At 45.3% G+C, this 70,000-nt stretch overlaps 4 protein-coding genes across 7 annotated transcripts; 2 read left to right on the top strand and 2 right to left on the bottom strand.

The window, feature by feature from the left end:
* Positions 1 to 6,535: 6,535 nt before the first annotated feature.
* LOC116365183 (dynein light chain 4, axonemal) lies at positions 6,536 to 9,804 on the bottom strand. Of its 2 annotated transcripts, none has more exons than XM_031817892.1 (4): positions 9,658 to 9,804; positions 7,954 to 8,037; positions 7,746 to 7,829; positions 6,536 to 7,587 (listed from the first exon to the last, which is right to left on the bottom strand). In XM_031817892.1, the coding sequence occupies exons 2-4, from the start codon at positions 8,023 to 8,025 to the stop codon at positions 7,423 to 7,425; spliced, it is 321 nt and encodes a 106-aa protein (XP_031673752.1). In that variant the 5' UTR covers positions 8,026 to 8,037; positions 9,658 to 9,804; the 3' UTR covers positions 6,536 to 7,422. The 2 variants fall into 2 exon arrangements, with proteins under 2 accessions (XP_031673752.1, XP_031673751.1); XM_031817891.1 differs by having other exon boundaries at positions 9,662 to 9,800.
* A 4,420-nt stretch (positions 9,805 to 14,224) lies between these two features.
* Positions 14,225 to 31,758, bottom strand: LOC109884203 (uncharacterized). The gene is made up of 11 exons (XM_031817896.1): positions 31,223 to 31,758; positions 30,339 to 30,382; positions 29,959 to 30,024; positions 28,827 to 28,893; positions 28,000 to 28,627; positions 27,460 to 27,838; positions 21,131 to 21,887; positions 18,158 to 18,497; positions 17,375 to 17,616; positions 17,025 to 17,204; positions 14,225 to 16,217 (listed from the first exon to the last, which is right to left on the bottom strand). The coding sequence occupies exons 1-11, from the start codon at positions 31,289 to 31,291 to the stop codon at positions 15,969 to 15,971; spliced, it is 3,021 nt and encodes a 1,006-aa protein (XP_031673756.1). The 5' UTR covers positions 31,292 to 31,758; the 3' UTR covers positions 14,225 to 15,968.
* A 3,931-nt stretch (positions 31,759 to 35,689) lies between these two features.
* On the top strand, positions 35,690 to 57,188 carry LOC116352991 (85/88 kDa calcium-independent phospholipase A2-like). 3 transcript variants are annotated; one of them, XM_031817893.1, is made up of 19 exons: positions 35,690 to 35,817; positions 37,052 to 37,275; positions 37,746 to 37,958; positions 39,584 to 39,764; positions 41,587 to 41,774; positions 42,214 to 42,310; positions 43,518 to 43,700; positions 45,104 to 45,212; positions 47,149 to 47,271; positions 49,775 to 49,865; positions 50,453 to 50,616; positions 50,883 to 51,033; positions 51,343 to 51,479; positions 51,884 to 51,955; positions 52,144 to 52,298; positions 52,397 to 52,448; positions 53,150 to 53,265; positions 53,527 to 53,600; positions 55,599 to 57,188. In XM_031817893.1, the coding sequence occupies exons 2-19, from the start codon at positions 37,061 to 37,063 to the stop codon at positions 55,744 to 55,746; spliced, it is 2,469 nt and encodes an 822-aa protein (XP_031673753.1). In that variant the 5' UTR covers positions 35,690 to 35,817; positions 37,052 to 37,060; the 3' UTR covers positions 55,747 to 57,188. The 3 variants fall into 3 exon arrangements, with proteins under 3 accessions (XP_031673753.1, XP_031673755.1, XP_031673754.1); XM_031817895.1 differs by lacking the exon at positions 47,149 to 47,271; XM_031817894.1 differs by lacking the exon at positions 51,884 to 51,955.
* Positions 57,189 to 57,417: 229 nt separating this feature from the next.
* On the top strand, positions 57,418 to 69,463 carry LOC116365181 (brain-specific angiogenesis inhibitor 1-associated protein 2-like protein 2). The gene is made up of 15 exons (XM_031817889.1): positions 57,418 to 57,741; positions 57,928 to 57,989; positions 59,600 to 59,675; positions 61,791 to 61,877; positions 62,970 to 63,031; positions 63,228 to 63,299; positions 63,390 to 63,479; positions 63,763 to 63,830; positions 65,177 to 65,240; positions 65,358 to 65,462; positions 65,698 to 65,800; positions 65,998 to 66,205; positions 68,417 to 68,482; positions 68,562 to 68,937; positions 69,044 to 69,463. Exons 2-14 carry the CDS (start codon positions 57,936 to 57,938, stop codon positions 68,845 to 68,847), a joined length of 1,341 nt encoding a protein of 446 aa, XP_031673749.1. The 5' UTR covers positions 57,418 to 57,741; positions 57,928 to 57,935; the 3' UTR covers positions 68,848 to 68,937; positions 69,044 to 69,463.
* The last annotated feature ends 537 nt before the right edge of the window (positions 69,464 to 70,000 follow it).

Below are 70,000 nucleotides of genomic sequence, written 5' to 3'. Positions count from 1 at the left end.
AGTTATTGAATTCTGTGAGTTTTCTCTAACAAGACACACACACACACACAGCCGGTCAGGGCCAGTCCAGCATCTACCGCTCTGTCCAGTGGAGAGGTTGCTAAGATACAGCAGCAAGGGTTTCTAACATGGCAGTATGAAGTAAAAATGAACCTCTTGTCACAGACAGTAGAAGCCTTCAACCAAACAGAGATATAGCAGTATATACTTTTCTAGTATACACTATTTAGTTGTATCAACCATCGATTATATAGAGATCCTGGGATAGATAGAGTATATCATTTTCTAGTATAGACTATTTAGCTGTATCAACCATCGATTATATAGAGATCCTGGGATAGATAGAGTATATCATTTTCTAGTATAGACTATTTAGCTGTATCAACCATAGATTATATAGAGATCCTGGGATAGATAGAGTATATCATTTTCTAGTATAGACTATTTAGCTGTATCAACCAAAGATTATATAGAGATCCTGGGATAGATAGAGTATATCATTTTCTAGTATAGACTATTTAGCTGTATCAACCATAGATTATATTGTGATCCTGGTAATAACATTTTTTTCCACCTTTATTTTACTAGGCAAGTAAGTTAAGAACAAATTCTTATTTACAATGACGGCCTAGGAACAGTGAGTTAACTGCCTTGTTCAGGGGCAGAACGACAGATTTGTACCTTGTCAACTCAGGGATTTGATCTTGCAACCTTTCGGTTAACTAGTCCAACGCTCTAACCACTAGGCTACGCTGTCTCAGTCTGACTCTTTGGTTCTTTATTAATATCTCAGCAGAGCAGAGAGACACAGGGGATGAGATATATAAAGACACACACACGCACGCACACACACACACGCACACGCGCACACACACACACACACACACACACACACACACACACACACACACACACACACACACACACACACACACACACACACACACACACACACACACACACACACACACACACACACACACACACACACACACACACACGGGAGGAGATAAAGGGCATCTGACCTGAATAATACATGAGGATCAAACAGGGTACCTGAGGGTGGCTAAATGTTTACTGGGAAGTCTCAAAACATGTTGGTTATTACAGCTATTGTTACATCAGTAGGTTCCTGTGTGTGGGAAAGAGAGACGGAGAGAGACGACACAGAGTCTAACGTGAGACATTGTGTGTGTTGTCAGAGGACAAGGTGACCTGATCAGAGGTCAGTCTTTGAGTAAGCAGCTGCTTCTGTCCAGATTGCAACACACACTACCCGTGTAAAAATCTGTCAACAATAAAATCGCTCTCTCGCTTTCACCTCCTCTGCCAAAATCTCCCTCGTTCTTTTCCCTCCTTTCACTAAATCCTGCTTTCTTTCTCTGTCAAAATCCTTGTATTTTCCCTCGTCAAAACTGTGTTACTTTCCCCTCCTGTCAAAATCTTGCATTCTCACCTCCCCTATAGTTTCTTTTCAGATAAATGATTTAGTCAAATATGTCTCCCTGATATCCAACCATAAAGAAAATGACTTCTATCCCCTATATACACTGAGTGGACAAAACATTATGAACACCTGCTCTTTCCATGACAGACTGACCAGATGAATCCAGGTTAAAGCTATAATCCCTTATTGATGTCACTTGTTAAATCCACTTCAATCAGTGTTTAAGAAGGATTTTTAAACATTGAGACATGGATTGTGTATGTATGCCTTTCAGAGGGTGAATGGACAAGGCATGTAAGTGCCTTTGAACTGGGTATGGTAGTAAGTGCCAGGTGCACTGGTTTGTGTCAAGAACCGCAACACTGCTGGGTTTTTCACACTCAACAGTTTCTTGTGTGTATCAAGAATGGTCCACCACCCAAAGGACATCCAGCCAACTTGACACAACTGTGAAAAGTATTGGAGTCAACATGGGCCAGAATCCCTGTGGAATGCTGTCAACACCTTGTAGAGTCCATGTCCTGACGAACTGAGTCTGTTCTGAGGGCAAAAAAAGTCAAAGTCCTTTCTCAAGCTGCTGCCAATAGCAACCATATTCTATCCCCATATAACCATGTCCCTATAGCAACCATAATCTATCCCCATGTAACCATGTCCCTATAGCAACCATATTCTATCCCCATGTAACCATGTCCCTATAGCAACCATATTCTATCCCCATGTAATCATGTCCCTATAACAACCATATTCTATCCCCATGTAACCATGTCCCAAAATAAACCATGTTCTATCCCCATGTAACCATGTCCCTATAGCAACCATATTCTATCCCCATGTAACCATGTCCCAAAATAAACCATATTCTATCCCCATGTAACCATGTCCCTATAGCAACCATATTCTATCCCCATGTAACCATGTCCCTATAGCAACCATATTCTATCCCCATGTAACCATGTCCCTATAGCAACCATATTCTATCCCCATGTAACCATGTCCCTATAGCAACCATATTCTATCCCCATGTAACCATGTCCCTATAGCAACCATATTCTATCCCCATGTAACCATGTCCCTATAGCAACCATATTCTATCCCCATGTAACCATGTCCCTATAGCAACCATATTCTATCCCCATGTAACCATGTCCCTATAGCAACCATATTCTATCCCCATGTAACCATGTCCCAAAATAAACCATATTCTATCCCCATGTAACCATGTCCCTATAGCAACCATATTCTATCCCCATGTAACCATGTCCCAAAATAAACCATATTCTATCCCCATGTAACCATGTCCCAAAATAAACCATATTCTATCCCCATGTAACCATGTCCCTATAGCAACCATATTCTATCCCCATGTAACCATGTCCCTATAGCAACCATATTCTATCCCCATGTAACCATGTCCCTATAGCAACCATATTCTATCCCCATGTAACCATGTCCCTATAACAACCATATTCTATCCCCATGTAACCATGTCCCTATAGCAACCATATTCTATCCCCATGTAACCATGTCCCTATAGCAACCATATTCTATCCCCATGTAACCATGTCCCTATAGCAACCATATTCTATCCCCATGTAACCATGTCCCTATAGCAACCATATTCTATCCCCATGTAACCATGTCCCTATAGAAACCATATTCTATCCCCATGTAACCATGTCCCTATAGCAACCATATTCTATCCCCATGTAACCATGTCCCTATAGCAACCATATTCTATCCCCATGTAACCATGTCCCTATAGCAACCATATTCTATCCCCATGTAACCATGTCCCCATAGCAACCATATTCTATCCCCATGTAACCATGTCCCTATAGCAACCATATTCTATCCCCATGTAACCATGTCCCTATAGCAACCATATTCTATCCCCATGTAACCATGTCCCAAAATAAACCATATTCTATCCCCATGTAACCATGTCCCTATAGCAACCATATTCTATCCCCATGTAACCATGTCCCTATAGCAACCATATTCTATCCCCATGTAACCATGTCCCAAAAGAAACCATATTCTTTCCCCATGTAACCATGTCCCTATAGAAACCATATTCTATCCCCATGTAACCATGTCCCTATAGCAACCATATTCTATCCCCATGTAACCATGTCCCAAAATAAACCATATTCTATCCCCATGTAACCATGTCCCTATAGCAACCATATTCTATCCCCATGTAACCATGTCCCTATAACAACCATATTCTATCCCCATGTAACCATGTCCCAAAATAAACCATGTTCTATCCCCATGTAACCATGTCCATATAGCAACCATATTCTATCCCCATGTAACCATGTCCCTATAGCAACCATATTCTATCCCCATGTAACCATGTCCCTATAGCAACCATATTCTATCCCCATGTAACCATGTCCCTATAGCAACCATATTCTATCCCCATGTAACCATGTCCCTATAGCAACCATATTCTATCCCCATGTAACCATGTCCCTATAGAAACCATATTCTATCCCCATGTAACCATGTCCCTATAGCAACCATATTCTATCCCCATGTAACCATGTCCCTATAGCAACCATATTCTATCCCCATGTAACCATGTCCCTATAGCAACCATATTCTATCCCCATGTAACCATGTCCCCATAGCAACCATATTCTATCCCCATGTAACCATGTCCCTATAGCAACCATATTCTATCCCCATGTAACCATGTCCCTATAGCAACCATATTCTATCCCCATGTAACCATGTCCCTATAGAAACCATATTCTATCCCCATGTAACCATGTCCCTATAGCAACCATATTCTATCCCGATGTAACCATGTCCCTATAACAACCATATTCTATCCCCATGTAACCATGTCCCAAAATAAACCATGTTCTATCCCCATGTAACCATGTCCCTATAGCAACCATATTCTATCCCCATGTAACCATGTCCCTATAGCAACCATATTCTATCCCCATGTAACCATGTCCCTATAGCAACCATATTCTATCCCCATGTAACCATGTCCCAAAATAAACCATATTCTATCCCCATGTAACCATGTCCCTATAGCAACCATATTCTATCCCCATGTAACCATGTCCCTATAGCAACCATATTCTATCCCCATGTAACCATGTCCCTATAGCAACCATATTCTATCCCCATGTAACCATGTCCCTATAGCAACCATATTCTATCCCCATGTAACCATGTCCCTATAGCAACCATAATCTATCCACATGTAACCATGTCCCTATAGCAACCATATTCTATCCCCATGTAACCATGTCCCTATAGCAACCATATTCTATCCCCATGTAACCATGTCCCTATAGCAACCATATTCTATCCCCATGTAACCATGTCCCAAAATAAACCATATTCTATCCCCATGTAACCATGTCCCAAAATAAACCATATTCTATCCCCATGTAACCATGTCCCTATAGCAACCATATTCTATCCCCATGTAACCATGTCCCTATAGCAACCATATTCTATCCCCATGTAACCATGTCCCTATAGCAACCATATTCTATCCCCATGTAACCATGTCCCTATAACAACCATATTCTATTCCCATGTAACCATGTCCCTATAGCAACCATATTCTATCCCCATGTAACCATGTCCCTATAACAACCATATTCTATCCCCATGTAACCATGTCCCAAAATAAACCATGTTCTATCCCCATGTAACCATGTCCCTATAGCAACAATATTCTATCCCCATGTAACCATGTCCCAAAATAAACCATATTCTATCCCCATGTAACCATGTCCCTATAGCAACCATATTCTATCCCCATGTAACCATGTCCCTATAGCAACCATATTCTATCCCCATGTAACCATGTCCCTATAGCAACCATATTCTATCCCCATGTAACCATGTCCCTATAGCAACCATATTCTATCCCCATGTAACCATGTCCCTATAGCAACCATATTCTATCCCCACGTAACCATGTCCCAAAATAAACCATATTCTATCCCCATGTAACCATGTCCCTATAGCAACCATATTCTATCCCCATGTAACCATGTCCCTATAGCAACCATATTCTATCCCCATGTAACCATGTCCCAAAAGAAACCATATTCTTTCCCCATATAACCATGTCCCTATAGAAACCATATTCTATCCCCATGTAACCATGTCCCTATAGCAACCATATTCTATCCCCATGTAACCATGTCCCTATAGCAACCATATTCTATCCCCATGTAACCATGTCCCTATAGCAACCATATTCTATCCCCATGTAACCATGTCCCTATAGCAACCATATTCTATCCCCATGTAACCATGTCCCTATAGCAACCATATTCTATCCCCATGTAACCATGTCCCTATAGCAACCATAATCTATCCACATGTAACCATGTCCCTATAGCAACCATATTCTATCCCCATGTAACCATGTCCCTATAGAAACCAACCAGGTCTCTAGTAACCAATGAGTGTTAGGACATTCTGTAATGGCAAGAACATGTCTTCCACAAAACAAATCATCAAGTCTCTGTCTCCCCTTCCCAAAATTGGTTACCCCCCCCCCTCTCTATGTACCATTTAAAGAAGATAGAAAGAAGATAGTTATCAGATAGAGAAAGATGACCATTTTAGAGAGACATATTTCCCTCAGATTACACAGATCCACAAAGAAAACAAATCCAATTTTGATAAACTCCCATATCTACTGGGTGAAATTCCACAGTGTGCCATCACAGCAGCAAGATTTGTGACCTGTTGCCACGAGAAAAGGGCAGCCAGTGAAGAACAAACACCATTGTAAATACAACCCATATTTATGCTTATTTATTTTATCTTGTCTCCTTTAACCATTTGTACATTGTTAAAACACTGTATATATATATAATTTATATATATAATTTATACTTTATTGTTTTGAAACTTCTGTATGTGTAATGTTTACTGTTATTTTTTTATTGTTAATTTCACTTTATATATTATCTACCTCACTTGCTTTGGCAATGTTAACACATGTTTCCCATGCCAATAAAGCCCTTGAATTGAAATTGAATTGAAAGATGTGAAAGCGAGGCTCTACGACAGACAACTCGACAGTAACACTCATAGTGAGTACATTTCTCAGTACAATTCAGGTTTTATTTCACAATCAGTTCATTTCAAACAGAAAATTGCCAGTATCAACCTGTCAGCTACAAATACTAACAAATTGTTTGTCAATAACAATTGTATGTACTGTATCTGTAAAAAACAGAAAAATATTTTTAAAATCGAATCGGCATCAAAGTATTTACACATACTTACAATTATAAAATACTAAAACATATTGAATGGAATGAATGAGAAGTGTCACACACACACACACACACACACACACACACACACACACACACACACACACACAGGTATTGGAGACCTGGCTGCATTTCATTTGTGTCGAAGTGAATTCACACACAGCATTTTAAGAACAAGTCCAATTGGACAGGATACTTCAAATCAATTCAGACGGGAGAGAATAAGAAAGAGAAAGCTAACCGACAGAGAGAGAGAGATGATCCATGGACAGATAGATAGTAGTGAGTGTTGCAACTGAGGACAGACCATTTGTACATGCTAAGCGCATCAGCGGTCCTGTTCTGTGAGCTTGTGTGGCCTACCACTTCACGGCTGAGCCATTGTTGCTCCTAGACGTTTCCACTTCACAATAACAGCACTTACAGTTGACCGGGCCAGCTCTAGCAGGTCAGAAATTTGACGAACTGACTTGTTGGAAAGGTGGCATCCTATGACGGTGCCACGTTGAAAGTCACTGAGCTCTTCAGTAAGGCCATTCTACTGCCAATGCTTGTCTATAGAGATTGCATGGCTGTGTGCTCGAGTTTATACACCTGTCAGCGGGTGTGGCTGAAATAGCCAAATCCACTATACCATTATGTGTGTATATATAGTGTAGATGGACAGACAGATCTATAGATCTTATTTGGTTGTTGATGCTAGGAGCACTTCCAGACACACACGGCCAGGCTTCCTCCAAAGAACATGTAGAGCAGGTTCTTGACCTCGTGTGTCACCTCGAAGCCAAAGCCCTCGCCGATTACCACGTGCCACGAGCTGCCAAACTTCTTATCCATTGACTCCTTGATCATCTTCGCTGCACTCTGAGAGAGGGAGGTGGAGTGGGAGGTGGGGGGAGTGAAAAGGGGGAGAGAGAGAGATTTGTCAAGTACAGTAACTCACCATAGGTATTGATGTCATGTTGCTAGTCATATCCAAACAAACTTTCCAGGTGTCATAGCTCTGCATTTTACACACACACCTCATTGTTGGTGGCGAACTTCTCGCAGGCTGTGACACAGAGCTCCATGGTCTCCACTCTCATCTCCTCTGGCATGTCTGTGTGCTGCGGAGGGAAACAACATGTCATCACACACACCTTACCCTGATCTCTCTCTTTCTCACTCACACACACACACACACACACACACACACACACACACACACACACACACACACACACACCTCACCCTGATAAGAGGAAAGCTGTGCAGCCTTTTGTAGTCTGCCTCTTCTTTCTTACTCTCTGCTGTCTCTGCCATTCCACCCCACCGCTACAAACACAGAGACACTGGTTAAGGCTTAACTAGTTTCTTCATAGCTAGCTAAACGAATCAGTAACTTTGTAGCAAGCTAACTTAGCTAGCTACCTATATTTATTTTATTTCACCTTTATTCAACCAGGTAGGCTAGTTGAGAACAAGTTCTCATTTGCAACTGCGACCTGGCCAAGATAAAGCATAGCAATTTGACACATACAACAACACATGGAATAAACAAAACATAGTCAATAATACAGTAGAACAAAAGAAAACAAAAAGTCTATATACAGTGAGTGCAAATGAGGTAAGATAACGGAGTTAAGGCAATAAATAGGCCATCGTGGCGAAGTAATTACAATATAGCAATTAAAACACTGGAATGGTAGATGTGCAGAAGATGAATGTGCAAGTAGAGATACTGGGGTGCAAAGGAGCAAGATAAATAAATAAATAAATACAGTATGGGGATGAGGTAGGTAGATAGATGGGCTGTTTACAGATGGGCTATGTACAGGTGCAGTGATCTGTGAGCTGCTCTGACAGACGGTGCTTATTAAAAGCTAGTGAGGGAGATATGAGTCTCCAGCTTCAGAGATTTTTGCAGTTCGTTCCAGTCATTGGCAGCAGAGAATTGGAAGGAAAGACGACCAAAGGAAGAATTGGCTTTGGGGGTGACAGGTGAGATATACCTGCTGGAGCGCGTGCTGCTATAGTGACCAGTGAGCTGAGATAAGGTGGGCCTTTACCTAGCAAAGACTTGTAGATGACCTGGAGCCAGTGGGTTTGGCGATGAGTATGAAGCGAGGGCCAGCCAACGAGGGCGTACAGGTCACAATGGTGGGTAGTGTATGGGGCTTTGGTGACTAAACGGATGGCACTGTGATAGACTGCATCCAGTTTGTTGAGTAGAGTGTTGGAGGCAATTTTATAGATGACATCACCGAAGTCGAGGATCGGTAGGATGGTCAGTTTTAAGAGGGTATGTTTGGCAGCATGAGTGAAGGATGCTTTGTTGCGATATAGGAAGCCAATTCTAGATTTAATTTTGGATTGGAGATGCTTAATGTGAGTCTGGAAGGAGAGTTTACAGTCTAACCAGACACCTAGGGATTTGTAGTTCGTCCACATATTCTAGGTTAGAACCGTCCAGAGTAGTGATGCTAGTCAGGCGGACAGCGATCGGTTGAAGAGCATGCATTTAGTTTTACTTGCGTTTAAAAGCAGTTGGAGGCCACGGAAGGAGAGTTGTATGGCATTGAAGCTCGTCTGGAGGTTAGTTAACAGTGTCCAAAGAGATATAGTAAAGCTAACGTTACTGATTAACTAGTGGTACGTTACGTCAACCTACCCGGTGCATGGATGAGAACGTGTGCTAAAGTTAAATGCGTAGCTATGTTGCTTGCCAAAGTTTGCTTAACATGTTTTTTTTGTTTTCTTTATGTAACGTTACTGGTAGCTTTGTTTTTGATGGGTAGCTAGCAGGCTAACGTTAGCAATTTGGCTAGCTAGCAATAGCCGACTACATGCTGTTGTTTCACTTCCAAAATAACTTGAATTCTTACTTGCCCGTTGTAATTTATGTGATTTTATTGTAGAGATACGTTTTAGGAAGGTACTGCATGTTGTACTTACGTACCGTTTGGTAATACAACCGAAGTTTACTCCACTTTTAGTCCGGTTGTTAAGGAGACATTTTCAACCATAGCAACAAACAGATCCCTTCAACAGGAACATTAAAAACACGCCTACTTAGCCGAGCGTCTTCTTCAGTGGTTTAGAAGCCTGTCAATCAATCGCTCCTAACCCCTGGCAAGACAGTGATAAGTTTGTCAATGCTCTGCTCAACACAAATAGATTGATAGAAATCATGTGGCTTTGTTTTTATAAGGATGTGTCATTTGGAAGCAATACATTTTCTAAGCTAGCTACATTGACAATTTAATTTCAGTGTCCTTATGCCAACTTAATATGTCTTGTTTCTCTCTCCTCCCTATGTTATCCTGTCTAGTCTGTCTAAGTTGTGATTGCAGCCACATCTGTTTGTGTGAAGGTTTTAACCCAAATATCCTGCATGAAAAAAAGAGAAATAAACCTCAGATGTGGATTTATGCACAGTTGCAAACAAGAATCAAATAGACTAGATGGACTTGGTCTATTGTAGACCCTAGCCTTCAATTTATTTAACTAGGCAAGTCAGTTAAAAACAAATTCTTATTTACATTGAGGGGGAGAACAACCAATTTTTACCTTGTCAGCTCAGGAATTTGATCCACCAACCTTTTGGTTACTGGCCCAACACTCTAACCACTAGGTCACCTGCTAACTTTAAGTATACAATGGGCCCTGGTCAAAAGTAGTGCAATATATAGGGAATAGAGTGCTGTTTGTGACGTAACAATTATGTCTCTAGACCAATTTTATTTATTTTCTCATTACAATGTTTTTTCAAAAGGTGTATGAGTTCAGTTTCTTGGGAATATACTGAGTACATGTTGTCCAGGAGATAATAATGATTCCAGTTGTGGATTATTGCAGATTATCAATTCCTGGAGAGATGGACAAAAACAACAGATCACATTGAGCTGATGACAAAAGGGAGGAGTAATCTCCTTCTCTCTATCTGTCTCTGTCTCTCTCTGTCTCTCTCTCTCTCTCACACTCTCTCTCTCTTTCTCTTTCTCTATCTCTCTCACTCTGTCTGTCTGTCTGTCTGTCTGTCTGTCTGTCTGTCTGTCTGTCTGTCTGTCTGTCTGTCTGTCTGTCTGTCTGTCTCTCTCTCTCACTCTCCCTCTGTCTCTCTCTCTCTCTCTTTCTCTTTTGCTCTCTCTCTCTGTGTTTGTGTGGGTGGGTGTGTGTGCTTGCGTGTTTGTATGAGTATGTATGCTGTGAGAGACAATGAATCATTAATTAAATTAATGGTTTTTTTTTAGATTAGGGTCACATTAGATAATAGATTTACCATAGAAATATAATTACTAGAGCAGGTATTAGTTATATTTCTATGGGGGTTGGCATCATGACATCATGGGTTCACTGGGCTTTGATCAGCCTGAGTGAACCACCTGAGGTTATGACTTTAGTTGGAGTTGGAGTCCCACTTCAGAAGTCAAGGAATTATACTGAAGTGTGTGTGTGTGTGTGTGTGTGTGTGTGTGTGTGTGTGTGTGTGTGTGTGTGTGTGTGTGTGTGTGTGTGTGTGTGTGTGTGTGTGTGCAAAAACTCAGAGTGTAGGGAGGTGAGTCATGTCGTAATCCCCAACTAAACTCATTAATGAGAGAAGATTAGATGGACTAGCCTTATCCTCATCCACGAGAGGGAGAGGGATATGAGAAGGAGAGGGGGGGGGGGCTATCAGCTTTGTCAATCATCTGTATCCGTGTGATGTTTCCATGTTGCTGTATATACTGTATACTGTTGTACATGTACTGTCATGTATTTATTGAGTTTTTACCACATGCTGCTAAATGAACTGGGGATCATAAATACTCTACTAGAAAGAGAGAGGAAACAACATATAGAAATGAACAAATAAGGAGGGAGAAGAATGATAGAGGGAGAGATAAAACAAGGGAGAGCAGGAGAAGTGTCTGACAGATGGGAAAGTGTAAATAGTGACAGCAGATCCACCAGCTGGACCAACAGGGAAGAGGAGAAGAGATGGAGATCAGAGGAGAAAAAGAGAGGTGGGTAAGGACATCACAGTGGAGAACCTAACACAGTCCCAAATGGCACCCTATTCCCTATCTAGTGCACTATGGGCCCTGGTCAAAAGCCCTATGAGCCACTGATCAAATGTATTACACTATGCAGTGAATAGGGTGCCATTTGGCACTTAGCCACAGACATTCATCATCTCTGGCAAAGAGAGAGAAGAGCTGACTCACATAACAACGTATGCTTCCCAAATAGCATCCTATTCTCTTGATGGTGCACCACTTTTGACCCGGGCCAATAGGACTCTGGTCAAAAGTAGGACATAGGATGTAATTTGGGATGCAGACAACCATAGAGGAAGTGTTGTTTGTTTTACCCTGAAAAACCAACAGTCGTGACTAACTGACTGACTGGTGGAGAGAGAGCGTGATAAAGAAAGATGGGGGTGTGGGGGTGACGCAACAAGAGAAATAATGGGCCATGTCCAGGATGGGGTGTGGGGGTGATGCAACAAGAGAAATAATGGGCCATGTCCAGGATGGGGTGTGGGGGTGACGCAACAAGAGAAATAATGGGTCATGTCCAGGATGGGGTGTGGGGGTGACGCAACAAGAGAAATAATGGGTCATGTCCAGGATGGGGTGTGGGGGTGACGCAACAAGAGAAATAATGGGCCATGTCCAGGATGGGGTGTGGGGGTGACGCAACAAGAGAAATAATGGGCCATGTCCAGGATGGGGTGTGGGGGGTGACGCAACATGAGAAATAATGGGTCATGTCCAGGATGGGGTGTGGGGGTGACGCAACAAGAGAAATAATGGGCCATGTCCAGGATGGGGGGTGGGGGTCATGTCCAGGATGGGGTGTGGGGGTGACGCAACAAGAGAAATAATGGGTCATGTCCAGGATGGGGTGTGGGGGTGACGCAACAAGAGAAATAATGGGCCATGTCCAGGATGGGGGGGTGGGGGTGACGCAACAAGAGAAATAATGGGTCATGTCCAGGATGGGGTGTGGGGGTGACGCAACAAGAGAAATAATGGGCCATGTCCAGGATGGGGTGTGGGGGTGACGCAACAAGAGAAATAATGGGTCATGTCCAGGATGGGTTGTGGGGGTGACGCAACAAGAGAAATAATGGGCCATGTCCAGGATGGGGGGGTGGGGGTGACGCAACAAGAGAAATAATGGGTCATGTCCAGGATGTCAGAATAGATGAATAGTGACTAAAAGATCAAAAATGGATGGGAAACTGAAAAGAGAAGTAGATTAGAATCTAATGAGAAAGAAGGGAAGGAAAAGGGCAGAGGGGAAGACGTAAATATCAGAGAGCAGGAGAGGATGCAGGGAGAGAAATATGGAGGGATAGTGAAAGATAGAGGTGGGAGGAAAGAGAGAGAGGGACGGAGGGCTAGAGAAGTTTCCACAAAGAGGGGGGTGCAGAGGAAGAGAGAGACAGTAGGGACCAGAGCTGAGTGACAGAGATAATTAAAGCTCATGTATTATTCAGCAGGAGAGGAGAGGGAGTGGGGCTATGACTGCATGTGATGCTAATATCACAAGCTGACGTGTGTGTGCGCGTGACTCCGTGAGTATGTGTGTGTGCGTGCCTGCGTACGCACGTACATGCATATGTGTGTGTGTGTGTGTGTGTGTGTGTGCTTGCCTGGGAAATAGATAGAGACAGAGAGAGGGGGACCTAACAAAGATTATAAAGTAGAGGCAAAAATATAGTGTTGAAGTGGGTAGACAGAATAACAAAGATGTTCAACAAACAAACAGTTTGAAGGATGATGCTAACTAGGGCTCGCGCAATTGCTAACTGGCGTCAGCGCAATGACTGGAAGTCTATGGGTATCTGCTAGCATGCTATTCATTGTAGCATGCTAGCATGCTATTCCATTCATTGTGCTAATGCTAGTTAGCATTGGAATATGAAACCACCTCTAACTTGCTTCATACTGGACACAGAGACATTAAAATGGCATCCACAAGTTCATCTGACTCTGGGGAAGTATCCCTGAAATTATCCCTTTAAGTGAAAGAGACAGATACATAAAGTATCCCTTTAAGTGAAAGAGAGACAGATACATAAAGTCTCTCTTTAAGAGAGAGAGACAGATACCGTACATAGAGTATCCCTTTAAGAAAGAGAGACCTATACATAAAGTATCCCTTTAAGACAGAGAGAGACAGATACATAGAGTATCCCTTTAAGAGAGAGAGACCGATACATAAAGTATCCCTTTAAGAGAAAGAGAGAGATACATAACAGTATCACATTAAGAGAGAGAGACAGATACATAAAGTATCCCTTTTAGAGAGAGAGACAGATACATAAAGAATCCCTTTAAGAGAACGAGACAGATACATAACAGTATCCCTTTAAGGGAGAGAGACAGATACATAACAGTTAGTGTGGGAGAGATGATACTAGATCAGAGAGCAGCACAGTTCAACTCCACAGTTCCTTCTGTGTGGGTGGAGGACCAGTCACGACACACACACACAGGATTTGACCATACACACACAGCGAGCCAAAACGTACCTCCTTACGACATCATAACCATTTTATTTTATTCATCCACATATTGTCACAATATCATAGAAGATCCATGGAGGTGCACAAGATGAACAAGCACAACACTTACTGACATCACAGCTGGTTACAATAACATCATAACCAATAGCAGGAGAGAGAGAGAGAATGAGAGAGAGAGAGAGAGAGAGAGAGAGAGAGAGAGAGAGAGAGAGAGAGAGAGAATAAAATACATTTGACATTTGCATTGGGCGTGTAACACCCAGACAGGCACTTTACAACCATATGTCGATGGTGAAGTGGGGGGAAGGACACCCAATAATCCGGGTACACTTTTCTTCACTACACCCCCCAACTCAACATCAGTGTCCCAATGTCCCTTCTGTACCCACTTATTAAGCAATTCTGTGAAGGTAAGATCAAGCTAAATACACATTCTTTGAGGTGCGTATTCATTTAGGCCTTTGTGGGGTGAAGCGCACCATTCAATAGTTAATATTGTTGTACGGTTTTGTGTTGTTGCTGGACTATTTAGAAATCTGACCTCTGACCTCTAATTTTGAAAAAGCTTTTCTCATGCATACAGATATACATTCCATTCCATCAGCTTTACATTTAAAAACCATTGAGACAGGTCACAAATCACTGTAAAGGGCCAATCTGCAGTTCAAACAACAACAAAGCGATCCTGCCACAATGGATGTTATGAATCACTCAACAGACTGCCTCTTTAAGTCAACCAGATGGATGTTATGAATCACTCAACAGACTGCCTCTTTAAGTCAACCAGATGGATGATATGAATCACTCAACAGACTGCCTCTTTAAGTCAACCAGATGGATGATATGAATCACTCAACAGACTGCCTCTTTAAGTCAACCAGATGGATGTTATGAATCTAAGAAATCAATTGACGTCTTAATTTACATGATCCATGTGACTCGCAACAGCTATCTCTCTGGCAATACGTTGTGCTGGGCCGTTACAATTGCATCTTTGTGAGCGGTTTTGTGAGTCGCAACAGGTTGATCTGAAAGCACATAACAGACATACATAGAAAGAAGACCGAAAAAAAACATTGCTGCAAAGAAAATCAACAAAATGCGCAGTAGAAAAAGCAGTCCAGACGCTGACTTTTACCGAGCCGTTGTTGATCACAAACACAGTTGAGGAGCAACATCTCCAAAAGCAGAAGAAAATCCCTATTCCAAAGTTAGAAGCACAAGCTTCAGAACACGTGATGAGATGAGATGAGGCGTGGTGTATGTAGCTCTTCCCTGGGGGGCTGAGAACCCCCTCCCCTCAACTCTCTAAAACACAAATCAGAGGGGTGAAAAAAAAGCAGCACCTTTCCCTTAACATCTTCCCACATGGCCGCGGAGCTAAAGCTAGTCTGGGTGTTGTTCTCAACAGCTGTAGCGCTGTTGACGTTAACACCTTCAGTGGGTGAACAACACCCAGATAACAACACTCCTACTCAACTAATCTCTACGCCCCCTGATCCCAGACCCTCCGAAAGGCTTCCTCAAGCACACCCACCCTCTCTTGGAAATAGCAATGCCTCTTTAAAACAACTCAACTGACTCTCCATCTCTACCCCAGTTTCCCATCACACAACCCCTGCCCCAGGAAAACACCTTAAACCCCCCTCTTATGAGGAGCATCAACAAACCAACTACCCCTCTGGCCTCACTGAGCGGCTACCCTTTATAACAACCAAGAGACCCCTCTACCAACCCATCTAACCCCTCACTGTTTAGGGCTAGAGCTGGGGCTGGCCCGGGGTGGCTGGTTGCAGGGGTCCACAGCCTCCTTGGTGGCCCCTCCGTAGACCTCCACGTCCTGGTCTGTCCAGGGGGCCACATTGCCCAGTGTGCCCAAGGAACAGGCAGCCAGAGCGGATACCTCAGCAGGCTTCAGGACCCTGTCCCACAGGTTGAACTGGGAGAGCTCCCCAACCAGGGCCTGGGAGGCGTCGAAACGACCGCCCAGCGTGTCCTAGAAAGGAAATATAATATGATAGAGATGATAGAGAGTGAAAGAGAAAGAGAGCGATCAGGGATTACAATACAACTCATCCACCCACCCACCCAGCCAGCCAGCCACCCAGCCAGCCAGCCAGCCAGCCAGCCAGTCACCCACCCAGCCAGTCACCCAGCCAGCCAGCCACCCACCCAGCCAGCCAGCCAGCCAGCCAGCCAGCCTGACAGAAAAGTCTGGTTCCTCTCAAGGTTTCTTATTACCCTTCTATCCCTCTATCCCTACACCCCATCTATCTCTCCATTCCTCCACCCTCCACCTCTACCCCACCCTTCTCACTTCCTCTTGCCACAGGATAAGCCACCCCCCTCAATCTCTCATCCCTCCACCCCTCCATCCTTCCACCACCCATCACTCCATCCCACTAACTCTCCACCCCTCCATCACACCCTCCCTCTAACACTCCACCAACCATCACTCCAACTCTCCAACTCTCCACCAGACCTCCATCCCTCTAACTCTCCACCCCTCCATCACTCCATCCCTCTAACTCTCCAACTCTCCACCAGACCTCCATCCCTCTAACTCTCCACCCCTCCATCACTCCATCCCTCTAACTCTCCACCAGACCTCCATCCCTCTAACACTCCACCAACCATCACTCCATCCCTCTAACTCTCCAACTCTCCACCAGACCTCCATCCCTCTAACTCTCCACCAGACCTCCATCCCTCTAACTCTCCACCCCTCCAGACCTCAAACTCTCCACCAGACCTCCATCCCTCTAACTCTTCACCCCTCAAGACCTCCATCCCTCTCACCCACCTGCTCCTGCCCCAGAATGAGCACTCCTCCTGGCTTGATGGGGTGCCATGCGGCCAGCCCCTCTCCGCGCCCCTTCAGCTTCCCCCCCTGGTAGGCCTTCCATACCCCGTCTCTGAGGGTCCAGCTCAAACATATGTGCTCCCACACACCCTGGGCAAGGGACAGGGGCAGCTGAGCTACCTAGAAGTGAGGGGAGGGACATTTAGCTCAATCACCAATCAGTCGATCAATCAAGCAATCATTCGACCAATCAATGTTATTCATAAAACTATACAAGTATGAACAATAGGAGGAGATAACTGATATGTTTCAGTAATGAATATGATAATGACACACACACACACTCCTACCTTGTCGTTGATAAGAAGCTCTACAGGGTTGTGTATCCCCTGCAGCAGCACCAGCTCGTTGGGTTGTCCCGGGACGGAGTAGGAGAAGGGGGTGCCGATACCCCCCTCTTTCACCTTGAGCCAGACGCAGGCGGTGAAGGCATACATCTCAGGCATTTCTCTCCGCACCAGGCCGTACATGTATCTGGTCCTCACGGGGAAGGAGAGGACATAGCCGTCTGGATAGTTGTACTCTGTCAGACCTGAAGGAGAGAGGGAGGGAGAGATGGAGAAGGAGGAGAGAGAGATGGAGAATCAGGGGAGAGAGATGGAGAAGGAGGGGAGAGAGATGAGAAGGAGGGGAGAGAGATGGAGGAGGGGAGAGAGATGGAGAAGGAGGGGAGAGAGATGGAGAAGGAGGGGAGAGAGATGGAGAATGAGGGGAGAGAGATGGAGAAGGAGGGGAGAGAGATGGAGAAGGAGGGGAGAGAGATGGAGAAGGAGGGGAGAGAGATGGAGAAGGAAGGGGGAGAGATGGTTGTTACATGTACTTGGTCCTCATGGGGAAGGAGAGGACATCAGGGTAGTTGTCCTCTGTCAGACTGAAGGAGAGAGGGAGGGAGAGATGGTTTACATTTGGCCCTGGGAAACAGATAGTAGTAGTAGTTGTAGTAAAATAAGAAGTTACCGTTTTGTCCTTCTTATCTACTTTGCTTTCCAGCAAATCTGGGCTCAACATATTTGACCTTCTTTTAGTTCCCTATAGTACCCCTCCTCCCTCCTCCCCCTTTCTGTTCCACTCACTCTGTTCCAGCTCTGCAATGCGGTGGTGTAGAGTATCAATCCCTTGGTCTATCTGTTTGTGATGTGTCTGTGTCTCCTTCCTCAGCGCCTTCCGCTCTTTCTCCAGCATTTCAATCTTCCTCTCCAGCTCTCCTTCCAGGTCCTTCCAGGGGCCTCCGCCTCCTCTGCCAGGGCCCCCAGGGGCCTTTCGCCCCCCCGAGGAGACACTACCGCCTCCTGTCGTTGATGCTGATGATGGTGACCCTTGAACTTTAGTAGCGATGCCACTGCTGACGCCCACACCGGCGCTGGGGGATGGAGTCTCAACGGAGAGGTTCAGGGCAGCAGGGCCGATCTCCAACTGTGAGAGGAGAGAGAAAGAGAAGAGGAAGGGGTTAGTATGGAGGGAGAGAAAGAAAAGAGGAGGTTGTGGAGGAGTGAGTGATAGTGCAAGGAGGGAGAGACAGAGAGAGAGACAGAGAGACAGAGAGAGAGATACAGAGATAGAGAGGGAGAGACAGAGAGAGACAGACAGACAGAGAGAAAGAGAGAGAGAACGAGAGAGAGAAAGACAGAGAGAAAGACAAAGAGAGAGAGACACAGAGAGTGAGATAGAGCGAGCGAGAGGTGCATCAACAAAGTACTGAGTAAATATTCTGAATTCTTAATGTATGTAAATGTAATATTTCAGTTTTTGTATTGTGTTTAGATTGATGAAGGGAAAAAACTATTTCATCCATTTAGAATAAGGCTGTAACATAACAAAATGTGGAAAAAGTGAAGGGGTCTGCATATTTCCCGAATGCTCTGTATCTAGTTATTTAGTGAGGTACAGATTTACAAATCATGGGAATGTGTCATATGCAATGCAGACTTTGACTCTCTCAGAGGTTTGTGTTGCTAGGCAACCCCCTTGCAATTAGCGGGGCAGGATGGCTCCCTCCATAGTTAAAGCCAGATTGAGAAATGTGCTAACAAATGTTTGTGCTTTGAAACTAAATAAATATTGCACTCTGACCCACTAAACTTACTTGCTAGAGTCTAGATATTGTTGTTAGACCACTATGTGGTGTAGTTTTATTGGACTGTTCAGTTGTTGTTGGTAAATAATTAATATGCTAGCTTCTGACATGACTTACTGCATCTTTAAGAAAACAACGAAGACAGGCAGGCAGATAGAGAGGGTTAAAGTGGAGAGAGAGAGAGGAGGTGAATAGAGAGGAAGGGAGAGAGAAAGAGAGAGAGAGAGTGGAGGTGAGTAGAGAGGAAGGAAGAGAGAAATGAGTAGGTGTATGTGAAAGAGGAAGGATGGAGAAAGAGAGACAGAGTATGAGAGAAAGTGAGAGAGAAAGAGTATGAGAGAGAGAGAGAGCAACTAAGTACGAGTAAAGTGAGAGGGTTGCGACAAGAGAGAGCAACAAGAGACAGACATGCACACAGACATACACGCAGACAGACAGACTGAAAGAGAAGATGGGAGGCAGAGAGAGCAAGAGAGGGAGAGAGAGAGAGAGAGAGAGAGAGAGAGAGAGAGAGAGAGAATTGTCATGAGGAGAGATTGAATGCCTGGACAGCTATAGACTACATTCACACTCACTGTTCCTGGACTGTGCAGTATGTTAGAATGAACTGGGAAATGTTAAGTGTCTCAAGCAATAAAATAGCCTTTCTTACATCAGACTGACTCTCCCTCTTTCCATCTCTCTCTCTCATTTCTCTTCCCCTCTCTCTCTCTCTCTCATCTCTCTCTCTCTCTCTCTCCCTCGCTATCTTCCTCACCCTCCCTAGCTCTCTCTCTCTCTCTCTCATCCTCTCTCATTTACTCTGTCCTTTCTCTCTCTCTCACTTTCTCCCTCTCTATCTTCCTCTCTCTCTCTCTCTCTCTCTCCGACACGCACACACTCAATACCGTTAAGACAGCAAGCTACAGCAAAAACACAGGTGTATACACACATACACACACGCACACACACACACACACACACACACACACACACACACACACACGCACAGTATGGCTTAAGTCTCAAGGACTCTCCTCTCTTCATCCAGCATCCCTTCATATTTTATTGATGTGGACGGATGTGGATGTAAGAGCTGCGTGGTGAGGGGGGAGAGACAGCAAGAAACTATATCCCCTTGCACTGAGGGAGCGGGTGCATGTAATGATGCTGATGAGAGAGACTGTGAGTTGGATGGATGGATGGATGGATGAATGGATGGATGTGGAGGAGAAGTGGAGGAGGGAGGGAGTCAGGGATCCTGATGTCTATCAAGTCAGGAGGGAGGGAGGAGGGAGGGTCGGGGTGAGTTAGAGGTCCTGAAGTCAATCAAATAATTGATGTCATTAGGATATTCTAACCGTTAGGAATACTGGACCCATGGTCATTTACCTCGTTATCACGTGATATAGCCGATGCCTCGCCCCCATGCATCACGGGCGCGCCATGTGGGGGTTCTAGAATTGGGACGCCTCTGTTTCCGCGCTGATATTGTAGCCTATTTGTTGCATAAGGTTGAGACGTTGGGTTGTGCAACATGTCTGTCTGTCTTTCTGTCGGTGTTGGATATTGCTAACAATTGGTGGCGACATGCTTTTCATTATTTTGGATTATCTACTGAAAGATTCACTCTGTTTGGGGGCAAGCAATCAGTAACCATATAGTCATATTGCATAAATCTCCCATGATCATATAGATAATACATATGCTAACCGTAGTAGCCTATAGGCCTCGCTCAGTGACTGACTGGAGATGATCAACACATTATAAAACACACTGGGACATATAGGTTAAACCTATCAAAAGCGCCCCTCGAGGCGCTAACGTGTGTTATACGCTCTCCCGAGGCGCATTATCTCTACTGTTTAAACTTTTTACAAAAGTAGCTTATTCATATGTTTGCTCATAGCTAGTTTATATCGAGACTGTATATGACTACAGTCTGTGGCTTTGGGCTATAGGGTAAGCTATACTCAATATTCACCCAACCCACCTCCAGTTTTTCGATGCGGTCTTTCAGGTTGAGAATGGCCCTCTCTAGCTCCTCCACGGCTCTAGCGGTCTGCAGCTGCACAGCGGCCGATGAGCTCACATCATCCCCGGCCATGAGTCGGCGGTTGCCCGCCCAGGCCCCCAGGCTCCTCTCGGAGTGCCCGGGACTCCCGTCCTCCAGGCCGGTCTCGCACTCCGATAGTTTCCCCGTCAGCTCACGGATGGTCCGCTGATCTATGAGTATCTGGCCGTTCTGCTGCACCACCGTCTGCCGGAGGTCGTCCGCGGTGGTCCGGAGGTAGCTCCAGTCTTCACCCACATAGAGTGAAGGGTCGTCCGCCTGCTGCTTCATGCTCTTGGCATTGCATTCTCCGACGGGAATCGGAGTGCAGATGAGCCGGCTGAAACTGAACTGTTTCGGCGCCCCTCCACCACCACCGGTCACCTCCCCGGGGCTGAGCTCGTTGAGAGTGGAGGGACCCCCCAGCCCCAAGCCGCCTCCTCCGCCGCCCTCGTAGGATTCAGAACCATGGAGAGCGCCCAATGGACCGGCGTGAGCCACCGAGCCCAGGGAAAACAAGGGCTCAGCAGACAGAGTCGCGTTGTCGGACAGGTCCTGGGGCGCGGCAGCTTTCCGCGGGTAAACACTGGCGATGATGCAGATGACCGCGCCGAGGAAGACCACGGAACCAGCACCGACCAAGACTACAACGAACTTCATAGCGGCAGCGCGGCGAGATGGGCTAAAGCGATCGATAGATTAGCCTACAAATCAGAGATCAAATTCAGTTGGCAAGATAGATTCTACTGAAAAATAAGGTCAGTTTTCCCTCTCACAATCTAGATTACATTAGGCTATGAAAATGCTATAGCCAACATCACTCGTGCGATTTCATAATCCGCTCCTCGATAGTCTATCAGTTGATTAATCTACCTGCTTTTTATATGCTTAAATAAAACGAATAACCTAGGCCTATATTATAATACGCCACCCCTAAAAAAAAACTCCCAACGCGCAGAAAACAAACGACAGCGGTTGACAGACGCGTTTGTTGCGTTTTTCTCTAAATGTAGAAATACCGATTGTTCTGTCAGCAGGCCTAAATCGAAAGACCGTCTCCCTCTCTCGGTGTTGCTAAGCTCCGCTCCTGTCCTCCGTCCGTAGTTACTATGGGAACCGTGACAGAGTAGGCGGGGAGACAGACGAGGGAGTGGAGGGTGTGTATGTGTGGGATGCGTCATTGGAGGTGAAGAGGAAAATAACATTATAAACACCATCTAATACGATAGAGGCGTGTGTGTGTGTGTGTGTGAGAGAGAGAGAGAGAGAGAGAGAGAGAGGGAGAGAACGAGAGAGAGAGAGAGGCCAAAATACTACACCCGTTTATGGATTGTGTGTGCGTGTATGTGCGCGCTCACAGCAGAAGTGTGTATGAGGCATACATCCTCTATTACCAGACCGGAACATAAACCTACACTTCGATACGATATCCCCCACGCACAGCACGAGTCTAGTCTAGTCTGCCTGGACAATATACTCTAGTAAATCAAATCAAATTAAACGTTATTGGTCGCGTACATATTTTGCAGATTTTATCGCAGGTGCAGCGAAATTGTTATGTTTTTAGCTCCAGCTGTGTAGTAATATCTAACAACACAAAACAATACAGTCAAATCCCCGCACTCAGAACAGCCTCACTCTGTCGGGGCATGGACTCTACGTGTCGAAAGCGTTCCGCAGGGATGCTGGCCCAAGTTGTCACCAATGCTTCCTATAGTTGTGTCAAGTTGGCTGGATGTCCTTTGGGTGATGGACCATTCTCGATACACACAGGACACTGTTGAGCATGAAAACCCCAGCAGTGTTGCAGTTCTTGGCACAAGCCAGTGCGCCTGGCACCTAATACCACAGCTGTTCAAAGGCACTTAAATATTCTGTCTTGTCCGTTCACCCTCTGAATGGCACACACACACAGTCCATGTCTCAAGGCTTAAAAATCCTTCTTTAACACGTCTCCTCCCCTTCATCTACACTGATTGAAGTGGATTTAACAAGTGACATCAATAAGGGATCATAGCTTTCATCTGGATTCACCTGGTCAGTCTGTCATGGAAAGAGCAGGTGTTCATAATGTTTTGTCTACTCTGTGTATGTATATGATGGTGGGCATAGACAGTATGGACATTTTATGAGTAGAAAAGGTGTACCGCAGTAGTTAGGATAAGCCTTGACTAGAATACATTATATACATACGAAGTGGGTAAAACAGTATGTAAACATGATTAAAGTGACGAGTGTTCAATGACTATGTACATAGGGCAGCAGTCTCTAAGGTTCAGGACAGAGTACTGAGGCCGGCTAGTGGTGACTATTTAACAGTCTGAAGGCCTGGAGACTGAAAAATAGCTTCTGTCTCTCAGTCCCAGCTTTGATGCACCTGAACTGTTTCCGGGTTCTAGATGGTAGCGGGGTGAACAGGCCATGACGTGGGTGGCTGAGGTCCTTGATGATCTTCATCTTCTTCCTGTGACACCAGGTGCTGTAGATGTCCTGGAGTGACAGCCATCACACTAGGAAGTCCCATCTGTCCAGTCCCTAAACCGCAATGGGAGGCCAGCCAGAGATGGGGAGAGGAGAGAGGGTGAGGAGAAGGGAGGATGGGCTGGTTCTGGGAGAGAATGGAGGAAGAACAGGGAGACCAAACTAGAGAGGATTGAGGCCATCCAGAGGAGGGCTGTCTGGGGTTGGGAGAGGAGAGGGGACCATGGGTGGCCTGTCAGAGTATGGGCTGGGCTGGATGGGGTTGGGAGAGGAGGGGGGACCATGGGTGGCCTGTCAGAGTATGGGCTGGGCTGGATGGGGTTGGGAGAGGAGGGGGGACCATGGGTGGCCTGCCAGAGTATGGGCTGGGCTGGATGGGGTTGGGAGAGGAGGGGGGACCATGGGTGGCCTGCCAGAGTATGGGCTGGGCTGGCTGGGGTTGGGAGAGGAGGGGGGACCATGGGTGGCCTGCCAGAGTATGGGCTGGGCTGGCTGGGGTTGGGAGAGGAGGGGGGACCATGGGTGGCCTGTCAGAGTATGGGCTGGGCTGGATGGGAGAAGGTGGTAGAGAGTTGAGGACATGGATGCTAATGATGGTATAAAATGATAGTATATACATGTGATACATAAGATATGTAAACATTATTAAAGTGGCATTATTTTGAGTGGTATTGTATAAAGTGACTGGTGATCCATTTATTAAAGTGGCCCTTGATTGAGTCTCAATGTAGGCAGCAGCCTCTCTGAGTTAGTGATTTCTGTTTAGCAGTCTGATGACCTTGAGATGAAAGCTGTTTTTCAGTCTTTCGGTCCCAGCTTTGATGTGCCGGTACTGACCTCGCTTTCTGGATGATAGCAGGGTGAACAGGCAGTGGCTCGGGTGGTTGTTGTCCTTGATCTTTTTGGCCTTCCTGTGACATTGGGTGCTGTAGGTATCATGGAGGGCAGGTAGTTTGCCCCAGGTGATGCGTTGTGCAGACCGCACCATCCTCTGGAGAGGGCCGTGCAGTTGCCATACCAGGCTGTGATACAGCCCAACAGGATCCTGTCAATTGTGCAATCTGTAAAAGTTTGTCAGGGTTTGTTGCGTCTTCTTCACCACACCTAGGTACTTAAAACAGGTTGTGGGAAGGACAATGGGAAGAGAAGGGGCTATCTTTTCTCACAATAGTGTGTCCACAGATATTCTCTCAACTTCTGTGTTCCGTGGCTAACCCCTGAAGGCCACCAAAGCCCTGGAAGCACAACCAGCGCCCCAACCTTCATCTCTTCAAACCTTTTGAGAGTGCAGGCTAAGAGCAAAAATCCTGCCCATGTGACCTATGTTAACAGTGCCACCATGTGGACCATCAGGGAACTACAAACAGTGGTCTGAGCTCAGGCCAGTTTCCCCAGACCTACTACTCGAAGTCTAGGACTAGGCTTGATCCGGGCCCTGGAAACCAGCCATAGAGAATCAAATACAACCTTCTCCTTCAGTTGAAAGCCAAGATTCCAGATTGAATCTTAAAAGCGATAAACTCACCAGAATCAGCATATAAAAAGAGGTCAGAGAACTCCTCTGTAAAGAACTGAAGAGATGAACGACAAAAGGAACGGTCTTGGAGGTGTTTATTAAAAGCCTCGCACAACAGAACATATACAGAAAGCAACAACAAACGAATGTCAACATGACCACGCTCACCTTACCTGTACAATAGGGGCTCGCAAAACATGCTTCAGCTACATTATCACAACGTTACCATCGACATTATCCTCGTCATTATCATCATTATTACCATTAACAACAATTCAATGTACATCATTCATATTACCAATATTACGAGACACAAACTGCAGTCTTGATACACATTTATAATTCATTAAAAATCTGGGGTTTTCCATTCTTATCAAACCCATATTGGACATGAATCAAAACAATAACAATCAAAGGTAATTATTAAAAAAGGTCAAGCATATTACACATTACGCTTCATTCAAACATATATAATGAGGTACATAAGCAAAAGCCCTCGAAATGAACCCCCCCCCCATAAAACAGTTTACATGGACAAACATTTCATATTTGATTCTTCAGGTTGGCTTCTTGTCATTACATTAAAGTGCCAATGACATGGCTCTTGAAATTACATCCAAAAATTGACAAATGGAAAAACAAACAAATTTTAAACAAAGAAATCTAGAGCCCTGCTTGGTATAAATGTAGGCCACTATGTCAAGTTGTGCTACCTATTTATATCAACTGTTAAATTACCACCAAGAAGTACATGAACACTCCTTCTACTGGCTTAACCAATGAGTCAACAGAATCTACTGGTTTAGCCAATGACAGTAAAGAGAATCTGTTTTTATCCATTAACAGCTGAATGAAGATGTGTTTGTGGTAGGATGTGTATTATTATTATTATCACAGTATCAAAGACTAGACGACAATCAACCATCGATCTAATACAGTATACGGACCAGATGCAGTGGAGTTGGAACTGAGCAGCTATAAGGGCAACACATGCTTTTAAATATTGTAATAATATTGTACAAATACACCAGACAGACAGAGAGAGAGAGAGGGGGGGGGGCCCCTATAGAAACAGGGGCAGCACCAGAAGATGGTCAGATCTGGGACCAGGATATCAGAACGTCAACACAAACTGGGTCAGAAGGCCATTGAGAGGTTTGGACTACAGGTTATTCCACAGAGGATATCTGGTAGGTACAGAAGTGTTCACGGTGGATAGGTTACATACTACATCGTCATGACACCCCACTCCATGCAGTCCACAGCTTTAAATAATTAGAGAGTCCGTTTTAGAGTCTTGACTGAGGTTCCAGGAATACTGGACTGGACATTCTGGAATCTTGAAGGCGACAGCGAGTTAAAGGCAGGCGTTGGAACATGGCAATAAGAAAAGCAATAACTTAACTTTCTATGCTTTCCTCGCTTATTTCTATTCTTTTTGCAGCTGAATTAACGTTGTGCATATAAATATATACTTATATCGGCCTGTGCATTCGAGAGAGAGAGAGGGGGGAAAGAAGGGCTTGTAATTCACATGTGGATATTGGATACGGAAATGATACAGAATACGGTTGTTGTCAACAATGGAGTCAAGTGTGTTGCTAAATATCTCAATGTAGAAATGCAGTATTGCCGAAGCCCAACAAAGCAAGTGCAACATCATTTCATCACCTCATTTAAACCTTAAAAGAGTTGGACTTCCAATGGAGAAAATGGGTATAAATATGAACAAATAACAAACACTTATCGGTTGTATGAATTTCCCTACAATAAAGATTGAATTGATTTGAACGTTATTATGACTGACGGTATCTGTTACCAGCCTCCAAACAGTCATGGTTGCGAGAGTGGACATGAATTGAATAAACTTTATTGATCCTCAGAAGAGAAATCATGCTGCATAAAGATGGACAATCAGCATTATTATAGATGTGTATTGCACGCCCTGCTCTTAGCTTTTTATAGTTCTGTTCAAAAAAATAACGCTCTTCTTCAATATTCAAATGGCCTGAATTTCATTATTATTGGAAGTTTTTTTTAACCTTCTGTGTTAATACAGCATTACTCCCTAGCCTGGTCCCAGACAATGACCACAGGAGTTGGCCAAGAAAGCACAAGCACATCAGGGAGCCAGGCTAATTCATTCATCTCCACTTCTTTGATCTCTTCCTATGGCTTGGGTTGTGGGGGGTTCTTCAGTTGGGGTGAGGAGGTGGTATTTTCTGGGTGTATTGGTTGGGGGGAGGAGGGGCGGGATGAGGGGGAGGGGAACTCTTTGATAGTGACGGTGAGGAGGTTGGTGGTGACGTCGGTCACGACCACGTTGGCGCTGCTCGCCACCTTCTCTGGGTGCCAGTCGGGGTCGCCCTCGGCGGGGACCCTCTGAGGGTTGGAGGTCAAGGGGCAGGAGCTGGCGGCAGCGGGGTGAGGAGGGGAAGCGGTACTGACAGAGGGCGGCTGGCGTTTCTGCCGGCGCCGACGGCGAAGCTTCCTCTTCCCCTCCTGAGGTGCGGAAAGGTCCAGAGCATCAGCATCATCCTCCTCTTCATCAAAGGAGGAAGAGGAGGATCCGGAAGCAAAGGAGAGGGAGGGGAGGAGGGGGTTTGGTCCTTGTTCGGCGTTCTGGTTCTTCTGGAGCTCCGGGGGGGTGGCTAGGGGTAGACTGGGCAGAGGAGGCCGAAGCCTGGGTGCTCAAGTTGGGAGCCGACCCACAGGCCCCAGTGGCGGGTCCAGGAGGGGTAGGATGGTTCTGGGCGGGTGTGGTGGATCCACTGGAGCTGGAGGGAGAGGGGGGTGGCTGGGTGTCCCTAGCCCCTGAGGGTCCCTGTGCTGGAGCCTGTAGCTGAGTGTGGAAGGTGTAGAGGTCCGGGGCCGCCACACTGGAGACCAAACGGCTTCCCGTACATGGGGAACCCCAGCATGGGCTGGAATGGCCGGTACGGAGCCTCTCCACTCCTCTTCCCTATGATCCTATTTCGGGAGGGGATGTTCTGACGACCCCCTTGGAGGGACATGGAGCCGGATGGCGCCCTCCGGTTACCCCCGCCGCCCCTTCCCCCGCCTCCACTTCCTGGTTTGTCGATGACCTTGAGGTTTAGGATGATGCGACCCCGTTTGACCTCGCGTGGTTTGACGCGACGATTGAGGATGCGGACGGTCTCTGAGAAGGGGGAGACGGGGGGGCCGCGAGGGGAACCCACTGGAGCCGGAGAAGGATCCGGGAGAGGCCAGGGGGTCGGGGCGAGGTAAGGGGCGCGGGACATACTAGTGCAGCGGCGAATGTCTTTCTTCAGCTTGTGTGTCGCTGCCAGGGAGTTGAGTTTAGGGGTGGGTGCTGGAGAGGCGGAGGGGAAGGAGGATGGAGGGGCTCGAGGAGAAGAGGAAGAAGTGGAGCGAGGAGCTCGAGGGGTGGAGGTCTCCCTCTTCTGGGCTCCACGTGCCTGAGAAGGGAGGAGAGAGAAGGTGAGAGATGAAAGTAAAGTGAGTCGTAAACTCAAAAAGGAGAATATCATCATCATAACTTCCAGCAGGAAAGGTTTTGTCTTGCTCTTACATTCTCATTGGGACAGGTAATATATCAGCTAGTCCTAATTGTGGTGTGGTTGAGATAGTGGCACACAAGAACATCCAAAACAATACCTTGGCAGGAAGGTTTTTGGGTTTGGGTCCCCGCTTCTTTGGTCCGTGGAGTTCTCTCTCACGCTCTCTGAGGGGAAAAAACAAAGGGATTACAATGAATCACCCAATAAAGTCAACGTCACAACAGTGAAATACATTGAAATACGACCCTAGCCTGCCTGGATACAATAGGCTGGGATGGGTTGAATTGGGATTGAGCCAATTATTGAAGTAATAACATCTAGGCCTCGACTGATACAGTTCTAAGCCAAATGAGGGAGACGTTTATTAATGTAACATCCTGTTTCTCATACATCCCAACTTCCAGTTAGACAGGGATCATCAAAAGACCCGGGTGTGGCGTCCCAAAAATCGCACCATATTCCCTACGTAGGGCACTACTGTTAACCAAATCTCTATGAGCTCAGGTCAAAAGTAGTGCACTACATCGGCAATAGGGTGCAATATGAGACAGACTGGGTGTGTGAAAGCAGAACAGCGGTCCCCAGGACGACTAGCTAGCGGTTGGTTGCTATGGCGTCAGCTCATAGGGATCTGAATTAAGAAAAAATTAAAGAATAACAGTTTGACGTTTGTTTGACTAAGACTGAACAGAGAGAGAGAGAGAGAGAGAGACACACACACTGGATCATTTTAGTTCCATGATCCCCCTGTAAGCAGCAGAGTGCTTTGAAGTGTGTTTGGCAGGAAGAGACAAAGAGAGGACTTGCACAGATATAAGACCTTTATATATAGACGGAGTGAAAGAGAGGGAGAGAGAGCACAATAGAGGGAGCAAGGAGAGAGAGAGAGAGAGAGAGAGAGAGAGAGAGAGAGAGAGAGAGAGAGCAACAGAGGGAGCAACAGAAAGAGAGAGAGAGAGAGAGAGCGCAACAGAGAGAGAGAGAGAGAGCGCAACAGAGAGAGAGAGAGAGAGAGAGAGAGAGAGAGCACAACAGAGAGAGAGAGAGGGGGGAGCTGGGAAAATGAGGGAGAACAGGAAAACTGATGTTGGGATGAGAGAGAACAGGAGAGAGAATTGTGTTACCCTTTGACAATTTCTCAAATGTTCTTACTGTGTCATAAACATCACTTCTCTTAAAGGAATTGAATGATGTGTAAGAATTGAAATACTGTTAACTGTTCCACTCACTTCTGTTCAAATCCTGCGATCAGTCTGTCATCCAGGATATTCTCTTCTGGTTCCCAGGTACTGTGTCTAAAGCAGAGGTGGCACAATGGTTTTATTTCTACATTTACATAACCTGGGTAACAGTATGTTTGTGCTGACATTCCACTCCATGTTTGACACAGAGTACAAGGAGTGGAATGTTAGCACAAAACAGGTCAGGATTTCAGGCTAACATTTTCTGGTTACAGTATAAATTGGAGACTTATAAGTCTATGAAAGATGTAGCTACTAGGATAGATGTACGATAAAACACAACATGTCTCTTCAGACAAGGTGATTGCTGGTATGCAAAAACTCACAATTCTGATTTTTTTATTTTAGTTAGAAACGCAATCACTTACTTCAGTGCCCATCCTTTCCATTTCACTAGGTATTCTAGGCGAGACTGAAGAGAGAAAGGTACAGAGGAATGAGGAAAAAGCCCAAGAGTGTTCAATACTGTATTCAGCCATTTTATAGCTAGTGTAAAGAGCAAAAAATGGCTTCTTATTATCTAGCTATTCATGATCACTAAGATACATATTAACAGTAACGTATTACTCTAAATAATACGTAACTCAATACATTGAGTAATATAAACTGACTCAGTTCTGACTAACACGTTGGGCTGGTATGCCTGTCTTGTTTTGTAGTTTTAGAGGGAAAAGCTGCTACAAAACACTACCATCAAGCAGACACAGACAGGCTGGCTAGCAGATTAGTTCCACTGGCATCTGGACAAAACATTCACTCAAGCTAGAGAGGGAATAACTGATTTAGCTGCTATGTAGCTAAAGTTAATAATGACACACCGTCGACTTTAATGTATGGTTTGGCGAGCTAGTTTATGGTATGTGGGGTGCAATCATATATTTCTAGACTAGCTGTCTGGGTAAAAAGTCAAAGACAAAGCATAGATTTGCATTTGACGCAAAATCGGCCTTTATTTTAATTGGCATTGCTAATTAGCTAAAGGTTACGTTGTCTTTACACGCCGACTCGTTTGTGTAACGTTAGCTATTTTTTTACGACGATTCACTGCAAACCATCAGCACAGCACACTTGCTAGCTTCTCGGCTAGCTAAAACGGCTTGCTAGAGAAGCATCCGCTTGCTACTAGCTACAACAAGGCCTCCCCGTTGTCATTAAAAAACAGATCCTCGGTTCTCGCCCTCGAAGCACGCCGCGGAGACCCTCGCCCACGTCTGCTCTTCTGCAGCGACAAAAAAAACGGCGGCATGCTCACCTTGCGAATGCGGCGTTTCAGAATGGCTTCCGCGGCGAAAACGCGTTCCCCGACCGCAGAGAGCTCCATCTCTCAACGCCCGACTGCTCTCTCGGTCCAGACGACCAACTCCACTGTCTGGTGGCAAGACCAGAGCAGACCACTTTCTCTTTCCCCCAAATCTGTCACAGTGGCAGCAGACAACACACACTACACCCGGAGGCAGGAGAAGAGAGGAGTCACGTGGACGGGGTCAGCCCCTTCTGGTTGTCCTGGCAACATAGGAGGCCTCTACAAGATGCAGAAAGGGCAGGAAGGAGAGCGTTATTTGTCCTGAGTCTTGTTCTGGAGGCAGCTCTGCAGAGTGGTCACTAGCTGGCACAGCCACCAAGTCATACAACCTGCTAACCTTAACATATTAAGTGCACTTTTGTACTGTGCATTTTGCCTTTCCTGATTTCAAATGGTAGTGAATGAGCCTGTTCCCAAAACTGTTATTGTGCTGCCTTGCCGACTTCTATGGTCATTGTTTAGCGTGACAGTGACCATAGGAGTTGGCAAGACAGCACAAACCGGCAGGGACAAGGAGGAGTCTTGGACACAAATAATCTCTTTGTGTTTTAACGACCTTTTGTTACAGAAGAAAAAGGAAATGGCGGGCTGCTACCAGTAATTTAGGAGCAGTGGAGCACTCTGTTATAGTTGGTTATTTTGCTAATGACAGAGAGAGAGAGAGGAGGTTAAACTATACTGAACAAAAATATAAAACGTAACATGTAAAGTGTCCCATATTTCACGAGCTGAAATAAAAGATCCCAGAAATGTTCCATACACACAAAAAAGCATATTTCTTTCAAATGTTGTGCACAAATTTGTTAACATCCCTGTTATAGTGAGCATTTTAGCATATATCAAGATTATCCATCCACCTGACAGGTGTGGCATATCAAGAAGATGATTAAACAGCATGATCATTACACAGATGTACCTTGTGCTGGGGACAAGGTGTAACCACACCAGCCCAGGTCTTCCCCATCAGGCTTCTTCACCTGTGGGATCATCTGAGGGGGAGGGGTGCTGAGGAGTATTTATGTCTGTAATAAAGCCCTTTTGTGGGAAAGACTCATTCTGATTGGCTGGGCCTGGCTCTCCAGTAGGTGGGCCTAGCTCCCAAGTAGGTGGGCCGATACCCTCCCAGGCCGACCAAGGCTGTGCCCCTAACCAGTCATGTGAAATCCATAGATTAGGGCCTAATTCATTCAATTCAATTAATTGATTTCCTTATATGAACTGTAACTCAGCAAAATCTTTGAAATTGTTGCATGCTACGTTTATATTTTTGTTCAGTGTGTATACATTTAGAAACAGTGTGTCTGGAAGGATCAGCATAGCAGCAAGGTCATGCAGAAGACCTATTCTATTTGATTGTATTCTATATTATTGTATTGTAGTGTATTCTATTGTATTGTATTGTATTCTATGATATTTGATTGTATTCTATATTATTGTATTGTAGTGTATTCTATTGTATTCTATGATATTTGATTGTATTCTATTGTATTCTATTAAATTCAATGTTATTGTGTTTATTCTATTGTATTCTATTGTATTGTTTCTATTACATTTCTGTCACTGGAAAGTGGATCATGTGCAGATGAGTTGCGTTTGGAGGAAAGAGTTGTTGTTTAAAAAAAGATGTGCAATCTGATCAAGTCAACTTTTCTCACAGGAGAGCCTTCCCTACTATTTGAACTGTCAAAATAGATCAAGTTGGCCATTACTCTCTCATCCTCAGCTCAACCCTGGCAGTGTGTCCTAGCCTTAGATGGAGTGAGAGTTAGAATACCTCATGATAAGCTGTAGACCATACAATTTACCAAGAGTTTTCACTAGCACAGACTGGACTATGTTGCAGCATTCATCTGATGGCCAGAATCATTGGATTACAGGCAACATTTGCTCTGAGCTAAAGGCTAGAGCTGCCACTTTCAAGGAGCAGGACACTAATTTGGACGCTTATAAGAAATCCCACTACATCCTTTGACGAACCATCAAACAGGAAAAGCGTCAATACAGGACCAAGACCAAATTCTACTACACTGGCTCTGATGCTCGTCGGATGTGGCAGAAATTGCAAACTATCATGGATTACAAAGGGAAACCAAGCCACGAGCTGTCCAGTGACGCAAGTCTACCAGAAATACCTTCTATGCTCACTTCGAGACAAACAACACTAAACCATGCATGAGAGTGCATGAGAGAACCAGCTGTTCCGGAAGAATATGTGATCACACTCTCCGTAGCTCATGTGAGTAAGATCTTTAAACAAGTTAACATTCACAAGGCTGCAGGGCAAGATGGATTACCAGGACACGTTCTCAGAGCATGCACTGACCAGTTGGCAAGTGTCTTCACTGACAGTTTCAACTTCTCCACGACCCAGTCTGTAATACCTACTTGTTTCAAGCAGACCACCATAGTCCTTGTAACCTGTCTAAATTACTATCGCCCGGTAGCACTCACATCTGTAGCCATGAAATGCTTTGAAAGGCTGGTCATGGCTCACATCAACACTATCATCCCAGACACCCTGGATCCACTCCAAATCGCATACCGTCTCAACAGTTCCACAGATGATGCAATCTCTAATGCACTCCACACTGCCCTTTCACATCTGTACAAAAGGAACACCTCTGTGAGAATGAGGTTCATTGACTACAGCTCAGCGTTCAACACCATAGTGCCATCCAAGCTCATCACTAAGCTAAGGATGCTGGGTGTAAACAGCTCCCACTGCAACTGGATCCTGGACTTCCTAACCTCCCCCCCCAGGTGGTGAGGGTAGGCAACAACACATCCGCCACGCTAACCCTCAACACGGGGTCCCCTTAGCCCCCTCCTGTATGCCTTGATCACCCACGACTGCTTGGCCGCTCACAACTCCAACACCATCATTTAGTTTGCGACGGTGGTAGGCCTGATCACTGACAATGATGAGACAGCCAACGGGGAGGAGGTCAGAGACCTGGCAGTGTGGTACCAGGACAACAATCTCTCCATCAAAGTCAGGAAGATAAAGGAACTGATCGTGGACTACAGGAAACGGAGGGCCGAGCACGCCCCCATCCACATCGACGGGGCTGTAGTGGACCAGGTCGAGAGCTTCAAGTTCCTTGGTGTCCACATCACAAAGGAATTATAATGGTCCACAGAAACCAACACAGTCGTGAAGAGGGCACGACAACGCGTCATCCCCCTCAGGAGGCTGAGAAGATTCGACATGGACCCTCTGATCCTCAAAAAGTTATACCACTAAAACATTGAGAGCGTCTTGACTGGCTGCATCACCACTTTGTAAGGCTACTGCATGGCATTTGACCACAAGGTGCTACAGAGGATAGTGCGGACGACCCTGTACATCACTGGGGCCGAGCTCCCTGCCATCCAGAATTGTCAAAGACTCCATCTACCCAGTCATATAGACTCTTCTCTGCTACTGCATGGCAGGCGGTACCGATGCACCAAGTCTTGAACCAACAGGACCCTGAACAGCTTCTACCCCCCAAGCCTTAATAAGACTGCTAAATAGTTAGTGAAATAATTAAGCAATAGCTACTCCGACTCTCGGCATTGACCCTTTTTGCACTCTTTTGACTGATCACATACGCTGCTGTTACTGCTTATTATCTATCCTGTTGCCTAGTCACTTTATCCCTACCTACAGTGGGGCAAAAAAGTATTTAGTCAGCCACCAATTGTGCAAGTTCTCCCACTTAAAAAGATGAGAGAGGCCTGTAATTTTCATCATAGGTACACTTCAGACAGACAAAATTAGAAAAAAAAGAAGAAAAAATCACATTGTAGGATTTTTCATGATTTTTTTTAGTTGAAGTGTACCTATGATGAAAATTACAGGCCTCTCTCATCTTTTTAAGTGGGAGAACTTGCACAATTGGTGGCTGACTAAATACTTTTTTGCCCCACTGTATATGTACATATCTACCTCAATTACCTTGTACCCCAGCACATTGACTCGGTATTGGTACACCGTGTATATAGCCAAGATATCGTTACTCATTGTGTATTTATTCCTCATGTTATTATTTTTCAAATGTTCTGTTATTTCTCAATATTTTTTTGCATCGTTGGAAAGGTTCCATAAGTAACCATTTAACCGTTAGTCTACATCTGTTGTTTTTGAAACATGTCACTAATAAAACTCGATTTGAGAAGTGCAGAAAATGTACCTGGAGAACAATAAACTAGAATATTCTATTATGTCTACCAAAAAAACTGCTTCAATCTGTGACGCCCCTGTACACAGATCCAGGGTCATATGTTCTCTCTAAATCCTCTAATTAACCATTTAGAGTGTGAATGAAAAAGTCTGTGGTAGGCGGCTTCGTCCGACACACATTCAGTCTATGCGCTGTGCCCCCTCCTCTAATTTATTGGTTTTCTAAAATTGGTGTAGGCAACGCCTTCCAATGCGTGTTCACTGATTGGTGCAGCTCACATCAATCAAGCTTTGCAGCAAGGTTGGTTGAACGCCAGCCGGTAGTTGATGTCCCATCAAAAGTCGTCAGTCACTGGTGGAGAGGAGTCGCAGTAATCAGGTAAGGTTTATGATCAACTCTTTCCTAAACTAAACCGATTATCGTAGATAAGAGTACAATGAAACAAATGCGTTTGTTTCCAATTGAAAGAATATTCATTCAGTGTCAGTTCTCTTTCGCAATTCTGCCCGTGACTGTATCGGTCGCTAAGCGAAGCTAGCTATTTTATGTGTGCCGAACTGATTCGGAGACTGGACTGAGAGAGTCATACGCTTTAACTGGCAGGACTCGTGAATTGCATGAATGGCACCGCTTGTTCACGTTGAATAAGGAGCCAGACAATGTCTTATCATTCAAGAGGTTTGCAATGGACTAAAGGCAAAGCAATTCCACATTGACTCCACAAGCTGTGGCAGTTTTGAAATAAACTTGCTTTCAGTTTTTGATTGTCCCTCCCCTCTCCTCTTCTCTCCTCTCCTCTCCTCCCCTCTCCCTCTCCTCCTCTCCTCCTCTCCTCTCCTCTGTTGTCTTTAGTCAAGCTAAGCACATAATGCTGCTTAGTTATGCAGTTGGGGCATGGTTGTCTCACAAGGGAGTGGGTGGGGACCAAATGCTGGGCTGGGTTCAAATACTATTTTAAATACATTTTGATTAATTTACCTGTGTTCAATTGAGCTTGTCTGGTGAAATGGAACCAACAGAATAGTCCCAGATGTGTAAAACCCACCCATTTGGGGTTGGCATTACAGACACGCTGAAGTGAATGCTCAAAGTATTTGAAAGATTTCAAATAGTATTTGAACCCAAGTCTGATTGCATCACTGTTGTTGTTCATAGACCAGAGAGAAGATATCAGGTCAGGTAAACATAATTATGACCTTTGTACACAGATTCATATCTTGACTGTTTGCAGTAGGAGTGATTCCTCTCAACTAGAACCAAGACAGACCATGATTTTGGGGATTTTCACAAAATGTAATCCATAGAAGAATTGGTCTCTATTTTTGTGAGGAATCACACAATACGTCTTGCTGATTTCCATCCCTGTCTGCACTCTTATCATCCCCTATTTGTCCCTGCTTGATTCCTTGCATCCTTGCATCCTATCTCCTCGCCTAGGCCTAACTCTCAACTGTATTGGAGGAGGAGGTCCAAGGACCCTCCCCTCAAACCTTCTACTCCAATGGGTTTTGAGAAGGAAGCAAACAGAGAGAATGAGAGAATGTGAGGTATTGTGGAAGAATGAAATGAGACAGAGCCTGTTCCTTCCTTTCTCTCTCCTCTCTGTACCCAGGCCACCACCATGCAGTTTCTAAGGGGAGTCATGGAGACTGTGTCCGCCGTCTCCAACCTCTTCTCCAACCCCTACCGCGTCAGGGAAGTACCACTGTCAGAGTACAGCGGAGGGGGGAAAGTCAAGCTGAAGGAGGAGGGACGCATGGTTCTGTACAAGAACAACCCTTGTCAGAGTTGGGACTGCCTGCTCACGTGCCCTGATACGCCCACAGTCGCCTTGAGGTGGGTTGGGGGGCAGAGAGAGTGGGATGGGAGAGGACAGAAGAAGACAGGAGGAGAGTGTGATGGAGGGAGAGGAGGATGGAGGTGGAGAGACCTTGAAAAAAAACATTTTTAAGTAGTCAACTGGGTGGGGATTCCTATCAGTTCGGAGCAATCAGCCAATGAAGAAGAAAATTGTCTGCTTTAAAATGGAGATAGCCTGGGCAACACCATTGAGGCTGTCACAGATGCCATAATGTCACTGATACAAAGATGAGTCCTCTATCTATCTCAATCTCCTGTTGTTTACATGCGTATCTGCCTTCTCATTGGCTAGAATGGTCCCACCTGATCTCGCCTCCTCACGCCTGCATTCCATCTTTGAGGACATATATTTCCACTGTTGATCTTCTATCTTGCCAGTATAATGGACAATCTTTGGTCAGGGGTCAGCTGATCTTTGGTTGACATCTCCACCTCCTTTCTCCTAGGTTGTTTCAGGTCAACTCCGAGGAGGATGCCATGAACTGGTTCCCCCAGTACGCCCTCAAGCTTCGTCCCTTCTACGAGACCCTCCCCCTCCCCAAGCCAGAGGCAGTCCAGCCAATAGTAGACTGCCTCCGTAGTCACGCTGACTGGAGCTCAGCTCACATCGCCGTGGATACGGGCCTGAGGGAATGCCTGAAGCACAACCACGTCCAGAGGTGAGGTTGTAAAGTGTGGCTATAAGCATGTAAAAATGAGTGGTTATAAGCATGTAATGAGTGGTTATAAGCATGTAATGAGTGGTTATAAGCATGTTACCAAAGAGTTGCTGTAAAGCAATAGGGTGTGAGTAATCCCTCGGACAGATCTGCGTCAACAGAACTGCTACTGTAGAATCTGTCAGGAAGGAATGTGATGGGTGAGATAACTAGCAGCAGTAGGTCTGGTGTTTGGGGTTTTCGTCACTGGTTATTTGGACAAATTACGATTTAACAGGTGTTTAGCATTTCAGATTTCAGAAGGGGACGGGACATTCAGCCCGTAACCTGCAGAGAGAGAGAGCAGGTGGAGCTCCTCGTTTTTTTTCCTCAACACGTATGGACCCAGAACTTAATCGAACAGCTGACCAATTTACATGAGACTTTAGTTCTGGGTTAACCGATATTGTGGCTTGAGCAATAGGGAATATGTTGATTTTTAAAATGAGCGATGGTCTCCCTCCCTTCCTCTCTCCCTAATCATACTGATGCTTCACACTCCTCCTCACCCTCTCCTCTCTCCCTAATCATACTGATGCTTCACACTCCTCCTCACCCTCTCCTCTCTCCCTAATCATACTGATGCTTCACACTCCTCCTCACCCTCTCCTCTCTCCCTAATCATACTGATGCTTCACACTCCTCCTCACCCTCTCCTCTCTCCCTAATCATACTGATGCTTCACACTCCTCCTCACCCTCTCCTCTCTCCCTAATCATACTGATGCTTCACACTCCTCCTCACCCTCTCCTCTCTCCCTAATCATACTGATGCTTCACACTCCTCCTCACCCTCTCCTCTCTCCCTAATCATACTGATGCTTCACACTCCTCCTCACCCTCTCCTCTCTCCCTAATCATACTGATGCTTCACACTCCTCCTCACCCTCTCTCCCTAATCATACTGATGCTTCACACTCCTCCTCACCCTCTCTCCCTAATCATACTGATGCTTCACACTCCTCCTCACCCTCTCTCCCTAATCATACTGATGCTTCACACTCCTCCTCACCCTCTCTCCCTAATCATACTGATGCTTCACACTCCTCCTCACCCTCTCTCCCTAATCATACTGATGCTTCACACTCCTCCTCACCCTCTCTCCCTAATCATACTGATGCTTCACACTCCTCCTCACCCTCTCTCCCTAATCATACTGATGCTTCACACTCCTCCTCACCCTCTCTCCCTAATCATACTGATGCTTCACACTCCTCCTCACCCTCTCTCCCTAATCATACTGATGCTTCACACTCCTCCTCACCCTCTCTCCCTAATCATACTGATGCTTCACACTCCTCCTCACCCTCTCTCCCTAATCATACTGATGCTTCACACTCCTCCTCACCCTCTCTCCCTAATCATACTGATGCTTCACACTCCTCCTCACCCTCTCCTCTCTCCCTAATCATACTGATGCTTCACACTCCTCCTCACCCTCTCCTCTCTCCCTAATCATACTGATGCTTCACACTCCTCCTCACCCTCTCCTCTCTCCCTAATCATACTGATGCTTCACACTCCTCCTCACCCTCTCCTCTCTCCCTAATCATACTGATGCTTCACACTCCTCCTCACCCTCTCCAGCCAGATCAACGCCAGGGACGGTGCTGGTCAGACCCCATTACACCTGGCGTGTGAGCGGGGGGAAGTGGCGTGTGTCAGAGAGCTGCTGGAGGAGTGCCAGGCTCGCACCGACATCAAAGACAAGAACGGGGAGACGCCAATGCATTGTGCCGCCAAGCAGGACTCTGCTACTATTATACAGGTGACACACACACACACACACACACATACATACATACAGAGAGTCGTGTACAGCTAATCTTGTGGGGACACACATTTCAGTCCAATTCAAAATCCGGTGTAAACCTAACCCGTACTCTTACCCTAACCTTAACCCTAAACCTAACCCGTACTCTTACCCTAACCTTAACCCTAAACCTAACCCGTACTCTTACCCTAACCCGTACTCTTACACTAACCCGTACTCTTACCCTAACCTTAACCCTAAACCTAACCCGTACTCTTACCCTAACCCGTACTCTTACCCTAACCCGTACTCTTACCCTAACCTTAACCCTAAACCTAACCTGTACTCTTACCCTAACCCTTAACGTAATTCTAACACTAAACCTAACCCGTACTCTTACCCTAACCCGTACTCTTACCCTAACCTTAACCCTAACCCTTAATGTAATTCTAACACTTATTCTAACCTTAACCCTAAACACCCTAGATTAGCATTTGACCTCGTGGGGACTAACAAAATGTCCCCAGTTGGTGAAATTGTTTGTTTACTAGTTAAACACGTCCACAGTGATTATCCACAACATTAAGAACACCTTCTCTTTCCATGACATGGCTTTCACCTGGTCAGCCTATGATCCCTCGTTGATGTCACTTGTTAAATTCACTTCAATCAGTGTAGATGAAGGGGAGGAGACAGGTTAAAGAAGGATGTTGAAGCCTTGAGACAATTGAGACATGGATTGTGTATGTTTCTCATTCAGAGGATGAATGGGCAAGACAAAATATTTAACTGGGTATGTTAGTTGCCAGGCACACTGGTTTGTGTCAATTGGGGTGGGTAACTCAATATTAGGAAGGTGTTCCTAATGTTTGGTATACTCAGTAAGACACCCATGCACTGTGCTGTCAAACAGGACTCAAGTGTGTGTATGTGTGTACAAAGAGGTCCCATGCACTGTAACAAGTTCCAGTTTGTACCTATACCAATATGACAGTCATAGACACTGTATTACATGGGAATAGGGCAGGCTGGCCTGAGTGGAGTTGCCAACAACCTGATTTTCCGGTTTCCAGGGATACAGCTATTTTCAACCTAACTTCCTCTTTCTACTGAAAATGTGTGAACTCCGCTCAGGCGTTTGTCTCATGCCTGCTACAACAGGTTAATGGCAGGCTAACATCAACCAGGCAGTGGGGGGGGTTGTGCCAGTCACAGGTATCCAGTCTCAGAAAGGGGACATTGACACTCCTGCGAAGGCAAGGCAGGGCTCTGCTAGTTCTTTTAGTCCAGTGCTGGGTGGTACTCATTAGTCCACACTGAAGCAAAAAAGAGTTTCTCATTGGACAGATTCAGCGAGGTCCCTGCTTGTCTTCTTCTGTTTGATTGCTATTGAATGCAACCCTGCTTTGCAGTGTTGAAGTATTAGGGCTCTCGGTGTCTCCGATCCGTGTGTCCCAGATACTCTGCTGTGGCCGGGGGCCCAGAACTGTCAGGACAGGGACAGGACCCGGCTGCTGTTATACAGGTCAGACTGAGGACTCTGGGTCACCTCTCTATAGCTGTTAGGACACAACGCTGTCTGTTCCCTGCATTCAGTCTAGCCACAAGACTTTCTAGCCACAAGATCTGGGGCTTCAGCCTGGGGCTTTAGCCTGGGGCTTTAGCCTGGGGTTTCAATACACATTTGGGAGGGAATAGTCACGATCTCACTCGCAGTTAAACATGCAATGTTTATTCACCTTTTCAAGTTAAAAACATATATTGATGGCCTTAAAATGTCGAAATTACTGCAAGGTCCCTAATTAAAATGTGTCTGCTTTTGGTCTCTCTCCTCTAGGCGCTGTGCAGTAGGATGTGTGCGGGGGTGAATGAGCTGAACGGGGCGGGGGAGACGCCCCTCCATGTTTCTTGTCGCCTTGGGAGGGTGGAGGCCGTGAACGCACTCCTGGGGGGAGGAGCCCGCTGTGACATCATTGGGAGCAGTGGCTACCCAATCCACGCCGCCATGAAGTACAGTGAGAAGAGGTGAGGGCACTGATTGGCAAAGAGGGAATGGTGATGAATGTTGATTGGCTCTTTCATTAGCTAAGGGAGAATGGAGAACACTTATTGGTGGTGAGAGGAGATTGCCCCGTCCCAAATCTACCCCCTAGCCTGTTTTCCCCACAGTGTTTGCAGATGTGAAGGCGCTGGATAGGTCAAACAAGATTCCACTACATTGTTTACAATTCTCTCACTCTTCTTTCTACCCCTCTTACTCCTCTCTCGCTCTTTTCCTCCTCTCTCGCTCTTTTCCTCCTCTCCTGCTCTTTCCCTCCTCTCCTGCGCTCTCCCTCCTCTCCTGCGCTCTCCCTCCTCTCCTGCGCTCTCCCTCCTCTCCTGCGCTCTCCCTCCTCTCCTGCGCTCTCCTCTCTTGCTTTCGATCCCTCTCTCTCTCCCTCCCCCTCTCTCTCCCTCCCTCTAGTTGTGCTGAGGCTGTCCTGGATGCAGACCCAGGTCAGCTACAGGTAGAAGATGCTGTCTATGGAGGAACCCCCCTACACTGGTGCAAGACTGCAGAGGTAGAGGGGAACACTTTACAATGACACTTGTACTTTTTCACCCAAAATGAGTTGTGATAAATATTTGAATTGCCCCTCCATGATAATATCGGAGGAACTTTGGATCTGTCCGTTCGTACCTACTAACATGCTTACCAGGGTTTCCATTTACCGACATTTGGCCGATGTAAAAACGATAAATAAATGTTTTGGATGACAAATTGTCTATAGTTAAATTTGCCTAAATGTGTAAAGAAATGCTAAAAAAAAATTACATCTCAATTGGTAATTGAAATGCACTTCCCAATCGCCGTTCCAGTGCATAGGAAACAGTAGGCAGGCTATCAACGTGTCACCCACCACTTTACAATGAGCTGGATGCAGTATGCATTTTGAAAACATATACTTCATTGTTTGAAACCTGAACGTTTTACTTCATATTATGAGGCATGGAAGCAGTTCTGTTATAAAGTCTTCCTCATTGAAACTAGCGTTTCTCTCCTGTTGTATTGGTTTTCAACGTTTTTTCGTTGTCCAGAAGCCAAAGCCACATTAGTCATGTTAGAAAGTCATCCTAGTGTTTTACATGACGTTGTATTGGCTGCTCGTTATCTTACGATCAATTACCATCATCTAGATGTGATTTCTGTCACTCTGAGCATTGTGGGTGGACGCCCTACTGGGTCTCTTTCCTAACGGAAACCCTGGTACGTACGTTAGTCACACGCCATATCTCAGACACCACTCGCCTGATTTATTTGACATTTTTTACGAAACTCTGGTGAATGATGCGTCTTGCCATGGAGATACGGCATTTGCGAAACTACACTGATTGGCCTGAAGGGGGCGCTATAGTAATCAGCTGAACTGAGAAACTTTGAACAAGCATTTCTCCTGTCCCGTTGAGCTCCAGTCCTGACACGTTGTACTGTATATGCTTCTCCTCATGAGAAACCGGATACTTGGGTGAATGCATCTCGCTGTGGAGATCCAACGTTTGACAAAACTACACTGAGTGGGCCAAGGGGGCGCTGCATCATTCTGTGGGGGACAACATGTTGTTGCTAGTTAAACGTACTGAAACCTGAAGTACCTACTTGTTTCTATGTATCAAGTTATGGTCAAACAGATATTATTTAAAGTCTGTGTTAAACATGGCTATCATGCTTTCCCTCCCTCCCCCTCTACTTCTCCCCCCTTTCTCTACCCATTCCCCTCCCTCCTCTAGATGTGTCGTACGCTGCTGGAACGAGGTTGCTTGGTGAACTACCTCAGTAAGACAGGGGAGAGTGCACTGCACGTCCTGACCAAGAGGGGGCGCTTCGATGCATCCATGGTGCTGCTCACACACGGGGGGGAACCCAACCTCAAGGGTCAGGATGGGAACACAGCCCTGCATCTGGCTATGAAGGTGTGTGTGTGTGTCAGAGGGGAAACACGGCCCTGGCTATGAAGGTAGGGAGGGTATGTGTGGGGTGTGTGTGTGTGTCACACACAGAGAGGAAACATGGCCCTGCCTCGGGCTATGAAGGTAGGGAGGATGTGTGGTGTGTGTCACACACAGAGAGGAAACACGGCCCTGCCTCGGACTATGAAGGTAGGGAGGATGTGTGTGTGTGTGGTGTGTGTCACACACAGAGAGGAAACATGTCCTTTCCCTGGCTATGAAGGTAGGGAGTGTGTGTGTGTCAAAGAGGGGAAACACGGCCCTGGCTATGAAGGTAGGGAGTGTGTGTGTGTCACACAGAGAGGAAACATGTCCTTTCCCTGGCTATGAAGGTAGGGAGTGTGTGTGTGTGTCAAAGAGGGGAAACACGGCCCTGGCTATGAAGGTAGGGAGTGTGTGTGTGTCACACAGAGAGGAAACATGTCCTTTCCCTGGCTATGAAGGTAGGGAGGGTGTGTGTGTGTGTGTGTGTGTGTGTGTGTGTGTGTGTCACACACAGAGAGGAAACACGGCCCTGCCTCTGGCTATGAAGGTAGGGAGGGTGTGTGTGTGTGTCATACACAGAGAGGAAACACGGCCCTGCTTCTGGCTATGAAGGTAGGGAGGGTGTGTGTGTGTGTGTGTGTGTCACACACAGAGAGGAAACACGGCCCTGCCTCTGGCTATGAAGGTAGGGAGGGTGTGTGTGTGTGTCATACACAGAGAGGAAACACGGCCCTGCTTCTGGCTATGAAGGTAGGGAGGGTGTGGTGTGTGTGTGTCACACAGAGAGGAAACATGTCCTTTCCCTGGCTATGAAGGTAGGGAGGGTGTGTGTGTGTGTCACACACAGAGAGGAAACACGGCCCTGCTTCTGGCTATGAAGGTAGGGAGGGTGTGGTGTGTGTGTGTGTGTGTGTGTGTGTCACACACAGAGAGGAAACACGGCCCTGCCTCGGGCTATGAAGGTAGGGAGGATGTGTTTGTTGCACTCAGTGGGAGTTTAATGCTTCGGTAATCTTCCTCTTTATCTCAAACATATGAATCCTCTCAACAATATGACAAATGATTAGGGGTACTTCTAGGGTTAGACGGGAATGATTAGGGGTACTTCTAGGGTTAGACGGGAATGATTAGGGGTACTTCTAGGGTTAGACGGGAATGATTAGGGGTACGGTCTAGGGTTAGATGGGAATGATTAGGGGTACGGTCTAGGGTTAGACGGGAATGATTAGGGGTGCGGTCTAGGGTTAGACGGGAATGATTAGGGGTGCGGTCTAGGGTTAGACGGGAATGATTAGGGGTGCGGTCTAGGGTTAGAATTTGGACACTACATAGTCCCGTTCATGACCTTTACTCTCTGACCCCTGCTGTTTCGCTACTTACAGATGGACCACATGGAACTGATCAAGGCTCTGATCGTGTTTGGAGCCGACGTGGAGATACACAATGACCTGGGAGAGACTCCCGGGTTGATAGCAGCACGCACTAGTAAAGGTGAGCGGGAAGAAAGAGAGGAGGGAGGGAAAAGGAGGATGGGGGAGGGTGAGACACCCGGACTCAAAGCATCACGCACTAGTAAAGGTGAGAGGGATTGGGGGGAGGGGTCAAGAGGGAAGGGAATAGAGTAGGTGGATGGAGGGATAAAGTGAGCAAAGGGAAGGAAGGAATGGGTGGGTGGGTGGAGGGATAGTGAGCGAAGGAAGGAATGAATGAATGGGTGGGTGGGTAGAGGGATAGTGAGCAAAGGGAAGGAATGAATGAATGGGTGGGTGGAGGGATAGAGTGAGCAAAGGGAAGGAATTAATGAATGGGTGGGTGGGTGGAGGGATAGAGTGAGCAGAAGGAAGGAAGGAATGAATGGGTGGGTGGGTGGAGGGATAGTGAGCAAAGGGAAGGAATGAATGAATGGGTGGGTGGAGGGATAGAGTGAGCAAAGGGAAGGAATTAATGAATGGGTGGGTGGGTGGAGGGATAGAGTGAGCAAAGGGAAGGAATGAATGAATGAATGGGTGGGTGGGTGGAGGGATAGAGTGAGCAGAAGGAAGGAATGAATGGGTGGGTGGATTAATGAGAAAGGTAGAGGAGAGTTAGTTCCTTGCTGCCTTTTATAAAGCGATGATGTCACAAGCCAGCAGATGAATGAATCCTAACACAACAACAATCTCACGTTGATGTGGATATTAATGAATTCAAAAGCATGTGTTATTGTGGATGATATAGCATGTATGTGTTAAGGCTGTGTGAACATTAATATGACATTAACTACAGTGTATTGTATTCATTGATCACTTGAACTCTGCTCTTTGCCTCGATTACATTGAGTAATCAGCTGTTTGAAATGTGCTGAAATTATCATAGGCCTTTCGCTCGAGGGTGGGTCAAATTACGGGGGACTTTCTGGGAATGACTATTTCCTGGTTTTTTTCCACCAACACTTGATTTGTCAGCCGCTGTCACTTAGGAAGCCAGCAGCCTGAGACGGGTTGCTAGCTAAGCTAACGTTTGTAAAGCTAGCGAGGTAGATGCACATTATAGCTGAAAAAGCTTAGCTTGCTATCAAAGAGCTTGCTAAGACTATGTATATACAATCAAAGAAATATATAATGTTATTTCAGAACAGTATCAGGGGTTTATAGCATTAATATAGCTAATGAAAGCTAATCAGTGCTGGATGCTTTCACGTTTAGCCTGTGTGGGTTTGTTGCTCTTAGCTAGCACACGGACAATCAGTAGCATACTGCAGTAGTGAGACATGAGACAAATTACCAACATAGTTGGATCCTTCATTTATTTTTACATTACACAATGTACGTCAGCCCTCGAATGCTAGCTAGCTAACGTTAGCTTGCAAGTCAAAATTGAAACAAGCTAACTAACGTGAGCAAGCAGGGATTTTAGCTAGCAGGTCGTATTGAAAGTTAGCTGCGTCCTATCAAACCTGTCGCCTGGTGTTAATTTTGAAGTTATTGTCCATGTCAATCAACCGCTCTGTTGTGGTTTCCATGGTAATACATTTATATAGTTTTTATTGATTGATAATGTCTCAATACAAAAGAATACATGTTACATATGTCTTTCTATGGAAACTATGCGTGTTGTTCCAATCTGCATGTGTGTCAGTGTGAATGTCTGTATGATCTGTTTGACCACTCCTGTCTCTCCAACTGTCTTTCGCTGTAACTGACTGTTTGTGAAATTGAATAATGCTTTGCTAAAGTTAATTTTGCTCTCTTCCCACTCTTTCACACTCTCTCTCTCTCAACCTCCACCTATCTACCTCTTTCTCTCACTCTCCATCCCTTCACCCCCCCCCCCCCTCTCTTTCTCTCCTCTCCTCTCTCCTCTCTCTCCTCTCTCTCTCCATCCTTCCTGCCTGTCATTGTGTGTGCATGTCTCTAACCCCGTGGCTTGGTGTGTTGATTGACTGAAGGCTCCAACAGAAAGGTGCTACTGGACATGCTGTGTAGTGTAGGGGTACAGCGGTGTGCCCCACCCTCCTCCCCCCTCAACTCCCATCCTCCCCCCAAGAAGGCTGCTTCGTCACCAGGCATAGGTAAAGCCCCCCCCCCCTCATCCTCAATCCCCAAATGTCTCTCTGACCCTTCTCCTCCTGGGGACATACAGTATGTATCAAGCATTTCAGAGTAGGAGTGCTAGGATCAGTTTTTGCCGTTCTGATCATAATGAGTTTGATAGAGGGGATCTGATCTTAGATCAGCACTCCTACTCTGAGATGCTTTATGAATACAGGCCCTGATACCATTTAATCTTTCACCAGCTGACCCCAATACCCCAGAACCACCCTCCTTCTCTCTTCTGACCCCCAACCCCAATACCCCCAGAACCACCCTCCTTCTCTCTTCTCTGACCCCCAACCCCAATAACCCCCAGAACCACCCTCCTTCTCTCTTCTATGACCCCCAACCCCAATAACCCCAGAACCTCCTCTCTTCTATGACCCCCAACCCCAATAACCCCAGAACCTCCCTCTCTCTTCTCTGACCCCCAACCCCAATACCCCCAGAACCTCCCTCTCTCTTCTATGACCCCCAACCCCAGAACCTCCCTCTCTCTTCTATGACCCCCAATACCCCCAGAACCTCCCTCTCTCTTCTATGACCCCCAATACCCCCAGAACCTCCCTCTCTCTTCTATGACCCCCAACCCCAGAACCTCCCTCTCTCTTCTCTGACCCCCAACCCCAATACCCCCAGAACCTCCCTCTCTCTTCTATGACCCCCAACCCCAGAACCTCCCTCTCTCTTCTCTGACCCCCAACCCCAATACCCCCAGAACCTCCCTCTCTCTTCTATGACCCCCAACCCCAATACCCCCAGAACCTCCCTCTCTCTTCTATGACCCCCAACCCCAGAACCTCCCTCTCTCTTCTATGACCCCCAACCCCAGAACCTCCCTCTCTCTTCTATGACCCCCAACCCCAATACCCCCAGAACCTCCCTCTCTCTTCTCTGACCCCCAACCCCAATACCCCCAGAACCTCCCTCTCTCTTCTATGACCCCCAACCCCAATACCCCCAGAACCTCCCTCTCTCTTCTATGACCCCCAACCCCAATACCCCCAGAACCTCCCTCTCTCTTCTCTGACCCCCAACCCCAATACCCCCAGAACCTCCCTCTCTCTTCTATGACCCCCAACCCCAGAACCTCCCTCTCTCTTCTATGACCCCCAACCCCAGAACCTCCCTCTCTCTTCTCTGACCCCCAACCCCAATACCCCCAGAACCTCCCTCTTCTATGACCCCCAACCCCAGAACCTCCCTCTCTCTTCTATGACCCCCAATACCCCCAGAACCTCCCTCTCTCTTCTATGACCCCCAATACCCCCAGAACCTCCCTCTCTCTTCTATGACCCCCAGAACCCCCCTCTCTCTTCTATGACCCCCAGAACCCCCCTCTCTCTTCTATGACCCCCAGAACCCCCCTCTCTCTCTTCTATGACCCCCAGAACCTCCCTCTCTCTCTCTTCTATGACCCCCAGAACCTCCCTCTCTCTCTCTTCTATGACCCCCAGAACCTCCCTCTCTCTCTCTTCTATGACCCCCAGAACCTCCCTCTCTCTCTCTTCTATGACCCCCAGAACCTCCCTCTCTCTCTCTTCTATGACCCCCAGAACCTCCCTCTCTCTCTCTTCTATGACCCCCAGAACCTCCCTCTCTCTCTCTTCTATGACCCCCAGAACCTCCCTCTCTCTCTCTCTCTTCTATGACCCCCAGAACCTCCCTCTCTCTCTCTCTCTTCTATGACCCCCAGAACCTCCCTCTCTCTCTCTCTCTTCTATGACCCCCAGAACCTCTCTCTCTCTCTCTCTCTTCTATGACCCCCAGAACCTCTCTCTCTCTCTCTCTCTTCTATGACCCCCAGAACCTCCCTCTCTCTCTCTCTCTCTTCTATGAACCTCCCTCTCTCTCTCTCTTCTATGAACCTCCCTCTCTCTCTCTCTTCTATGACCCTCTCTCTCTCTCTCTTCTATGACCCTCCCTCTCTCTTCTATGACCCTCCCTCTCTCTCTCTCTTCTATGACCCTCTCTCTCTCTCTCTTCTATGACCCTCTCTCTCTCTCTTCTATGACCCTCCCTCTCTCTCTCTCTTCTATGACCCTCCTCTCTCTCTCTCCCTCTCTCCGGCATCGTGATCCTCCTTACCTTATGGTCTTCCCCTTTTTGAAGACTTTCTCCTTTTCTTTATTTCGCTCTTTCTCACTTTTTTTTATTTTTCCTCCCTTACTTCGTCAGTCCCTTCGAACATTAATCTGCTTTGTTTTTAATTCATCCTTCGCTCTGCTATCGCTCTGTTTGTATTCATCCCTCTGTTCTCTCCCTGCATTTTGAGTTATGCTGTTACTTCTCCCCTCTCTTCTCTCACTCCTTTCCCCCCCAGGCTCCTCCCCTTCTCTCTGTCCCTCTCTTCTCTCTTCCCACTTCTCTCACTACTTTCCCCCCCAGGCTCCTCCCCTTCTCTCTGTCCCTCTCTTCCATTCCACTCTGCGCTCCTATTGGTTGATTAGACCTGGGTCCTTGTCTGTGATTGGCCGACAGGGTTCGAGGACATCATGCACGTTGCGGCGGCGGTGGGTGCGATGAGTCGCGGTCGGGAGGAAGTGGACGGGTTCAAAACAGGAAGCAGGAAGTACGTTTCTGTGTATTTTATTTTGGTTATTTAGAAATGTATCAGTTTTTTTTCTTAATTCAACGTACTGCTGATCTGTGTGATTCTTTGATTGGTTGATTAATTATAACACCAGTTTGAATGAATAGTCAAGTGTACAATATAGACAAATGACTTTATATATTGTCTGAATGGCTTGTTCCTCTTTCTCCTGCTGTGTAAGAGTCACTCTAATGGTCTCCTCTCTCCTCTAGGATAGATAGACAGACTGCTGTGTAAGAGTCACTAATGGTCTCCTCTAGGATAGACAGACTGCTGTGTAAGAGTCACTCTAATGGTCTCCTCTCTCTCCTCTAGGATAGACAGACTGCTGTGTAAGAGTCACTAATGGTCTCCTCTCTCTAGGATAGACAGACTGCTGTGTAAGAGTCACTCTAATGGTCTCCTCTCTCTCCTCTAGGATAGACAGACTGCTGTGTAAGAGTCACTAATGGTCTCCTCTCTCCTCTAGGATAGACAGACTGCTGTGTAAGAGTCACTAATGGTCTCCTCTAGGATAGACAGACTGCTGTGTAAGAGTCACTCTAATGGTCTCCTCTCTCCTCTAGGATAGACAGACTGCTGTGTCTGGATGGAGGGGGCATTAAAGGCTTGGTTCTGATCCAGTTGTTAATCTCCCTGGAGAAAGAGGCAGGCAGGCCCATCAAGGAACTCTTTGACTGGGTTTCTGGGACCAGCACAGGGGGCATACTGGCCCTGGCTATCGTCCATGGTGAGATGTTACTGTGTATTATGAGTGTCTGTGTGCAGAGAAACTCATATGGTGTTATGTATGTGTTTTATATAGTTGATGTGGTCCTCAATAGTTTTAATGGATTGTTTTCTTCATACAAAGTTTTCCCTAACTTCTTAAAGAGCAGCCTTGAACCGTAGACCCTTTCCACATTGAAAGTGTTTGTTTATGAGATGCAGTCGTACCTTTCCAGGTAAGGATATGGAGTAAATCTCTCTCTCTCTCTTTTTCTTTCTCCCCCCCAGGTAAGGATATGGAGTATCTGCGATGCCTCTACTTCCGTATGAAGGAGCAGGTGTTCAAGGGGTCGCGACCCTACGAGTCGGCCCCCCTGGAGGACTTCCTGAAGAAAGAGTTCGGTGAGAACACCATGATGACAGACGTACGGCACCCCAGGTAACCATGGCAACACTCTGGCTTTGTCTGATTGGTCAATTCAGGGGGCTGCTGTAATACTAACACTATTTCATTAGTTTCAATTGTATTTTCATTGTCTCTGAATGTACGTTTTCTCTCATCCTGAGGTTTCCTTTCTCTCTAATATTGTCTGTGTGTGTGTTTCTCTGTGTGTTTCTCTCTCTCTGTGTATTTCTCTGTCCCTCTGTATGTTTTTCTCTGTCTCTGTGTTTCTGTCTCTCTGTGTGTGTGTGTGTGTTTCTCTGTCTCTCTGTGTGTGTTTCTGTGTTTCTCTGTCTCTCTCCACAGGGTGATGGTAACCAGTGTGCTGGCAGACAGACATCCAGGAGAGCTCCATCTCTTTAGGAACTATGACCCCCCCTCCCTGCCCAGAGAGCGCCCCTACGCTGGCACAGCCACCTTCCTTCCCCTCACCATACCACAAGGTAACAGAGTGTGTGTGTGGGGGGGGGGGGGGCTGGCTGTGTTTGTGTTCTACCTCAGTGTGTGTGAAGTGATAATGGCTATGTACTGTTATCTGCAACCGGCACAGCCAGAAGAGGACTGACCCCTCAGTGTCTGGTTCCTCTCTAGGTTTCTTCCTAGGTTCCTGCCTTTCTAAGGAGTTCTTCCTAGCCACCGTACTTCTACATCTGCATCTTGCTGTTTGGGGTTTTAGGCTGTGTTTCTGTACAGCACGTTGTGACATCTGCTGATGTAGAAAGGGCTTTATAAAAACATTTGATTGATAATCATCGGTCTGAGTGTCTGTGTTTGGAGTGTGTGTGTCAGGGCCAGCTGTGTTTCCATCTGGTGGTGGTATGAGTGTGTGTTGTTGTTGTTGTTTCAGGATGGGAGGATGTGTTGATAGTTGGATACACTCAGGAACCTGCTAAAAAACATAGGAAGGTGACCGACCAAGGTGTGTGTGTTTGTTATGGCTCTGTGTGTGTGTCTCTGAGAGGAGGTGAAAGGGTCACAGTGAAGATGCTTGGTGAATCTGCTCTCACACCTCACCAATTTCACTTGAACTTTTTTCATCATCAATCATGATTTTGTCTGATTGATTGGTTGACTTGATGCTTAGCCCCAACCTTCTTGGCCTATCAGAGCAGGTCGTGTGGAGAGCTGCCCGTTCCAGTGGCGCCGCCCCCACCTACTTCCGACCAATGGGGCGGTTTCTGGACGGAGGGTTGCTGGCCAATAACCCGACACTGGATGCCATGACTGAGATCCACCAATACAACAAATCCCTGAAAGCAGAGGTTTGACTCTAAGAAGTTTCATCTGAAATGTTATTTTTGTACTGACTCGTCTGTTTAACATCTCTGTCTCTCTCTCTCTCTCTTTAATTTGAATGTAGGGGCGTGGCCACGAGGTGCAGCGTCTAGGTGTGGTGGTTTCTTTAGGGACAGGTAAGAGCTTTATATAGGTATATTACAATATGTAAAGATCATATGGATGTGTATTATATTTATTAGGACAGGTAGAGCTTTATATTGGTATATTATAATATGTAGAGATCATATGGATGTGTATTATATTTATTAGGACAGGTAGAGCTTTATATTGGTATATTATAATATGTAGAGATCATATGGATGTGTATTATATTTATTGGGACAGGTAGAGCTTTATATTGGTATATTATAATATGTAGAGATCATATGGATGTGTATTATATTTATTAGGACAGGTAGAGCTTTATATTGGTATATTATAATATGTAGAGATCATATGGATGTGTATTATATTTATTAGGACAGGTAGAGCTTTATATTGGTATATTATAATATGTAGAGATCATATGGATGTGTATTATATTTATTAGGACAGGTAGAGCTTTATATTGGTATATTATAATATGTAGAGATCATATGGATGTGTATTATATTTATTAGGACAGGTAGAGCTTTATATTGGTATATTATAATATGTAGAGATCATATGGATGTGTATATTATATTTATTGGGACAGGTAGAGCTTTATATAGGTATATTATATGTAGAGATCATATGGATGTGTATTATATTTATTAGGACAGGTAGAGCTTTATATTGGTATATTATAATATGTAGAGATCATATGGATGTGTATATTATTATATTGGGACAGGTAAGCCTCCCCAGGTAGTGGTGAACTCTGTAGATGTGTTCAGACCCTCCAACCCTCTGGAACTGGCCAAGAGCTTTGTAGGCGCCAAGGAGCTGGGCAAGATGCTGGTGGACTGCGTGAGTTGGTTTAACGATTGGTTGATTTATTGAGTGACCCTTTATCCTGCATAGTTAAATGTTTGAATTAGTGAATTGTAGGTGACACTAATTGCTGATAGTAATTCACATTTTAAAATTCTTCACATTTTCATTCAACATTTCCGCTCTGAAACCAATGTCCTAGTGGTCCCTGTATGAAGAGGTCCCTGTGTTATTACTCATCTGCAACACACTGATCTCCTCTGTCTCTCTCTCTCTCTCCCTCCTTCTGTCTGTCAGTGTACAGACTCTGATGGTTGTGCTGTGGACAGGGCCCGGTCCTGGTGTGAGATGACTGATACTGTCTACCACAGGTCAGTCTGACACTAACCTCATCATACTGATACTGTCTACCACAGGTCAGTCTGACACTAACCTCATCATACTGATACTGTCTACCACAGGTCAGTCTGACACTAACCTCATCATACTGATACTGTCTACCACAGGTCAGTCTGACATTAACCTCATCATACTGATACTGTCTACCACAGGTCAGTCTGACACTAACCTCATCATACTGATACTGTCTACCACAGGTCAGTCTGACACTAACCTCGTCATACTGATACTACTGGTCATATTGCACATTGAATCCCATTCATATACATGGAGTGGACAACACATTAGGAACACCTGCTCTTTCCATGATGTAGACTGACCAGGTGAATCCAGGTTAAAGCTATAATCCCTTATTGATGTCACTTGTTAAATCCACTTCAATCAGTGTAGATGAAGGGGAGGAGACGGGTTAAAGGTGAAGGGGAGGAGACGGGTTAAAGGTGAAGGGGAGGAGACGGGTTAAAGGTGAAGGGGAGGAGACGGGTTAAAGAAGGATGTTTAATCTTTGAGACATGGGTTGTGTATGTGTGCCATTCAGAGGGTGAACGGACAATACAAACGATTTAAGTGTCTTTGAACAGGGTACAATATTAGGGGCCAGGTGCACTGGGTTTGAGTCAAGAACTACAACGCTGCTGGGTTTTTCACGCTCAACAGTTTCCCGTGTGTATCAAGAATGGGCCACCACCCAAAGGACATCCAGCCAACTTGACACAACTGTGGGAAGCATTGGAGTCAACATGGGCCAGAATCCCTTTGGAACGCTTTCAACACCTTGTAGAGTCCATGTCCTGACGAGGCTGTTCTGAGGGTAAAAAGGGGTACAACTCAATATTAGGAAGGTGTTCTTAATGTTATGTTCACTGTGTCTCTGTTGTACATTGGAAATGGAACGTTTTAACCCTTTGCACTCATACCCATAAACGTGTTGAAATGGTAGATTTGGGCTCTAATAAGCACCTAAATTGGAACTTAGTGGCTGTACAGTGACATGATATACATGAGGTCAGAGCTCAGGGTCTGTTTCACAGCTCTGTGTGGGTTTGACTGACAGATGTTCTGATCTTCAGCACCACGCGCAGCAACAATCTGCCCCCATCCCTCCCGCTAGTGAGGCGACTTTTGCAAATGTTTTGTCTTGTTGAGGGGAACCGCTGTGAATGAAGATGACTGGATATATTTTGAAAGATGGAGCCCTTGAGGATTGTAATAAATGTCATACAAGCAGGCAGATACCTGTGAGTGTAAATGTGCACTTCGCATCTCCAAATCATTATGTCATTTAAGGTGTCAGCGTTTTTATGATCACGGTTTGTTGTTCAGTTCCAAGATGACATGGCGTCATACCCTGGGTTGTTCTGAACACAAGCAGCCTGTGTTTGTTTGTGTTGGCGCGGCACACGCACCTGAATGCACTCAGGACTCCTTTCTATGGGCACCTACGTTACAATCTGTTTGCCTTGTGAAACCCTGTAAGATCCTATTTTACATGTTGGCAATGGAACAAGCTTTCACATGATGCCCGCCTGACACAAATTGCAATTTATAACGGACCTGTTTTGGGATTGTGTGAACGTCAACAGTAATTGTGTAATTGCAGGGTTGTGTTCCAAACAAATCAACTACAAGTGTGTTTGATCAGGTTCCTCAACGGCACAGCTAGGAGAGCTCCAAACCACACCTTATAGTTGAAACTGTTCTCACACTGGAGAGGTGTCTCCTCTTGGAGACACCAGTTGGTCCTCACTGAAACTCTTGTCATTGTTTTGTGTCTTCTGTTGCACCTCCCCCACGTTTTCCAGGAATATTCTTATGTTACTGAATGTATCCGGAGTATTTTCAGTTTTCGAAGTCAACAAATGCAGCGAGAGGAACAGTAAATGTAAAATGCACATGAAGTCCAGTGTTTGAATTCAGTCTTGTCAGGTGAACTGTTGAACTAGCCTGCTCTCTCCTCCCATCCCCCCCAGACTGAGCCCCCAGCTCTCCCAGGAGGTGATGCTGGATGAGGTGAGTGACGCCGTGCTGGTGGACATGCTGTGGGAGACCCAGATGTACCTCTACGAACAGAGGGAGAACGTCCAACTCCTGGCACAGCAACTACTCAACGGCTACTGAGGAGAGGAGAGGCAGAGGCAGGAATGGGAGCATGCTATGGGAATCCCAGATGTACCTCTACGAACAGAGGGACATCATACAACTACTGGCACTACAGGGGTTTGTTCATTACGCCGATTCTGTGGCAAAATGTTTCGTCAACAGAAGCAAATGGAAGGAAACAGGGAGTGACCTACCAATACCTACCTACCAATTTTGTTCAGTAGAAACTAATTTTCTATTGGGTTGTAATCATTGTGTAGATGAAAAATGTACTTGAAAAAGCTCAGAGCAAATGTCCATCACCTGATGGTTTGTCAGAGAGGTAGACACACACACACACACACACACACACAGAGGGGAAGAGGTAGAGAGAGACACACACAGAGGGGAAGAGGTAGAGAGAGACACACACAGAGGGGAAGAGGGAGAGAGAGACACACAGAGAGGGGAAGAGGGAGAGAGAGACACACAGAGAGGGGAAGAGGGAGAGAGAGACACACAGAGAGGGGAAGAGGGAGAGAGAGACACACAGAGAGGGGAAGAGGGAGAGAGAGACACACAGAGAGGGGAAGAGGGAGAGAGACACACAGAGAGGGGAAGAGGTAGAGAGAGACACACAGAGAGGGGAAGAGGTAGAGAGAGACACACAGAGAGGGGAAGAGGTAGAGAGAGACACACAGAGGGAGATAAAAGAAGAGTGACGTTTCTTCTCTTTCAATAAGTCAGTCTAAAACCTGGGGAAAGGAAGATTCAGCTCTGCACAACAGTCCTGAGACGGACACAGTTACAAATTATATAAAAAATAAAGATCAGAAACATTTTTACTGGAAAAAGATAAGAAATAGAGGATTACAGTTTGTACAGTTGACCTCTTCTTGACATCCTGACGTTGTATTTATTTATTGTGCTAATGCAAATCCTTCAAATAATCAGATTTACATTCAATAAAACAAATGCAGCCATGTAAATGATGTGAATCACTGTTTTGCATCATTATTACCACATACTACACCCATAATCCCTCAAACCGACATCCCTATTCAAGTCAACGATGCCTTAATGGGAGGGCTGGCGGGCCATTCTGAACCTGTTCAATAAGAAACTCTTGTTTTCGTTGCAACATGTTCTACTATGATTTGCTACGGTGTGCACTAATGAATACAACCCGGATCGATCTCTTGTAACTACTTTTGTCCTATCATATCTGCCTTCTTGCTGTCTTAACTCATCTCAATGGGTTGTGATACTATCTATCTGCACTGTTTGTCTGTGTCTGAAATGGCGCCCTGGTCAAAAGTAAGTCTACCTCGTGAATAGGATGGTATTCAGACTCAAGACTTTCAGTTTTTAACTGAACTCCACCACTTGTTTGTATGACTATCCTATGTACGGTTGTTTATCGGCTTTATTATTGATGATGAAGTGGATATATGAATAAAATAGTAACCTATGGAACTGAATCATTGATTTTTATTGTGTAATTACTATGCAATTAATTAGGTAAGGACCATTTTAAAACGTCATTTCTAAGTAACAACTTGGTAAACACAGGGCTGTAAAATAAAATGGATCCTATCTCGGTTGCTATGCCTGCAGGTAGTGTGATAGGTATAGGTATATATTTTTTTAGTTTCGTCTTTACCTTATGCACAAGAAATGTGTCCCAGTATGTTTTTATTATTACCGTAATCTAATACTACATGTAGTGCTCCGAGTGTGAGCCTACCTAGCTACGTCCCTCCCTGTGGTGGTGGCTGAGTTGGAACAGGGGATGTTTCCATCCTTTCACTCTGATCCATCTATAATTCAGCTGACCCGGCCGTATCGGTGTCTCTTTCCTTTCCTCTGTATAATTGGCGTATGATGCAGGGATGAAGAGGCTGATGGATGAAGAGGCTGATTAACGGGTGGGAGAAAGGGGGAGCGAGAGAAAGGAGCTATCACAACAGGTTGTTGTTGGTGGCAGAAAGAACAAGGGAACAACGAGGCAGAAGGAGTGGGTTAATAGCCAAGGTGACTTTCACTATTAAACGAAAATAAGCCTGTAACTGAATACGCTGATTAGTACCTAGCTAGCCGACTAACAACTAAATTGTTTTATTTCTTAACTTTCAACTAGTACTCTGGAGTGTAAAGAGAATAGTTTTTTCATGTATTTTTCCTAATTATTATTCCGTTTTTGTTTTGTGGAAATCGAAGCGGTTACTATGTCGGGGGCGAACAGTGATCAGTTACATAGGTCTACATTGTCTGTGTACGCGGTAAGTATATATTTTATGGTAGGCTAATACTATGGGGTTAGATTATTGAAATGTTGTAAATAGAGTATTGGCAGTCATCTACCCCCATCTTTCACACTCCAATAATACTCTAAATGTGGGTGTATTGGGGGGGAAATGTACAAAAACCTTTCAAAAAACATTTTACTGGGTGGTTCGAGCACTGAATTCTGATTGGCTGACAACCGTTGTATATCAGTCCATATACCAGGATATGACAACTTTTATTTCTACTGCTCTAATTACGTTGGTAACCAGTTTATAATAGCAGTAAGGCACCTCGGGGTTTGTGATACAGTGGGCTCCAAAATTACTGGTACCCCTGACTGGCAATGCAAAAACAATGCTTAAACAAATAGAAACAATATAATTATAGAGATAAACTCAAAATACCAACATGTGAGAAATACTGTACTTTATTAATGTTTCAATGGAACCAACCAAAATAATCTAGTGGTTAGAGCGTTGGACTAGTAACCGAAAGGTTGCAAGTTCGAATCCCCGAGCTGACAAGGTACAAATCTGTCATTCTGCCCCTGAACAGGCAGTTAACCCACTGTTCCTAGGCTGTCATTGAAAATAAGAATTTGTTCTTAACTGACTTGCCTGGTTAAATAAAGGTAAAAAATCTATGTCCTCCAAATCAAGGTTTCACAATTAATGGCACCCTTAAAGATTGTTGTAAGTAACATCAACCAAAATTAAACCACAAATTAAATTCCACCATGTTTTGGGGCTGTTTTAATTCCAGATGTCCAGTGTCACTGGTTCAGATTGATGGCATAATGAATTCTACCAAGTATCAGGCAATTTTGGCTGACAATCTGGTTGCCTCTGCCAGAAGGCTGGGACTTGGCCATAGATGGACTTTCCAACAAGACAATTACCTGAAACATTCCTCAAGATCCACACAGAAATGGTTCTGTGACAACGAAGTCAATGTTCTACCCATGGTCATCTCAGTCGCCGGACCTCAATCCAATCTAAACCCTGTGGGCTGAGTGGAAGAGGGCAGTTGATAAGGGCAAACCCAAGACTGTGAAGGATCTACACAGAGGAATGGTCCAAAATCCCTCCAAATGTGTTCCTGAACCTTGTCAAACATCACAGGAAAAGACTTCTCCTTGCCAGAGGTGGTTGCACTAAGTAGTAAATGAGGAGTGCCAATAATTATGAAACCTTGGTTTTGGTCAAATGTATTTTGTATTAAGTAATTGTTTGATTTTGGTGGGTTCCATTGAAACATTAATAAAGTACAGTATTTCTCACATGTTGGTATTTTGAGTTTATCCCTATAATTATATTGTTTCTATTTGTTTAAGCATTGTTTGTGCATTGCCAGTCAGGGGTACCAGTAATTTTGGAGCCCACTGTATATGGCCAATATACCACGGCTAAGGGCTGTATCCAGCCACTCCACATTGCGTCGAGCTAAGAACAGCCCTTAGCCGTGGTATATCGGCCATATACCACACTCCTTTGGGCCTTATTGATTAAATATACAACCACTTGTAAGCCTTACTAAACACAAGGCATAGCATTTAGTTTTGGCCAATATTCAATGTTTGTTTGTTCTGTGTTCTCTTCCATAGAACCTGATGGAACAGTTCAACCCAGGCCTACAGACGCTAGTTACATTAGGAAACAGCTATGTCAAGGCTTTCCAAGGTGTGTGTGTATATGAGCGAGTGTGTGTGAAAGTTAATACATAAGTATGCATTTGTGTCATTGTGTGTGGGGGTCATCCCTCTGACAAGTTCCCTAGACCTAGTTGGGCTAACATGATGTCAGCGTCCTTCCCCTGACTGATATAAACACTACAAGGCATCTATCACAGGTCAGATAGTTAGCAGGTAGATTTAACATGGTAAAGACAGGCGTTAGCAGGTAGTTGTAACATGGTAAAGACAGGCCTGTTTCCCATAGAGGTAGAAGATAGCAGGTCAGCTAGTTAGGTCAGCTAAACATGGTAAACAGATGCCTGTTGCCCATCGAGGTAGAAGTTAGCAGGTAGATGTAACATGGTAAACAGATGCCTGTTGCCCATCGAGGTAGAAGTTAGCAGGTAGATGTAACATGGTAAACAGATGCCTGTTGCCCATCGAGGTAGAAGTTAGCAGGTAGATGTAACATGGTAAACAGATGCCTGTTGCCCATCGAGGTAGAAGTTAGCAGGTAGATGTAACATGGTGAACAGATGCCTGTTGCCCATCGAGGTAGAAGTTAGCAGGTAGATGTAACATGGTAAACAGATGCCTGTTGCCCATCTAGGTAGAAGTTAGCAGGTAGATGTAACATGGTAAACAGATGCCTGTTGCCCATCGAGGTAGAAGTTAGCAGGTAGATGTAACATGGTAAACAGATGCCTGTTGCCCATCGAGGTAGAAGTTAGCAGGTAGATGTAACATGGTGAACAGATGCCTGTTGCCCATCGAGGTAGAAGTTAGCAGGTAGATGTAACATGGTAAACAGATGCTTGTTGCCCATCGAGGTAGAAGTTAGCAGGTAGATGTAACATGGTAAACAGATGCCTGTTGCCCATCTAGGTAGAAGTTAGCAGGTAGATGTAACATGGTAAACAGATGCCTGTTGCCCATCGAGGTAGAAGTTAGCAGGTAGATGTAACATGGTAAACAGATGCCTGTTGCCCATCGAGGTAGAAGTTAGCAGGTAGATGTAACATGGTAAACAGATGCCTGTTGCCCATCTAGGTAGAAGTTAGCAGGTAGATGTAACATGGTAAACAGATGCCTGTTGCCCATCGAGGTAGAAGTTAGCAGGTAGATGTAACATGGTAAACAGATGCCTGTTGCCCATCGAGGTAGAAGTTAGCAGGTAGATGTAACATGGTAAACAGATGCCTGTTGCCCATCGAGGTAGAAGTTAGCAGGTAGATGTAACATGGTAAACAGATGCCTGTTGCCCATCGAGGTAGAAGTTAGCAGGTAGATGTAACATGGTAAACAGATGCCTGTTGCCCATCGAGGTAGAAGTTAGCAGGTAGATGTAACATGGTAAACAGATGCCTGTTGCCCATCGAGGTAGAAGTTAGCAGGTAGATGTAACATGGTAAACAGATGCCTGTTGCCCATCGAGGTAGAAGTTAGCAGGTAGATGTAACATGGTAAACAGATGCCTGTTGCCCATCAAGGTAGAAGTTAGCAGGTAGATGTAACATGGTAAACAGATGCCTGTTGCCCATCTAGGTAGAAGTTAGCAGGTAGATGTAACATGGTAAACAGATGCCTGTTGCCCATCGAGGTAGAAGTTAGCAGGTAGATGTAACATGGTAAACAGATGCCTGTTGCCCATCTAGGTAGAAGTTAGCAGGTAGATGTAACATGGTAAACAGATGCCTGTTGCCCATCGAGGTAGAAGTTAGCAGGTAGTTGTAACGTGGTAAATAAAGGCCTGTTTCCCATAGAGGTAGAAAGAGGGCTCATCTTTGTATCTGTGCCATGATGGCTTCTGTGACTTTAAAATGGTGAAAACCTTCATTGGCAAAGTCCACGCTAAAACAGCTGCTATCCATCCAGAGCTCTCCTTCCACCTCTATGGATGTTACCTACCCACTGGGCTATTTATGGACCCAGTCTTACCTGTATCAGGTGTCAATCACCACAGGTGTTTTTACTTATTGGGTCAATTGTTTGGGACAGTTAAGATATGATTACAAGGTTTGGTTTGTGTCATTATTGGGCTTGTGAGTTAATAGCTATAATGCTAACAGGTTGTGTGTGTATGTGTGTGTGTATGTGTGTGTGTGTGTGCGTTGTGTTGCAGCCTTGGCTGTTACCAGTGAGGCCTACTTTAGTGCTGTAGCGAAGATGGGAGAACAGGCCCTTCACACACTCTCCTCTCGCTCACTTGGTAAGTGTGTGTGTATGTCTGTCTACTGTATTGTACCATAGAACCAGCTACAATGGGCCAAGCACAGACTGGGGCTATTTTAAAGGTATACTCAGCGATATGACCTAGATGCAGAAAGTCAATAGCATAGTGGGTCAATTTCTGCAACAACTAAGAACTTCTCCTCTGTTTGGTGCCCTGGCTACCACGCTGTGAACAGTGTGATGTTAACCTGTGCACATGCACAGATACTGTGTGTGACTGAGAGCAAAGTCTTGCATCTTGCTCATCTCAATATCAATAGTCTACCTTTAACTTCCTTCTTAGCGTCTTTGAGTAACTTTGAGGTTGTTGTGGCAGGCGGTGTGGATGACTGCCAATAAATAGCAATAAGAACAGAGTTTACTGAGAGGTAAGGATGGAATGATCATACACACAGACACACACACACACACACACACACACACACACACACACACACACACACACACACACACACACACACACACATATACACACACATATACACACACACACACACACATACACACAGACACACACACACACACACACACACACACACACACACACACACACACACACACACACACACACACACACACATATACACACACATATACACACACACACACACACATACACACAGACACACACACAGACACACACACACACACACACACACACACACACACACACACACACACACACACACACACACACACACACACACACACACACACACACACACACACACACACACACACACACACACACACACACACACAGTAGGCCAGTTGAGCTAATGAATTGAGTGCGGCTGAAAGACTGTCATCTATAATTCAAATCAGCTACCTGATCCTCTCTTCATGGTCACACTGGTGCGCTGACCTTCTCACTTGGCTGACCTGCTGTGGCTACACTGTCATGCTAGCCTAGCTCTGACGCACGGCCCCATTCGTTCCCCATGAGATGCGATTGTCAGTGCTAATAAGGCTAGGTTGCTAGCTCTGATGCACGGCCCCATTCATTCCCTATGAGATGCTATCGTCATTGCTAATTGGTGATACTAATGTGTGTATGTGTGATCCACAGGAGATGTCCTGGTACAGATATCTGAGACGCAGAGAAGACTCACAGCTGAGATGGAGGGAGTGGTCAGTATCTGTTTTATCTATGTCTATATGTTCCTGATCCTATTTAGTGTCTTTATACCACCTATTTATCTATGTTTATTTACAATATGTCCACCCCACTGCTTCCATCCACAGCATGTGTGTGGACACTGCCATAGAGTGTAACATTGTTTTTCTTCCCCACTCAGGGTGTAACGTTGTAATTCTTCCCCTTCAGATTCGATGGTTCCAGGTAGAAGTTTTACAGGCCATGGAGAAGAATGTCAAGTTGGATGAAGAGTACATTGACGTGAGTATCTGGCGTGTGTGTGTGTGTGTGTGTGTGTGTGTGTGTGTGTGTGTGTGTGTACTAACACATACTCCTGTATCTCTTCCACAGGGCAGTCGCAGGGTGTATGAGCTGGAGGTGAGGAACCAGGCAGAAGCTCTGGAGAGACAGTTGAGAAGAGGAGCCTTCAGAGACTCACTGGTACACACACACACACACACACATCATGTGGACACTCTTACGGACACTTGTGGCTGCTTCGCCTGATGTATTGTCCTATATTTGTATTTTGAATCCCAGCCCCCGCTCCCACAGGAGGTATGTTTGCCTTTTGGCAGGCCGTCATTGTAAATAAGAATTTGTTCTTAACTGACTTGCCTAGTTACATACATAAAATAATAAAGACCCTCCTTCTTACAGTTAAATCAGACACGGTCCAACACTACCACATTCCATACAGTAATGGTGTGTGTGTGTTCTCTAGGAGCACAGTGAGTACATGCAGTACCTGAGACAGAGTCAACATGACATTATGAAGGAGGAGGAGAGGAGGTCAGTCTTTACCGTTATTAATACATTACCAACACAATTACTATTAGAACCATTATTAATACATTACCAACACAATTACTATTAGAACCGTTATTAATACATTACCAACACAATTACTATTAGAACCGTTATTAATACATTACCAACACAATTACTATTAGAACCATTATTAATACATTACCAACACAATTACTATTAGAACCGTTATTAATACATTACCAACACAATTACTATTAGAACCATTATTAATACATTACCAACACAATTACTATTAGAACCGTTATTAATACATTACCAACACAATTACTATTAGAACCGTTATTAATACATTACCAACACAATTACTATTAGAACCGTTATTAATACATTACCAACACAATTACTATTAGAACCGTTATTAATACATTACCAACACAATTACTATTAGAACCATTATTAATACATTACCAACACAATTACCATTAGAACCATTATTAATACATTACCAACACAATTACTATTAGAACCGTTATTAATACATTACCAACACAATTACCATTAGAACCATTATTAATACATTACCAACACAATTACTATTAGAACCGTTATTAATACATTACCAACACAATTACTATTAGAACCATTATTAATACATTACCAACACAATTACTATTAGAACCGTTATTAATACATTACCAACACAATTACTATTAGAACCATTATTAATACATTACCAACACAATTACTATTAGAACCGTTATTAATACATTACCAACACAATTACTATTAGAACCGTTATTAATACATTACCAACACAATTACTATTAGAACCGTTATTAATACATTACCAACACAATTACTATTAGAACCGTTATTAATACATTACCAACACAATTACTATTAGAACCATTATTAATACATTACCAACACAATTACTATTAGAACCATTATTAATACATTACCAACACAATTACTATTAGAACCGTTATTAATACATTACCAACACAATTACTATTAGAACCGTTATTAATACATTACCAACACAATTACCATTAGAACCATTATTAATACATTACCAACACAATTACCATTAGAACCGTTATTAATACATTACCAACACAATTACTATTAGAACCATTATTAATACATTACCAACACAATTACCATTAGAACCATTATTAATACATTACCAACACAATTACTATTAGAACCATTATTAATACATTACCAACACAATTACTATTAGAACCGTTATTAATACATTACCAACACAATCACTATTTGAACCGTTATTAATACATTACCAACACAATTACTATTAGAACCATTATTATGATAATGACTTTGATGACGGTTGTTATTTGTAGGTATCGCTTCCTGGCAGAGAAACACTGCGGACTGACACAGTCACTGCTCTTCCTCATCAACAAGGTACACACACACACACACACACACACACACAGACATGTTTATGTCACAAACGGGGACGTCAGAAACCTTTACAAACACACACACACAGGTTCTGAAATGTCCCCATCTCTCCCCCAGACAGGGGCTTCCCTACAGCAGAAGGCTGATGGATGGAAGGAGAAAGTGAACGAGACACGAGGCTCCAGACCCCGTAGCCCCACCCACCCTGACCAGGAGGAACAGGTTAGAGACCCCGTAGCCCCACCCACCCTGACCAGGAGGAACAGGTTAGAGACCCCGTAGCCCCACCCACCCTGACCAGGAGGAACAGGTTAGAGACCCCGTAGCCCCACCCACCCTGACCAGGAGGAACAGGTTAGAGATCCCGTAGCCCCACCCACCCTGACCAGGAGGAACAAGCTAGAGACAAGTATTCCACCCAACCAATCAACCTTCCCCTGTCTACCTCTCTCCTCAGCTGTGTGGCTCAGTGAGCTCTCTGCTGCAGACAGTAGATGAGGACAGAGACATGTCTTGGGCCAGGAGAGAACAACAGGCCCTGGGGAGAGTGCCCTCTAGAGGTGTGATGACTACACGGCACCCCCAAAGAACAGGGTTATATTTAGTCAATCAGCTACACTACTCACGTGTGTTATTGTATTCATTTAGTGCATAGCAGGGAAATATTTTGGTTGATACCGTGGGGATTCTTCATTGGATAAACTTTTCTCCATCTGTCTCTCTTCTCCTTCTCCATCCATCACCCTCTCTACCCCAGCCCCGTCCCCCCTCCACAGCCGATCCCGCTCCTCCTCAGTGGGTGAGTCTCTGGGTCTGGGTGGGGGTAGGACCATGAGAGCCCTGGTGTCCCACCCACCCTCCTCCAACCCCAAACTCCTACCCTTCACCCGGGGAGAGATGGTCACCGTGTTGGTCCAGGAACCGAGGAATGGGTGGCTGTATGGGAGAACGGATAGCAGCCTACGGTAGGTGATAGTGGATAGCAGCCTACGGTAGGGGTCAGTAGATAGCAGACTATTATAGGGGTCAGTAGAGAGCAGACTATTATAGGGGTCAGTAGATAACAGACTATGGTAGGGGATAGTAGCCTATGGTAGGGGATAGTGGATAGCAGCCTATGGTAGGGGATAGTAGATAGCAGCCTATGGTAGGGGATAGTGGATAGCAGCCTACGGTAGGTGATAGTGGATAGCAGACGATGGTAGGTGATAGTAGACTATGGTAGGGGATAGTAGATAACAGACTATTATAGGGGTCAGTAGAGAGCAGACTATGATAGGGGTCAGTAGAGAGCAGACTATTATAGGGGTCAGTAGATAACAGACTATGGTAGGGGATAGTGGATAGCAGCCTATGGTAGGGGATAGTAGATAGCAGCCTATGGTAGGGGATAGTGGATAGCAGCCTATGGTAGGGGATAGTGGATAGCAGCCTTGGTAGGGGATAGTGGATAGCAGCCTATGGTAGGGGATAGTGGATAGCAGCCTATGGTAGGGGATAGTGGATAGCAGCCTACGGTAGGGGATAGTGGATAGCAGCCTACGGTAGGGGATAGTGGATAGCAGCCTACGGTAGGGGATAGTGGATTTTAATTTTAATTTATTTGTAATTTTACCTTTATTTAACCAGGCAAGTCAGTTAATAACACATTCTTATTTTCAATGACGGCCTAGGAACAGTGGGTTAACTGCCTGTTCAGGGGCAGAACGACAGATTTGTACCTTGTCAACTCGGGGTTTGAACTTGCAACCTTCCGGTTACTAGTACAACGCTCTAACCACTAGGCTACCCTGCCGATAGCAGACTATGGTAGGGGATAGTGGATAGCAGACTATGGTAGGGGTCAGTAGATAGCAGACTATTATAGGGGTCAGTAGATAAGACTATGATAGGGGTCAGTAGATAGCAGACTATGGTAGGGGTCAGTAGATAGCAGACTATGATAGGGGTCAGTAGATAACAGACTATGGTAGGTAGGGGTCAGTAGAGAGCAGACTATGATAGGGGTCAGTGGAGAACAGACATTGATAGGGGTCAGTTACTCTCTACAGTAGATAACAGACATTGATAGGGGTCAGTTACTCTCTACAGTAGATAACAGACTATGATAGGGGTCAGTGGTTAACAGCCTATGATAGGGGTCAGTGGTTAACAGACAATGATAGGGGTCAGTTACTCTCTACAATAGACAACAGACTATGATAGGGGTCAGTTACTCTCTACAGTAGATAACAGACTATGATAGGGGTCAGTGGATAACAGCATATGGTAGGGGTCAGTGGTTAACAGACAATGATAGGGGTCAGTGGTTAACAGACAATGATAGGGGTCAGTTACTCTCTACAGTAGATAACAGACTACGGTAGGGGATAGCGGACTACGGTAGGGGGTAGTGGATACCGGACTATGATAGGGGTCAGTAGATAACAGACTATGATAGGGGTCTATAGATTACAGACTATGATAGAGGTCAGTAGATAACAGACTATGATAGGGGTCAGTAGATAACAGACTATGATAGGGGTCAGTAGATAACAGACTATGATAGGGGTCAGTAGATAACAGACTATGGTAGGGGGCAGTAGAGAGCAGACTATTATAGGGGTCAGTAGATAACAGACTATGATAGGGGTCAGTAGATAAGACTATGGTAGGGGTCAGTAGAGAGCAGACTATTATAGGGGTCAGTAGATAACAGACTATGGTAGGGGGCAGTAGAGAGCAGACTATGATAGGGGTCAGTAGAGAACAGACATTGATAGGGGTCAGTTACTCTCTTCAATAGATAACATACTATGATAGGGGTCAGTTACTCTCTTCAATAGATAACATACTATGATAGGGGTCAGTTACTCTCTTCATTAGATAACATACTATGATAGGGGTCAGTTACTCTCTTCAATAGATAACATACTATGATAGGGGTCAGTGGATAACAGCAAGGACCATTATGATTCATTCCTTTGTTTGTCTGTTTGTTTGTTCCTTTATCCATCCATCATTCATTCATTCCTATGTGGCTGGCTGGCTGACTGGCTGGCTGGCTGACTGGCTGGCTGGCTGGCTGGCTGACATGGCTGGGAAAACAGTGGACTTTATCTAGGAACTTGTCTGTTCCAGTATTTAGGCCATTGTTGTGTTTGCTAATATTCCTCTGGTCTCTGTTGTTCCAACAGCCAGGGCTGGTTCCCAGCAGCTTATGTTTCTTCTATTGAGGAGTTCTCTAACCTCTTGGGTTCCAGGTATGTCAATCAATCAATCAATCAATCAATCAATCAATCAATCAATCAATATGATCATATCTGACATTTGACCCTCCAGTGGCACTTCCTTGAGGAGCCACAGCATGAACAACCTGTTGGATCCCTCTGACACCTCCATGGGCCAATCAGAAAAGGCCTACGGTGATGTGGCGCCCCCTACCACACCCACTCGCAGGGCCTCCGTCGACTTCCGACCAATCTCTCCCCTCCCTGAGAGGAGGGCGGAGCCAGAGAATGTGACGAGAACAAATAGCCTGAAAGGCTACAACGAGCTCCCGCCCCCTCCTCCTCCGCCCCCCGCCACCCCCTCACCCAACAACAATGCTCCGGAGGGGGTCAGCTGACTTTCGACCAATCCAGCCTACTTTCCCGGAGAGGACAGCAGAATCATTGTCACCCCTTGGAGCTTCTGGAGAAAACCTACTCTTTCCCAGGTAGGTGTGTGTGTCAGTGTGTGTGTGTGTGTGTGTGTGTGCCTGCTGTGATGTTTGTCATTAGTGTTGAGTGCTAGTTCTTTACATGTCACCTGATCTGTTGCAGGGGAACCAACCCCTTTGCGACAGTGAAGCTTAAACCAACAACCACCAATGACAGATCAGCACCCAGGACCCACTGACCAATCAGCACAGAGATGTCGACGTCAAGAAAAGCTGACGTCCTTGAGTTTGGCATTGAGTCTATTTTTAGAGAAATGATGTAGATCATCTAATCGTGTAAAAATATATATTTATTTGTACTATTATGCGATTTAAGAATAGCACTTTGTCACATTGTTTGTGTGTTTCGATAGATTTTCCAATGGTTTACTAATGGTTCGATCTAGGATGCTTTTATTGGGAAATAGATTTATCGAAATGAATCGTCTCATTTGTGCATCCCTTGTTCTACAGTATATTAGTGTCCAGTCTAGTTTATATTAAATCATGAAATAATAACAAATAAAATAGTCATTTTACTCAAGGTGTTTTATTTCTTAGTATTTCTTATCTTGAATCATTTCTCTCTCTTCACCACTCTACCTCTTTATTTTACATCTCATCACCCGACGAGAGAGGAAGGAGGAATGAGGGAGGGAGGAAAGGAAGGAGGGTACAAGTATGTGTGAGGTGGAAAAATAAAGAATGAGAGACACAGTTGTTTTGTTTCAGTCCCCAAAAAATGGCACTCTATTAAAGATAGCACCCTATTCTTTTGGCACCCTTTGGAAGTAGTGCACTATAAAGGGATTAGGGTGCCATTTGGGTAAGGTGACATAGGGTCCATAGACGGCTAGAGAGGGAAGGGACGGTGTCTGGTACATTATATCTACAGGAAAGGTTTTCTTTTAAAAGGAGACAGTCATGAGGTTTTCAAAACAAAACAGGACATATATACAGGATGTTGGTGTGGTAGAAAAACATACAAACAAATACAGTAGTGCTTGTTGGGGAGTCACCCTCTCTACCTCCCCCTGGTGGACGTCTCTGGTACTGTTTCTGGCCTGTATGGTGAGTAGGG

Source organism: Oncorhynchus kisutch, unplaced genomic scaffold (genome assembly GCF_002021735.2).
Source record: "Oncorhynchus kisutch isolate 150728-3 unplaced genomic scaffold, Okis_V2 scaffold1183, whole genome shotgun sequence".
Lineage (NCBI taxonomy): Eukaryota > Metazoa > Chordata > Actinopteri > Salmoniformes > Salmonidae > Oncorhynchus > Oncorhynchus kisutch.
The sequence above is the reverse complement of the archived record's forward strand: the minus strand, read 5'-3'. Positions and strand labels throughout refer to the sequence as shown.

Bases quoted from the DNA above. Each gene is read 5' to 3' on its own strand.
- LOC116365183 (XM_031817892.1), bottom strand. From the start codon at position 8,025: ATGGCAGAGACAGCAGAGAGTAAGAAAGAAGAGGCAGACTACAAAAGG. The intron at 7,830-7,953 runs GTGAGGTGTGTG...TTCCCTCCGCAG, and splicing joins ACAGCTTTCCTCTTATCAGG to CACACAGACATGCCAGAGGA. The intron at 7,588-7,745 runs GTGTGTGTGTAA...TCCCTCTCTCAG, and splicing joins AGTTCGCCACCAACAATGAG to AGTGCAGCGAAGATGATCAA.
- LOC109884203 (XM_031817896.1), bottom strand. From the start codon at position 31,291: ATGGAGCTCTCTGCGGTCGGGGAACGCGTTTTCGCCGCGGAAGCCATT. The intron at 28,628-28,826 runs GTATTGTTTTGG...CTCCCTTCTCAG, and splicing joins CCAAAAACCTTCCTGCCAAG to GCACGTGGAGCCCAGAAGAG. The intron at 21,888-27,459 runs GTTCCCCTCCCC...TGTAGGCTAATC, and splicing joins CTCACCGTCACTATCAAAGA to TATCGATCGCTTTAGCCCAT.
- LOC116352991 (XM_031817893.1), top strand. From the start codon at position 37,061: ATGCAGTTTCTAAGGGGAGTCATGGAGACTGTGTCCGCCGTCTCCAAC. The intron at 37,959-39,583 runs GTGAGGTTGTAA...CACCCTCTCCAG, and splicing joins AAGCACAACCACGTCCAGAG to CCAGATCAACGCCAGGGACG. The intron at 49,866-50,452 runs GTACGTTTCTGT...TCTCTCCTCTAG, and splicing joins TTCAAAACAGGAAGCAGGAA to GATAGACAGACTGCTGTGTC.
- LOC116365181 (XM_031817889.1), top strand. From the start codon at position 57,936: ATGTCGGGGGCGAACAGTGATCAGTTACATAGGTCTACATTGTCTGTG. The intron at 63,831-65,176 runs GTCAGTCTTTAC...TGTTATTTGTAG, and splicing joins ATGAAGGAGGAGGAGAGGAG to GTATCGCTTCCTGGCAGAGA. The intron at 65,241-65,357 runs GTACACACACAC...TCTCTCCCCCAG, and splicing joins TGCTCTTCCTCATCAACAAG to ACAGGGGCTTCCCTACAGCA.